Raw genomic sequence first — 72,089 nt, forward strand, 5'->3', positions numbered from 1 at the left:
GTTTGAAGCAACACTAGGGCTATTTTGGGACGGACATCGTCATTTTGAACCACGGTCAGATGACGAGGACGACATCTGAGCTGGCACCCCCCTCTCCACACCACACCACACCAGCGGAAGGACGTTTGGTCATGGCGGATTTAACGTGCAACAGACCCCCTTACACGACGGTTGTTCTTCGGTGGAATCAGGTCACGAACCTGAAACCCTCCAGTTCCGAAGCCGAGACCTCACCACCAGGCCACCGCGGCCCATCTAATTCAGGGAGGACTAAAACGTAGATATTCGTCAAAACATCGAGTTGGAATTCCTTGACGATTACTATACTTCCTCTGTATTATGTATAATTGAAAGTAAAAAAGCTACAGGAGTAATTTTATAAACCTAAAATTTTCAAATTATAAAACTTTATGCTCAGAAATTGGCTCTATTAAGTAAAATGAAAAGCAGAAAAAAAATACTAAAAGTGGAAAAAAATTACGCATAAATATTGATAAAAATTGCTACAACTTCTAACGGAAAGAAATACTAAAGAAAGATTGTTTAAAAACAGTACACTATAATGTGGGGAAAAGCAACGACCAGCATTAATACGAAAATATATTTATTATAATTAAAGGACAAAACATTACTATACTAACATAAAACATATAAAGATACATGAGCGTATCCCATGAGACTCACTGCCCAACTCTCGTCTGCCAATAATGGCGGGAAAGCATCACATGATTAGTGATGTGACGCAACATGGCCAGCATGGCGCCATACAGGATATGGGATCTGTCAGCACTTCCCACAATAATGTAACTTTCTTACTATCAAACTAATGGAGTGGTTCCCGTGAAACGTTCTCGTATATTCTCTAATAAATGTACTTGTGTATTCTTAATCGTACGTTATGGGAACAGTAGTTACGAAAGAAGCTAACAGCGTATAAATTTCGGCGATTAATCGCTAGATATGCTTGATAACCAATAACCAGAACACCGAATGTATATTCTGAATATCTTTTATTCCGAACGATTGAAACAAAAATTTGTCACAAATTTATAACTGTATTTACGAAATCACATACATATTTCTTATATTTAAGCCATTGCATTTTTAAGCTATTGTGAAAATTCGACAGATGATGAACTTATTGATAGATTTAATTCCAATTTTGATGAGTATCTAAAATTTAGATGCAAAATCTGCCACCAAATTTTATCCATCTAGCTCTTTTCGTTTCGTAATTATCGTATTTTATATTTGGACAACCGGACATAGACTTCCTGAAATTTGACAGAGACCTACAAATTAGGTGTAAAAACCTTATACTAAATTTCATCTTTCTAGCTGAAAGCGTTCTTAAATTATCGCATTCACAAACAGCTCATAATATCGTTCGCAATGAACTTTCTCATTTCCTTATCGCTCTTAGTTTCTTTAAAATATCTTTATTCTCAAATAGTAATATCGTTTGTTTGTTTGTTTTTTCCCTCTTCTTTCAGTTTGTAGCCCTCCAAATAATATCATAATAACGAAGAAAAATAAAAGTGTAAATCCTTAATATTTTTGTTTTCATAGCTTTATATTATTTTATTGTTATTTTGACTTCTCTGGCAATCATCATGTCACAAGCAAAAACGTGCGAGTTCTATTAGTATCTAAATGCATTTTACATCAATACTAACACTTTTTTTTTATAATCGGTTCTTGCTTTTCTTGTACTTTTCGTCATCTAATAATCAACCAGTAAATTAATACTTCTAAAACATCCATATTTCATTCATTTTCATTTCTTGTAAATTTTTAGAAACAAAATAAATTTAATCTTTATAAAAAAGATAAAACCAAATTTAATAGCAAACATTTTGAAAAAGTTTTTTTTTTTTTTTCTTTATATGAAAATTACTAATAACAGATTCTGGTGACGTTCGTTTGATAAATGAGGATGTGCCGTTCCACCTCAGCTTTGGTGGAACGGCACATCCACCAAAGCAAGGGGCGAATCGCGCTGATATGAAGTACTGCAATGATATGAATCTAATTCGTACCAGAGATGCGATCATTTTCCAGTTTTTAAAGGAATGCGATTATATCATTCAAATCAAATGATTATGACATCAAGTGAAGTGACAACTATGTTTCTTTATAATTTCTTTTCGTCTGGAATGTCAGAATTCGTGGTTTTCTTTCCATTTAAAACTGATGTAAAATTGAAAACTTAAAAACTGATAACAAAAGAGGTTAAAAAATTAAGACGCAAAATGAGCAAGAGCAATATTGTTCTTAAATATTTTAACTGGGAAATTTAATAATTACAGAAAGGTGTTAAAATGGTCTGTCGGGAAAAATGTGTTTAGGTCAAACGACTGGAATTTTTGTTCGAGTCCAATAAAATACTTATATGGTTTATGGTTGTCTCATTCTAAAGTCGACAGTATGGTCAAGTTTTTGGTAAATTTGACAAATTGTAGCTTGTGCAGTTTCTTCGGAATTCAGAATTAAAAATTTTGACGACTTTTCGATTTTGAATTTCGCCAACGTATCAACGCTTATTACTTGTCTGTAAATACATGCATTTTCGTGAAAATGATGCCATCTTAACCCTTTAAAGGGCCATTTTTTTCTAGTCATATTGTTAAAATATTTTTAGGCTTGAAATTAGAATAAGAAAAGGGATTCATTTAGCTTATTAGATAAATTTAATTTGATTAATTAATTAATTTGGTTAATTAATAATTAAGTAACAAATCAAGGCACATCATTTTGTCTGAGATAAAGAACTGAAGCATCTAAGTTTCTGACTTACTAAAAAAATGTGTCAGAACTTATGCCAACCTACATAATTTCATACAAAAATTGATAAATTTGGTGGGAAGCATACTTCCCACGGCCCTAGAAAGGGTTAAACGATTTGAACTGTCCTTTCAGAATATGTGCTTGCTTTGCGTGAGGATGTGTCCAAAAAGTTTTTAATTTTAATTTTTTTCAGGATTTTGAGCAAAATCAATTCATTTGTCATAACTTGCAAATGGCTGGAGATGGGACAGGGTTGTTGTAGTGTTTTATGATCCCCATGGGCTCTTCTATCACCCCCTTTCTTCGTCAGAATTGATCAAACTCGCCCCGTATAAATTCTTCCTTTTAACTACGGTGTTTTTCTTTTCTCTTATTATTTAATTTCGATAATTTAAAATGTACTTTTTTCTTGTACGCATTTAGTAATTTTTCAAATACCGTTAGAAAAATTGAGATATTTTGACAATTATTAAAATTTTTTTAGCTTAGGTAATCTATGGTTCAATCTGTTCAACTAACTCGTTTTTTTTTCCAGATTTAAATTGTTACTGAAGTTATGTACGAAAAACTATTAAAGAACTGTATTATTGATACAGTGGCGTTATACCAATGTATTTCGTGCAAGAGCAAAGCTAATAAGTGCCTAAAACATTTTTTTTTTTTTTTTTGCTTCAGTTATTATTAATAATTTATTAAACAGAAATAATGCCCGAAGCATAGGATATTTTATTGCCCCTCAAACATATTGCATTTCCGAAAATGATATAAACGTCCAAATGTTTTGTTCCGACTGCGCCCCATAAGACTGACACTCGAATTATCAATACCTCCCTTGCCACCATCCAGTCACCACGCCAGTGTGTTGATTCTTATAAAAACGTTATGTAAAATTATGAAAACCTTTCTCAAAATTAAAATTTAAATCAATGTGGTAAAATAAAAATAATTTTAAAAAAAATCTTAGTTATTCTAAAAGCAATTACACTTTTACAGCGTATACTGGATTGACTTATTTTATTATTTACGAATTGGAGTTATAATGATATATACGATAGATGCAATCCTTGGGCTGCCATCTAGTGTGAAGTGCTGAAATGAGAAACAGTTTTAAAAACTAACTGCTTCCATCTGGTTGATTTCTCAAGAATGGGACATAACTAAATTTGTAACTGAATAATAGTAAAGAAATTTATAGATTTATGAAAATAAAGAGTACTAGCCAACTTTGGTAATTAGCTTTCTCGCCCAGTTTATTAACTTTTTGGGTCGTTAAATATTAATGTAAAATGTATATTGTTTAAATTTCACCTTATTATTTAATAAGATCGAAAGTCAAGAATTTAATTGAATAAATCAAAACAAATTATAATGCCTACAAATTAAAGGCTGTATACTAATTATACAAATATTAAAGGCTATATATTTTTTATTATAAATAAAAACGGAAGCAAAAATTCCATTTCAGAATTAACGTCATTTTTTTTAGTCTTAATTTTAACATTGGCAGAAGCACGCTATTGAATGTTTGACGGATGAGTTCGCATTTCATATTAAAAATTATTACAAATTATATATTACTTTAAAAGATTTTATTAAAAATAAACAAAGCATAGTACGGAAATGAAATTGATCTTGTTAAAAAGGCATTTTTTTTTTTTTTAAGTTTAAGATAAAACAAAAATCATTTTCTTGAGATAATAGTTATTTTTCAAAATTAAGGGATCAATTCGTTGCATTTAAACGAAAAGTTTTAATAAACTTTCGTTCTTAAATTTTTAAAAATATTTTAATTGTTTCAGCATTATGAGAGAAAATTAAAAGCTTTCAGAGGCAATAAGCTTCCCTAATCGGGAATAGTTCTTACTAAAAACTCTGGTTATGGTTATTTTTATGATTATAATTATTATTATTAGAAACTTATAGCATCTATATGTTAAACAGAATAAATTATAATAAAACTCATAACAAACAATTTGTTTGTTTGTGCGCGCGCGCGTGTGTGTGTGTGTTTGCGTGCGTGTTTGCCTGAAAAGAAAAAAGCAGAAATTTTAAATCCTTCGAACTGATGTGAAAAGAAATAACTTTGTTTTTCGAATCTCAAGAAATCAACGAACACTCAACAATATTCTAGAGACTGAATAAATCTCAAAATCTTTAAATAAGAATATCATAACGCATTTCAAAAAGGAATGGTTTTTAAAATATCCTGGCAGTAAAAAATACTATCGGAAACAATCGAATGATGAATATTAGAAAGCATATTCATGATTGATATATCTCAAATTAAAACACTGAATGGAAAGTTTTCAAAATAAGAATAAATTTCCCGATTTTTCTTATTTGGAGTATCTGTAGCAACAGAAAAGATGTAAATAAATCCGAAAGACCACATTTATTTTTATTCATTGAAGCCTATATTAATCAGAAAAAAAGATCAATAGTATTCTGAGCGGCTGACCTTTTGGAACTTAGATTAAGGCTTTTAAGTGCAATAATAACAATATTAAAAATAATTTTCATTAAAAATAAAAAGTCCTATCATGGAAATTATAAGAAACAAAAATCTATACTACAATTTAAGATGGTGTAAATATAATAACCAAACATATGACAGATATGTTTACAACACACATATATTCATAAATTTATTTCTTTACTTTTTGTAAGGCAGTGCTACTAATAATATTGATGACAGCCATATCAAGAACAATTGCGAAAGATGTTTTAGCTAACTACAGTTATACTTTTAGATCTCAAAACAACAAAAAATAAATAAATAAAACCTATGTTTTAGTTTCTTTGAATATAAAATGACTTCAACGAAATCAAATACTTTAAAACTATAAATATGAAGAAAAAAAAAGCTAATTTATGTTTTCAAAAACTTAAATATCTCAAAATTTTTCGGAAGTGATGTATTTTGTTTTATACGTATATAAATCATTTTTACTAAAATTATATTCCAGATAAATTAATCAGGTGTTAATTTTAGTTCATCTTTGAATCAGGTCTTTGAGTTTCTATATAATTGCATGTCTTTTCATTTTATGCAATGCATTTTGTCATAGGACGCTAAATATCCTGGATAATTGTTATTAATTATAAATTTCCGAGTGACAAATTTAATGGTATGAGTTAAATACTTATGCATATCATTATGGATAATAACTTTTGTCAAGACATTTGAATTATTTTATATGCGTAAAAAAAGATTTATTGCCATATTCTGAATTTAATACGTACGGACAAAAAACTAATATACATAACACTTCCATTATTATTTAAATGCTAGCTGCCCAACTAATAATGCCGAAAAAAATTTTAATTAGATATTTTATTAAACTTGGTATTCATGCCATGTCTTCGTCAAAACATTTTCAAATTAAAAATTTTTGTAGCTATATAACTCATACTATTATAGGAGCCTAACACAAGTCTATTCATTGTACTCTGCATTTTTTTTTTTCTTTGTCATCTGTTATAAAATTTGAAACTTAAATAATCAAATTTCAAATATTGCTTTCTTTAAAAAAAAACTAAATACGCTTTTAAAAATGGAGTGCAGAAAATAAATTGTTCACCACTGATGTGTATCACAAAATATTTTTAAAAATTTTTGAAATTTCTCAAAGATATATGATTTCTGTGCGATAGGTTATAAATTTCTCTGAATCGTCGTACAATTCAGTTTCAGTTTTATTTTCAAAGAAATTTATTTATATGAATGTAAATAATAATTATTGATTTTGTTTCAGTCAATAAATATACCTCTGAAAAAAATTATGAAGGTTGATTATCATACACTCCATCGTTCTAGACACTCTATCTTTTAAATAAAATAAAATAAATGTTCCAATCTTCCGCGACAAAATCTGACCTAATTAGGAGGAATATTATAATTGTAGGACAATCAAGAAATTCAAATTTCATTATATTAAGCCAATCATTCGTTAGTTCGTCGCCAAGCACTGATAGGCATATCTTCCTCAAGACTGTCAATGTATTGGTCTAAAGTCGCTTGCTTTTATGAAATAATAATATTCAGATTTTCATAACTCAAATAACTTTTTTATCTCAAAATAGTGAACTTTTTTTTTTTAATTTAAGATATTGGGGCGTCGAAAATATTTTATTAAATATGATTCACAGAACAGAGGATCTGTATAAAAAAAATTAAAATTTGTAATTTCTCAGAACATTTATTGATTCAAATTACATAAAATATGATTATTTACTTCATTTAGACAATTTTTTGATAGATGTATATATGTGTTACTAAAATTTTAGAAATTAACTATTGCCTATAAACATATCCTATAAACATTAAAATATATCTGCAATAAATAAATCTGAATTATTGAATTAACAATATAGATTATTTAAAAGATCACCGAAACAATTTCTTGCATTTATTTTTTAAACAAAATATCACATTTTATATTTATTTCATTTCATACAGATAAGTGCTAAAAATTACTTTTCAAGATTCGGTTTATAGTACGAGGTAATTTAATGTTTTGGATTCGCATCCCTTAGGTTGCGAGTTCGAACCTCGCCGGCCGAAGATTCCCCGCGTGCTTGGTGGCTGATGTGCGTATAAATATGTCAGAAAGTCCTCCATGTCGAGAGTAATACCACTGGGGGTACTGGATCAGAGGTGATCATTCTCTGATTAAGGTCTAAATTACGTTCTGTGGAGGAGTGAATGAAGTCCGCCCCGTAAAAAGTGTTGTGACGTGTGTGTAGCTAAGTCGTTCTCTTGGCCCTAGATGGCGCTACTATAAAAACAAGAGACGCTCCCTCACCGGCTTAAAATCACTGTCTTCGTAACAACGCGCTTGTCCATGGCAAGTGCCATAAGAAACAACAACAACTTTGAACTTTCGTCAATGTAATGATTATTCGGTGATAAAAGTTAATTTTTTCCTCGAACATGTAATTTATGATTTTTATTTTATACAAAAATCATTTTTGTGTTGTAACATTTTTGGAAGTTATAGCGGAAAAAATATAACATTTCGCTTAATTTTTAATTAATTAAATATATATTCCTTTTCAATGAATTAAGAGATTTGTGCACATCTTATATATTTTTTCTAGTATGATAGAAATCCTTTTTAATTTGTATTTAAAGTTTTAAATGTTCCACATTAACAACAATTTGATTTTTTTTCAATCTTATTTTAAATACTAAAGTTAGATTGGAAAAAATACTTTGTGTAAGATTAGTATAAACTTTCGAGCTAATCCTGATTTTATAAAATTTGTTTTCCAATCACTGTACCATCGGCATGAATTGTAATTTGTAAAAATTAACTTCTTAAGAATTTAACAAAGTAAGACCTATTAACAACACTTATGGTTTTCCTGATAATTTACTATTTTAGCTAATTTATTTAAAAGAAACATTATTTGAAACTTTTGAAAAAATTCAAGCTGTATTTTATCATATTTTACAGATTACATTATTTTTATGGTCATTTTAGTATCAACTTTTTTTATTCGAATGTATGTATATTTTTTATTTGTCGTTTGCCATGTAAGAACTCTGATTATTACGCAGCATCTGAATTAATTAATCTTCATTATATGCAATCAAAGTTTATTTATATTTTAGTACTGAATGCCCCTCTTACCTTTTTATGAAATATTGCAGGACAGATAGGATAGTGAAATACGTAATGATATTCAAGACCTTATGAAAAAACCTATCAAGAATGTAAAAACTAGTTCTCACAATATTACAAAATTTTTATTGAATTACTTTCAAATCTGTTGTAATCATTCACTGCCAAGCTGCTTAAAGAATTCAAACTTTTTTTTTCCATATGTTTTAGTTACTGCAAAATGGCAACACATTTATTTAACTTGCTTGATTGAATTTTTTTAAACAAAACCTTCCGCTTCCGGTATTTTAAGTAAGAAATTTCATTTGGTAGATAAATTTCTTCTGTTTATGAATGCTTACGTGTGTGAGTTGTAAACTTTTGAATGTTTTGATTGTAAAAAGTTGTAGCGCGATTAGATCGATAATCATTTTTGCAGTTCATTAATATTTATGCTCTTTCATACCACTTTTAAAGGTTTGCAAGGCGAGACAACTACATCATTTTTAGTTTTTTTATTCTGCTAATGATTTTGACATTTTTGTTGCCCTTTCCTTTACACTTCAATGAGCAGTTGACTTATTTTTATTAAAAAATTTAAGCTATTTCAGAGTAAAGGCACATAAGTTTTTCATCATAAAAATATTGATTAAAATATATTTTCCATATTTTATAAAATATAATATTTAATATTTTAATTTAATGCAATTTGTCACATTGAAAAATTAAAACAAATAATAATCTTGCAATATTTGTATTCTTTGCATTTGTTTTTTAACGGTGAGATAAAGTTTTTATATCCTTAAGAAATATATATATATATTTTAAGCAAACATTTATGAATATTTTAATAAAATAATATGCTTGCCCTTCTAATAACCTTTCTGGATGACTCATTCTGAGAAGAATTCCAATAATTTATGCTTAAAATGTGTCTGATGATTTGAATTTATTGTATCATACCCTTTTTTAAAAATATTTTTTGTAACCATTTAATTTTTCCCAAACATTAGTTTTGAACTATACTTTTTTAACTATAAAATTTGTTACTCAATCTCTATGTTAGAAATACTTGTCAAGTTCCATCATTCAAAGATTGCTTGAAAGATAAAAAGATGAGAAGGATGACTTTATGGCATGATTTTATCTGGTGTTATCAAGTGATTTAAATAGATATTTTTTAAATATTATAAAGCAACCCACAATGTAAATGGGACAATTTTTATATAAATAAACCTCTGTTTACTCAGTGATATATTTATATGATAAATTATTTTTTTAAAACTGAGCTTAATATAATCTTTATTTCTAATCTTTTCATATTCAATGTTTTTATTCCTCTTAAAAGATAAATTGATTGGTTAATGTAAATTTAAAATAGATTTTTAAAAAAAATTGATTTTAGATTATCATAAATCTATCTTTCTTAATAATTTGCAAGCTGTATTGCTTACTCTTTAGTTTACTGCATTTATCTATAATGTGATTAGAATTCACTGCCTATGTGTATTTTTTATGAAACCATATTTTAATTTCCTTGATAAAAATGCTTCTAATCTTATTTATAAGATATCAAAATGAATTGCTGAAAAGAAATAATGTAATATGTAATAGTTACTAATATGTACTGGGGGAAGGGAAAACATATAGTATATGCCTGTAAGACTCCTGCATCAGATTTGGTTTATTACTTTTATGTTGTGAAACATCTAAATGTTATTTTATATTAATCTAAATTGATTTTTATTCATTTTTGAAAATATTTTTAATAGCATTATTCTGAATTTCTTGCATGTTGATTTATTTTCCTTTTTAAGCTAATATAAATGCATATACTCTTTTCCCTCTACATAAAAAAGGCCATTGGGAAGGCCCTTTTTAAAAAGCAATTTAAAATCCATCTTGTATAGAATGGTTAATATCTAATTTGTGAACATCAAATGGAAGGAAATTATATCATGAGGCATATAGATGTTGTAGTTCTTTACTTTGTTTCAGACAATTTGTGAGCAGAGTTACTATATCATGTTAGTTAGTGAGGTTGTTCTCATGACATCTGTAACTATATTTTGAACATAGAAATATACATTTGAGTTTGAGAATATAAATATATACATAATAAAAATTTCATGTCTATATAGAAATATGCATGCTCAAGAAGACTTAATGCTATAAAAAATCTGTATTATCATTAAACTATATATACATATAAGAGGAAAATTTTTTAAATCTTGCTTGCTTTTGGAGATAAGTAAATACCATTAAAAGTAAACAATTCACATTGACTGCTGTGTCTTAGTACTAAAGTCTCTGAAAATGTAAAAGATTGCCTGAAATTCCTATGGTTTTAAATAGTTTTCTACTCTTGAAGAACTCATGTGTGCTTATTTATGAATTTTGTTACTTTTTAACTTGCTTGTCAAATTAACTCTGTACATATACATTTCGTCAGTTAGAAACAAATAGAAAATATTTTTAAAATATGGCACATATACTGGATCTATTAGGATAAATTAATTTAAATTTGATAAAAGTCAATATGTTCGATAATCTAAATTACATTTTATTAATTTTTTTTTTGTTAAAGAAATTTGGGAGTATAGAAATATATATATTGTTTGACAATAGATTCTAAAGCCCTCCGCTCTTTTGCTCATGCATTAGAATGGGTTTCATTCATCAAAATAGGAATTAGAGAAAAGATGAAAGGAGGGGATGTTTACATTTAACAATAAAATAAACTCGGATTACTTGCAGACTGAATTAAAATAATACGGTCAGAAACGACTATAATATTCACGTACATGTGAAGAAAAAAAAAACTGAATCAAAAAGTATCTAATATGACAAAAATCAAGGTCAAAGACGAAGAATTCCAAAAATGCGCTCATCCTTCCACGTCTCTCCCCTAATTGAAATAGAATCGTCGAAAAGTGGTCATCTCAGAATATTGAAACAAACAATACACAACAAAAATATGTGTAGGTAGAGCATATATATAAAGAAATAAACATGCTCAAGAAGATTTAACTATATAAAAAAAACCTGTATTGCCATTAAACTATATATATATTAATTAAAATCCCTACAATAGAAGTTGTTTTAAATTTTCCTCTTGTATGTGTGTATATATACACATACACAAGAGGAAAATTTTAAAAATCTTCTACTGTAGGGATTTTAAACTGTTCAGCTAATAACTTTTCTTTAATACTTGAATGATAAAACTGTGATGCTCTTATTCTTCATTAATAATCAAATTATTCATCATGCATGCATGATTGATTGAATGGAATGAGAAGGAAAAACTATATATAATGTTATTAGAATAGAAAAACATTAGTTTAATAAGCCATGGATTAAATCCTAATCTTTTATTAGTTTAGCAAGGGTACCAAGCATGAGAAATTGAGGGAAATAAATTCTGATATTATACCATATGTGTTATATATAAGAAAATTTGTACAATGATTTTAATGTTTGAGTTTTTTTTAAAGTAAAATTAATTAATTGTATCTTTAATTACAACTATTGTAATATAATGAATATAAATTTCTATGGTGAATGCATCTAAATAGTTTTATTATAAAGCTAAATTGAATTGTAATCCAAAATTTGTGAATGTTTCTTTTAGCTAAAAAGTTTTTATTATAATATCTTTTGATTACTTGTTTTTATTTTGTGTAAATTATAAATACATAATAATTTCACTTGCATAGTTTACAAATTCTCTGTGGTTTTTCATTTTATATTTATTTTTTAGGTAATGCATGAGATTTAGAATCTTTCAATCTATTTTAAAAATGGCTTCAAAACCCAAAGTTGTCTTTGTATTGGGAGCTCCTGGTGCTGGAAAAGGTACTCAGTGTAAAAAAATAGTTGAGGTAATTTGTTTTCATTTTTTTTAAAAATGTGTCGTATTAATTACTTATGTGCCATACATAAATCAATAATAAAAATAAGTTTTCATGTTAAATTGGACTTGTGTATAAATTGCATGCTAATGATTAATTAGTGTAAATGCCACATCAGTCAATTGCTTATGTTTGCTAATGATTGCAGTGAAACCTGAAGTTCACTAATGGCATATGGTTAATACACAAATCCTATTAAGTGATTTCTTAATATTTTAAAATTTCAAACTGATAATTATATAGGCTGATTTTATTTCTTATTTATTTTTTCTGAAACATTATGATTTCTTCCAAAATAACTAAAGTATGGTAAAAAAAATTGGATGTTAATTTTTACTTGATCATACGGAAAGTATGCAAAGAGAAAGTATTGCAACTATCAAAAAATTTGAATTTAAGATTTTGACAAATCTACATGCTTCAGATCTCTGATTTAAAAAACACATTTTTTGGAATTATGGGAATTAGTTATATGGATATGTGGATTAAAAAATTAAAAACGTATTTTAGAATCTGTGAGCATGTTAACTCTAAAGCATTTTGAACAAGCTAAATGAAATTCAATATGTAATTTGTCCAGTAAATTTGTTGCTTTCTGTTACATTTTGAACAAAATCCATTCATCTGTAATTGTTTGACTATTTGTTATACCATGAACATAATACCTATAAAAAGTAAAGAGCTAGATAAAAAGATAAAATTTAATGCATGGACTTGGCATCTAAAGTGTTGGTTTTTATCAAATTTTGAGCAAAGGTTTGGCTATCTATCAATCTGTATCTCTGCATGCATGTGAACACAAAAATGCCCTAACTTAAATAAATGAAATTTTGTATTTGATCTTGGGGCTATAATTGTAATTATATATTGCATTTTTGTTCAAATCAAATGGAAAAGAGGTATCCAAAATATATAATTGATTTCCGGGTACTTTAGTATTAGCCACATGTCTAAGATTTATAGGCAATTTAAAAAAAAAAAAAAAAGCTAGCCAGATTTATGTTGAAGATCTATATTTTTTAGATCTTTTATAACTGTGGTTTACATTCACACCCTTACCCAATATTCACAGTTTTATTTAGGAGCAAGAGAGTTGCATCTTTCTTAGAGTATACAACAAAGTTTTGTTGACCACTCATGCTTGTATTTATATAAATGTAAAGGGGGTGGTATATATTATATAACTATTTTTGGCAGTTAAAAATTTATCTTTTAGAATTTAAAATTGTCTATGTTATATAAATTAGGAAAATTATGCATTTAGTGTTTTATATAAATTGTGATATCCAAAGTTTGATTTTTAAGACTTTTTTTAAATTTAAATATATTATGGACATTTTTGTAATTATATGAAAATCGAAATATAATTTTATCGTAGTGTGAATATATTTGTATACATTTTCTATGCCAATATGTGAATGATTTGGAGGTTTTAGTTTCACAATAGAATTTTCTATGCAAGTACCATATTTTGAGATAATTACATTATTTGTTACATAATCTAAAATTTAAATATATTTATTGCCTAATATTGTATTTATTTATTTAAAATAATATGCTTACTATCAAATGATTTATTTAAAATATATTATCCTATTTACATCAAGTTTGAATGGAAATTATGGGATGATTGAGAAAATCTTTATTTGCATGTTTTAATAATGCCATAACTTCACCATTTAAAGTTGAGATGACAAATTCTGCCAATTGTGAAGAGTTAAAAAATTATATATTTGATAATATTTTTTAAAAAAACCTTTAATACTGACTTTAAAAGAGAATTACAGAAATAACAAGGGGGGAGGGGAGAAAATTTTTAAAGTTAACTTCAAAAAGCAATTTAAATTTTTAATATATTAATTCTTTGTGTGTTATTTTTTCAAAAAATAAGAATACAGTATCATTTAATGTCTAGAATTGCAGGAGCTTTTATTATTTCATTGTTATCAGCATAAATTTTGTTGGCTCAGAATATGTTGCCTTTAATCTTACTTTACAAGTAATATTCAGTCATCTTTTATAATATATATTGATATTTAACTATAAAAATAAAAATCTCTTTTAGAACTTTGGTTTTGTCCATTTATCTGCCGGTGATCTTTTGCGAGCTGAAAGGAATACTCCTGGATCCCAATATGGTGAACTCATTGAGAATCATATACGTAATGGAACCATTGTACCTGTTGAAATTACTTGCCGTCTAATTGAAGAGGTACTTTGTATGTTACATGTTTTGATTATGATTGACTATTTTCTCTTAGCTATTTACTAATTATTTGAAGCAAATAGCTTTATGTACTCTGAAATGTACTGTTAAAAAACATTTTTGATTTACTATTAAAATTATTTAATACTAAACCCACAACCTCAAAGTAATATAATTAATTTCATTTAAGATTTTGGATATTAAGAGAAAAATTGCTTCTCCAACTATATCGATGATGAATTTTGTAAACTTAGGTTTGAAATTTAATTTATTTCTAAATCAAATAATGTGCAATCCTTTCCAAATTTGATTTCAACGTATTCAAGAAATTCTGCATGAGTAATTGATACTTCTTTGATTTTAGTATTGGCTGATAAGCTTATCATTGCTTGAGATGAAATTATTTTCATGCCTTTAATAAACTTTTTCTTTTTTTTTTGTTACAAAACCTTCATTATGTTTTAGCATTTAAGATTTAAAATTCTTATAACAAACGCATATGACATATCAAAGGTTATCATTATCGCATAGAAATTAGCTGTTGACAGCTACACATGTTATGAACGTGATATGCAAAAAATTAAAATTTTCTTTAATGTGAACTCTTAATGTAATGCCAGTATGTACATAAATACAATTAAAATTGTAAATAAATAATATTTTAATATAACAAAAAATAGAGAGAATCCTTTCATTGTTTACAACTGTGTACTACAATATGTCTTGCTCCAGAAAGTGAGAAGGCTTTAGATCAGAGGCAGCAGCAGAGATTTGCCAAGGGGGGGGACAAGATAAATCTGACAGGGGGCAAGCACAATATCTCTAATTTGGCTTCAAAACCATTCATAATAATTAATTTTACATTTAATTAAAGAAAATCAAATATTATTTAGTTTCTTTTTTATTCAAATACTGATCCTTTCTTTCATTGTTAAAACTTACAAAGGTATTTGTAAAAAAATGTTCTCAGTTTCTTTTACTGGCCATCACAAAAATTGTCAATATTTGAATCAATTACTTTATGAGACTCTTGGAAGCCTGGTGGTTAGGTCTCGGCTTCAGAACTGGAGGGCCTCATGTTCGAGACCTGCTTCCACCGAAGAACCGTCGTATAGGTGGGTCTGGTGCACGCCATATCCGTCGGGGCTTAATGCCCTCCCGCTAGTGCGGTGTGGAAGGTTGGAGAGGTGGGTGCCCGCAAAGGCATCACCCTCGTTATCTGATTGCGGCTTGAAATTACAACGTCCGCTCCAAAATAGCCCTAGTGTAGCTTTAAAGCAGTATTTTAATATTAAATTAAAACTGCCAGACTCTTGAGATTTCTCTGAGATCTAATTTTAGAAAAAATATGGTTATATTGCATTTTAGATTGTTTTACATAGATTGAAATACAGATTTGCCATGCTAAATGAAAAAACGCATGCTCTAATTATTTTATATCAGAAGCTATATAAAATGAATGTTGAAACAAAAAGTTTTACATTTTTTAGAAATGAATAATAAATAAAAAATATTCGATGTTTTCGCCAAATATCGATTTTTTTTATTTAGATTTATCGATAGTTCCCTACCTAAAATATTTGTTAAATAAGGATTGTAACAGTAAGCAGGAATTCAGAGGTGTTTCGAATCTGAGAAAAATAAGTGCTCGTACTGAACGAAAATTTACTATAGTTCAGATACAAACAATTATGAGTCTGACTTGGGTATGGAATTACTGAATTTTCAATTTTAAATCTGCAATTAAGTGAAAGTATTAATTATTTAAAATTTAAAAATCACTTGAAAATGCATCATTACATCAAATGTCCTTATATTATTCTAGGGATTGAAATAATAATAATTTTTCCAAATAAGATCTGCCATCTAATAAAGAAGTTAAGTAAATTCATAAGTCAAGGGGTTAATGTGTTATATATAGTAAATATTATATGAATAACTATTTTAATCATCAAGACATTTTTATTCAAAGTCTCTTAAAAATTTAAAAGGCCATTTAGGGCAAGAGACTGCCAATAGGGGGGCAATTGCAACCCCCTGCTACCACAGCCTCTGTTCTAGTTTTCAGCAACATATCGCATGCATTAAAATTTTTAGTTAATTGTTACGAAACCTTTATTAAAATGTCTTTTCAAAGTATTTTTAAGCACAATTTCTAGAAAATGTATTCATTAATTTATATTTTTACAGTGTGCAAACTACAATTAGACAAGATGTTCATATAGATTCAATATTTTTAAAATGTATGAACTAATCATTATGTAATTTAATTATAGTTATTAGCAATATTTATTGAATGTTTGTGCTCATTAACAAATTCAGTTTACTCATTATAATTTTATTTAATATGTCGAATTTCCATCATTCTTATTTAGAGCATTAAGGATGAATTTTTGTACTTGCATATTCATCTTCTACCATCTCTGTAATTTGTTTTTTTACTATGACTTCTAGCACCAATGTGATCTTAATGATTATTGGCAGCAAGCTTTAATTATTGATAAGAATGAAAAATGTTATCATTATGAATTGATTGCTTATTTTTTAGCATCTTATTTTTAAAATTATTGAAGCATTCATTTTTTAGATTATGAATAATGCATTATATATATTATCAGAATTGTTAATATAAGTGAATTGATTTTGGGGCTTTAATGATCATCTTATGGCATCTAATTTCCAATATTAATTCTGCAGTTTGGAATGGAACAAATATTTTATATTTAGTTTTAACTGTTACATATAAATATTTTATATTTAGTTTTAACTGTTACATAGTATTCAATGTCTATACATTTAAAAGACATTCCAATCCCCCCCCCTGTACTAGACAAACTGTATTACTTTGGAAATTCATTAAAATTTATTTTTAAAGTAAAATGTTATGAAATATGGAACAAATAAATTCTAATTTTTTTTTTGAAAATTTCTCTTTAATTTTAATTTAAAATATTTTATGAATCTAAAATTGAACAGCTTGATAAATGATAGAAAAGAATTAAAAGTGGAATGTTCAAATAATGTCTTTAAAAAAAAAACAAAGTAAAAAACATCTTGAAATTTTGGTAATTTCACATATGTGTTGTTCCAAACTTCTCAAATCACTCGATCAGTAAAACATATATGTTTGTTTTAAAATCTTTTGTTTCTTCTTAGCTGAAAGAAATTAAACTGCATTTATGAATAATCGGTTAAAAATTATTATTGCTTTTTAGAGCATTTTATTTAAAATATTTGAAGTTTCATAATTGTTATAATGTAGTTTCTATAATCAAATTGCTGACTCTTGATGCAATTACAACTAACAGTGCCTAAAATATATATAAAAATTTACTACAGTCATCTCAGAAATGCTTCGAATACAGCATTTAAAAAATTGTGTTCATATTTTGACTAGACTTGATATGATTTTCACCCTCTATTCTCTCTGTGTATATATATATATAAATTCATTTTGTATATATCACACACATTGAAACATGACTTTCTTCCAGGCAATGAAACAATCTTCAAGTAATAAATTCTTGATTGATGGTTTTCCACGTAATAAGAACAACTTAGACGGCTGGAATCAAGAAATGGGTGAAAAAGCGGATGTTCGATTTATTTTATTTATTGATTGCTCTGAAGATGTAAGTATTTAAAGAAAAAAAATGTTGAAAGTTAATACATAAAAAATAGATTTATATAATTGAATTCCTTGAATATTTTTTGTATCATTCATTCAACTTCAAGCCTATCAAGTTCTGAAAGATTCTTTTATGTTACAATATCAATAAGTTTTCTAATGCTAAAGTTTTATAATAATTTCTAACCTAACAATGTAATTTATTTGATTCCATGCCAGTACTTATAGTAAAATGAACATTAATTCTTATTAAGTTGTCTTTACTTTTAAAAACAGGCATGTATTGAAAGATGCTTGAAAAGAGGTGCTGAAGGTAGTGGGCGCTCCGATGACAATATTGATAGCTTAAAGAAGAGGTAAATACTCATATTATTTTTAAGTTATCAATTCCTTTGAAAATTTCAATTTATATTAATTTTTTTAGACTAGCACAGCATTTAAATATATAAAATACTAATATATTTGTTGTATTAATTAATTTTTCACTGAGAAAAATGTGTTTTTGCTACATTACTGAGAAAAATTCTATTAATTTGTATCATAAAACTATATAAATTGCATTCTTAACATTATTTATATATAAATGAATATTTATTTGTAAAAATGAAATATTTGGCACTTTTTACAGATTTCGAACCTTTCATGAAGATACATTGCCCATTGTAAATCAGTTTAGTGAGAAAGGCATGGTTTTAAAAGTGGATGGAGGTCAAGATCCTGATACAGTTAGTTTTTGTTTGTTATTTAAAAATAGCCCAAAGTTGAAAAATTAAACTAAGTTTTAAAATTATAAGATGCTACTAATAAAAAAATGCACTACTTCAATAATAATAATAATGATAAAGATCCCCTACATTAAGTGTATAGTGGTTTAAGTTAATTTTATGTATTTACTAATTATAACTTTGAAGTCTTTGCATATAATTTAAGGAATATATGAAAATTTTAAGAAGCGAAAGCTCTTAACATTGTCTAGCATACATGGGAAGTGAAAAAATCTTGATTGGTTTAAAATATTCTTTAAAAACTTCAATTTTTTTTCTTCATATAAATAATTATTTTAATGATATAGATATATAAGAAAATTTTTAAAGATCTTTCTGTTAGCCGTCCAGTATATTAATTTGAATTGTGAGAATAAGCAGATTACATTAAAATTAATAAGAATATCATTTTTGAAAGTTTAAAAAAAATTTAAAGCTTATACTTATATAAACCTGGCAGCAGACCTATTGTATGATAATCTCTCTAAGAAATAAAAATAAATTCCTAGAAGTTTTAAAAATGTTGGATACTTTAAAATGTATATCATTTACCGAGAGAAAATATTAGTTAAAAAAAAAATAAAGCTTATCATTTAGTAAAAAAATTAAATGCTCCTTTTTTGTGTGTGTAGAAATATATAAATAGGAGCTCGGCCTATATCATTTCATTTGCCATTTTGGCAGCATATTTAATTTAAATTTTACACTGATAGATAACTTAGTTATTTGGCAAACCAATCAATATCTGTCTACTATTTAATTCCATGATTGTGTAAAAATTTCAATGGTGGTCGAAACTCTTGATATATATTTAATCCAGCTAGTTTATCATTACATAATCAAATTTGTGATACTGATGTCTTAGAAAAGTTCTATAAATCATGTCTTTTTTTTAAAAATGTAGCTTTTAATTTAATGCCAAAAAATATTATCTATTGCTCTCATTTTATTGAAATCACACTATAGAACAATTAGTTAACTTAAGCTTATATCTCTAAACAATGCTTTTTTTTTTTTTTCAGGTTTTCCAGAAAATCCGAGAATTATTTGAAAAGCATTCATAAAATTGTATTCCTGAAACTGATCAAATTATGGGTTCATACATTTTTTTAAATCAGTTATAAAGAAACAAGTTTATCTGCACATTGTATTATTGTGCAATTATGTTAAATATTTTAGCTAGAATAGTGTAAGGACTTAAAATTTTGTAATTGACTGTAGAGATTATTCGTTTAATCTGTTTTTATAATATTTAAATGTGGTAAATGTTTTGCTTAGCTAAGAATTATGTGGCAGCCTTGTATTGTGGGTAAATCGTTAATATGCTTGTTGAAACTATAATATATATACTGTTAATCACTTTTAATACAATTTATTTAAAATCTTTCAAAAATGGATAAAAATTTTATATTTAATGAATTTTCTTAAATCTATATGAAAAACTAACCAACGACTAGAGATTTTATTATGAGTGCTTTCTAAACTGTACAGAATTATAGTTGTGAGATTTCATCATTTCCTCTTGTAGATTACTATCATTTTTCTTTTTTATTTATGTAGGATTTAGACATGTAATCTTTTATATGTTTGATTTTTTTTTATCACTTGCAGTATTTTTACTTGTTTAAGAGCTTAGATCTTTTTCTGCTTGATTTGTATAGTAGTTATCAAACTTGGTAACTTTTTGTTCACATTCAATTTAATGTATAATTAATATAATTATATATAAATCTCAAATTTATTATGTACAATGTATCAGTATAGCTTTCTGAATCTTAATAATCCCTTTTGTATTATTCATGAATCTGTTACAACAAATAAATACTTATGCATATATCTTGGTCTTAGTTTTGATCTACATCATATTGTAATCCTAAAAAAAGGCATAGTAATTATGTAAAAAGATTTTGTGTGATGTTTCCTTCAAGTTTATAAAGGGTATATAAACATTGAGATTTCTAAATTTAATAAGAAAAAATATGCTTGCAACTACTAAACTTCCAAAAACCGATATAATATATATATGCACATTTTAAATAGTTATCTCATCATAAAATATCTTTTACATGTTAGAGTGTTACTTTGCCAATAAAATCATACAACAGTACATTTTGAATGTTTTCTAACACCAGAAAAACACAGTAATACTCTCTATATGATACTTTTATTTTTGTTACATTATATTAAAGATTCACGCACTGGTAAATATAAAATTCTATGAACTATATGAATACTACACTATAACTATTCTATATATGAACATATTACAAAACCTCTTAATAGCATTTAACCTGAATCCAAAATCACCATTGTAGAGAAGAAGACAGTTAAAGACAACTATCCCAGTGAAATTACAGACTTTCATAACAAAAGGTAGATCAAAAAATGCAAATTTAAGATAAATATCTTATTTCCATTTTGATTAAAAATTTCTTCAAAAATCAACATATTGCACAAATTTTTAAGCCATGCTAAATATTTCATCTAAATTCATAACAAAACTAGCAGCAGATATATTGAAATTATATAAAAGTTTTAATTTTGTATCAAATTTGAAATAATTGAGTTCTTTAGAGGGAAGCAGGAATAAAGCAATAGTAATAAAATGATCAGTTCACAAGTTTAACCTTCTAATGCCCTTACTTTACATATTTGCTTAAGATTTTTCTCTTATACAAACTTGTGCTATCAGTTTTCTAATCCTTAGGATAGTTTGAAACTTAAATTCTTGAAAGTAAATTTACACATATGTACAAGAAGTAATAAATTTAAATATTGGTTTGAAACCATTTGTATTTACTGGTTTTCTCAATAGATAGCAATTGTTCCTGTAAAAAGTACCAGCTTTCCACATTTAACACATGTAGTAAATCTTGAACTCAATACCATATATATTCTATAGTCTATGAAAAAAATCATGGTTATTTTTATATAAATCTTACAAAGTTATTTTACAGCTAAAATTAAATATTTAAAAAAATGCATAAAATAATCCCATAATAGCAAGATATATTATTAAAAAAATTAGTGATTTCATTCACATATATATTTGGGCATTAGAGGGTCCAAAAGTACACAAGGCTTCAAACATGCAGGAAAGTTTAACATTGCTTACACACTGAAAATTCCACAAAAATTGAACTATGGGCATAATATTTTTTTTACTTTTCATTCCCTTGTCTTTGAACAATGTTTTACTTCAACTGCAAAAGGTGAAATGTAGTTATCAGCATTCAAGTGTTTTTCAAAATATGACTTGGTTCAATATTTATATATAAAGTAATTTTTTTTCCTGCTATTTACACACTTATCTTTAAATCCTTTCATATTTTACTTTATGTAACATCAAGAGCATCTTCATCATCCTCCTCATCATCATAAGCTGGATCTGTGCTTCTTTCTTGATACCTACAAGGAAAGGAATGTTATGAATAAAAATTGAAAACAAAAAAATCATTAAACCATCTTAAGTTTCTTGATTATAATTTATATTAAAATTACATTCTCATATTAATTTTAAAATAACTGCAAAATTGCTACTCCTTACATTATTATTTATTACTTTAAACAAAAAATTTTTATTACCAAGGTAGAATAATAGTATTAAATATAAGATAATTAAAGTAGTTGGGAATTAATTTTACAGATATCATTTCCTTTCAAATGTTAGTATAAAATCACAAAGAAATATATAATTTTTTGGAGTACATAATCCTGTTCTGCAGATTCAGTAAACAATGCCCTTTTTTTTTTTTTTTTTTTTTTTACCAAAACAATTATAAATACCAGTTTCACTTGCAGGTGCAATCCCATTAGCCCAGAAACTATGGAGTAATTGGGATCTGATCACATTAAAAAATTTATTTGACTGTGACTGTACTATATCCTGCATCAGACTACATTTTACTATTCCTTATTACCTAAACTTACTGTATTGCATGACAAATTGCATTTAAACTACAATAACCGTACTTATTATCTTCATAAACTTTCTAGCTTGTATTTGTTTGAAAATGTAAGTAATTTGTCATTTAAAAAATGTCAACAGTATTGATGGGATAAAATACTGCCATATTACTAGGTTTAAAATTACTTCCTATCATAAAATAATTTATATTACATAAAAATGTTTTTATTAAAAGTCTGTTCCTAGTCATTTATCAGAAATTATTGAGATTATTGGCCTATTTTGATAGAGAAAATTAGAAAACAAAAACTGAAGTTTCCATTTAACCATTATATTTTATAGATCCAAGAAAAATATAACTAGCAATTTACCATGCATATAAATAGAGAATTGAATGAATAAAATAAAATTCACACAAGTTTCAGGTTCAATTTTTCTTTATACAATTGCAACCAAAATAAAACAGCCATCATAACAAAATATCCCGAAAAACAAAGTGTTCAGTCAAAGCCTTTAAAAAGTATATATTTAAAAGTATATGCTTTCCATTCACAAAGGCCTCATTACTTTACTCTGTAGATGTTCTCAATTACTTTGTCTGACAATATATTATTTTAAATTGGATTGTAAAATCAGGTATTCACAATCCATACACACTAATGGAACAATTGCAACTGTCAATGCAAAAAAATCAGGTCAGACTTAGTATGATATGGATCTGGAAGGTAGGATATCCAGCCTGTTCCTATTTCGTTTCTGCCCATTTTCATTGCAATATTTCGCATTAATGCCCAATGAATGAATTTGTTTAGTTGATTAGCATTTCACATTGAAGCGACAGTAGGATTATTTTGGGATGAACTTCATAATTTTGAACCACGATCCAATAATAAGGACAACAGTTCAGCTGACACTATAAACATCTACATATCAATAATAGAGCATTTGGTAATAAAAAAATGGACTTGATATAATTGGTTTACAAGTAGATAAACCAATAGGTATGTAGCATTTAGTCACTGTCTGGTGTGATATTCTAGAATTCATGCTTATCTTTATTCCTTGTGCCAGTTTGACAGCAGTTATACCATAACTTTTTTTAGCTGTTATTTGTATGTAATGATCCTTATTTGCAGAAGTTTGGGATGATTATTATGAACTGTAACTACTATTAACTGTTCCAGCTTTATAAAATAAATTTCACAGCAGCTCATTAACAGTTTTCAAAGTAGCAACATCTCAAATTCAATAACCCTCTTATAATTTACACACAATTCTTTCAGTGATAAAATTATTTCAATATGTTCTTTGACTCATATTGGTTACTATATCAAGACAAAACTATGTGTGTGGGGGGGACATAAATCATAAGCATTAAGTTTTTTTTATTAATGTGTTGTTCATGTACAAAGTTAAAGTTAACCAATTATTAACACTATTATCTAGCAACTATGTTAGTTCTTTCACTCACAATTTATTTTTATGAAGAAAAATTAGCATTTTGTGTTTATTCTTTAATTAATAGATGCCAGTGTAATATGAATTTTTAAAAGCATAACATCAGTTATCTTTTTTGCAGTGACTTCTTAAAGCAGCTTTGTTTCACATTTGTATTTTCAAATTGTATCTTTAAAAAAAATCAACACTTTTGCTAATTACATGAAAAAATTCTAATGATGAATATCACTTATTTTAATACAATACTATTACAGAAAAATATAAAAGAATTTTTATAAAAACTTCATATAGGGATTTATCTTTTACCTGACACAATTGTTGATGGTAATCTCAGCCAGCTGATGTATTCTACTGTAACTTGGCTTCTGCAGCAGGTTTTGAAGCAATTCTATACCTCCTTCTTCTTTCAGAAGATTACAATATTTCTCTGGATACACCTTTGTGAGGTTGGCCAGGGCCCATACTGCCCAATGCTGAGCCTCTGGAGTGTGCTCGACTGTAAGCAGCCTCAAGATAGGCTTGAAGGACCTGTAATTGTATTTGTATAGATTAATACAAAAAGAAGAAGAAACTAACTTACAAATGCATAAAAATAACATGCAATTTGCAAAAACCTATAAAAAACCAATAATTCTGCTTAAAAAAATATATATAATTAGACTCAAAATAGACAATACATACAAATATTTAATTTAACTAATTCAATATGAAGATCTTAGAGGAAAGTCAGTTATCAATGCTCAGATGTTTTTATATAAATAAAAATTTCTAAAGAATATATATAATATTTGTTAATCCTGGAATATGAAATGAATGTGTGAGTGTGTGGGGGCACACATGAAACTAGTAGTCAAAGAATAATAATAGAAGAACTTACAAAAAAAAAAGTTATTGAAAGATTTGAAAACCCAATAAAAACTAGTTGAATAAAATATGAAATTCAAAATTGTTTTTTGCTTTTTTTAATGCAGCAGATTAATGGACAAACACCAGAATTTTACCTGTAATTAATGTTGCGCTTTGTATCTAAATTCCATTTCTCAATAGCTTCAACCATTTGTTTGAGGACTTCGTCACGTTTTACTGCAGTTATATTATGTGTTATCCAAGGTTCTGGTCCATCTGATGCAATATGGGAAAGAATTCCAGCAGCATTGTAGCTGACTTCAATACCATCACTCTTGCTATTTAGCAATTGACTGAAAAATTAAAACAAAATCATTTTAAATGTACAAATTATTTTTTAACACCAAATTTGCTTTCTTCTATATTTATTAAAATCTTTCATTATTTAAAAATATTTTAAAATTTCAACAAAAACAAGAAATATGATATCTATATTTCATATATATTGATAATATAGTATTAAAGCTTACAAACACAAAAACAATATTGGATTTCGGGAAATTATTTAATTTTTTATAAAAAAATCAATTTCCAATTCACTAGGGGGGAAAAATGCTTGGATTCACCAACCTGAAAACTAATAAATATTCATCTTTCATCAAATGGCATCTAAGTTCCTTAACTTCAGCTACATTGCCCTAAAAATAGCATAAATTGTTGTTGTTATATTATATTATATTATATATATATATATATATATATATATATATATATATATATATATATACACACAGAGAGAGAGAGAGAGAGAGAAAATGATAAACAAGCAGTGCAAAAAATATAGTTCAAATACACCAGATGACTGCTACCTAAACTAACTCTTTTCTTTGTGATTTACCTTTCTTTATTTCCTTTATATGTATTTGTAAAAATTAGCACTTACATTTAATTTTATTATCATTTAAAATTTGTTTTTGGTTATTTCTGTTTTATGTCACTTTTTCCATCTGTATAGGGCAGCAAGCATTTAACAACTTTATTAGTTAACAGAATTAAAGGGGGAAAAAGGGCAAAAATAGAAATATTGTGTAGATTTTTTTAAATCCAACATAAGTAAAGAAATAACACTTTTTCAATTAGCTTAAAAAATAAAGCAGATTTTACTCTGAAATTTGTATAGAGTGCAATAACATTCTTGTAAATATGTTAATACCATATTTTTGCCACAAATTCTGCAAAAAAAATGCCCTAATTTGAAGAAGAATTTTTAAAAATATTAGCTTTTGTCCAAACATAGCCAATATACAAAAATAAAACTAGCCAAAAAGTAAACTTTCAAAGAACTTATTATTAAAAAAAAAAGCCCAAAGAATTGAAATAGTTAAAATGTATTTAACAATGATGCAAAATAATAATAATAAAAATAAATAAATAAGCAAAAATTAAAAAAAACTGGATGTTTCTATAAAATTTTTTAACTTTTGATGACTTTTAACTATTTTTTATTTATAAAACTTTTAAGTCAAGAACTCACAGCAGAACAAAATATTTATTGTAATACTGTGTCATTTTGCATAGCTGAATTATATATAGCAAAGAACCAAAACTTCATAAAATAGGAATTATTACTTTACTGTATAATTCTACCCAGTTAACACATTTGACAGAGTTGGTGACCACATTTATCCTCCTCCCCATAATATCCCAATTTTGTTAAAATAGATACATTAGCTAATGCAATACATATATACTTATAATATAAAATAGAGTACAATTTTTTATCTGAACTATTTAGTACAACTTATGCTGATTTATCAAAAATTTATTTATTGAAATTTATTTTTTATTTATTAAATTTATTGATTTGCGATTTAAGAAATGTAAATACAATTACAGGGTGGCCAGCATTTCTGCTGTTTGAATTTCCCTAACTTTTCCAGGTTTTTAAAGAAATGTTCCTGGCCTTCTTCGGATGTTTCTAATATCTTCAGAACGATGTTGCTTTACTTTATTCTTTTTAATTATTGCACAATATTTACTTAACTGTATTTGAAAAATGGTTCTATGTTCTTAACTAAAATCAATGTAAAATAAAATGTAATGTTCAGAAAATAAAAAAAGGAAAAAAAAAAAAAAAAAAAACATTTTCACTTGTTGAAAAACTTTCTTTTGTTTTTGCAAATATATTAACCTACGTTACAAGAAACATGCTCATTTAGACCTAGATTGATTTTTAGCTAACCAGTCACATCTCGGGACCGTTTCTCAAATTTACTCATAAAAAATTTCAGTACAAAAATATATGCATATTGGCAGAGTGCTTCAGAATGAAATGATTTGTGTCCTTCCAGTGGGTTTTTCTCAATCTACACTGTTTACCAACATACAAATTAAAATAGAACAATCACTTTATGAAAAAAAAAAAAAAAGAAGAAGAATTTACAAATATAAAATTAAATATCTACATTTAAATAAGAAAAATTCTTCAGTGATATAAAAATTTAATTGACTTTTAAACCATTAACCATCATTAAAAAAAAAAAAAAAAAAAACTGAAAGCTGGCTGAATGCTTAATACGTAAAATAGAGTAATGGGGGGGGGGAAATGAAAAATTGGACCTAATCAATTTTTTTCTCTATTATATAAAAGGAAAAGAGTTTTAGAGATATAAATTTTAAAAAATATAGCAGGAGTGAATTTGGCAAATTTTTGTGACAAAAAGTTTCATATATCATTAAAATATATAAAAAAAATACTGGCCCTTTATCATTTTGAAAAATTTTTTGAGAAAATTACAAGAGAAATGTGTACTTATAATGTGTCCAACAAATAAATTTCTTATGTTTAATATTATTTTAATATTGAAGAGCGTTTTCTTAAATGTATGGGAAATTTTAAATTAAGTTAAAAAAAAGTTTAACTTAATAGAAAAAAGTTAAAAGAATATTAGCAATAGCTAACTTAAAAGAAAAAAGTTAAAAGAATATTAGCAATAGCATCCATAATATCCGCCCGTATGAAGAATTTAATAAATATGCATTCATAACCTTTAAAAAAAAAAAAAATGTTTTAAGGAAATATTACTAATAACATCTGATACTTCATGATCCAACTAAAACGATCTCCGAAATGAAGGAAAAAAATAATTATTATAAAATTCTTATTTAATTAAAATAAATTGTTAGGGAATTATAATTAATGGGTCAATATTTTACATTCAGTTTTGAATATTAATACCCAAAATTCATATTTTCGCTCTCATAATAATACATAGTATGATCAAAGAATGGAGGAGGAGGAGGAATAGCTCCATATATATCTTTTTAAATAAGCTATATTAAGAGCTAAAACCTATATTAAAACTAAAATCATAACAGTAACAAAAGCTGGGCTTTAGTAAGGCTATTTTTCCCCATAGTATGCAAAACCATTTTTGCTAATAATGTCGATAACTCAACATTTTGTAAATTCAAACTTTCAGCGTAAATATTATATATTTAACCATATATGCAATAAATTAAATATGGTAGTTAATCTTTCTTTTCTATAGTATGTTTTAGACTATAAGTAAAAGTTTTATTTTCATTAATTGCCAATGATGTTTCATTCTACTTATGAAAAAATACCAACAAATTATCATGTTCGATAAAAATTAATGATTTATAAAAAAAATTCCAGTTTTATATTAAATTTCCCTGACTTGTCCTGACATCCTGGAGTTTCCCGGTTTTCTCAGTTTCTCGGTCAGCTAGCCAGCTGAATTAAAAAATTAATTTAGCAAAATCTGTGTTTTTTATAAATTTATTCAAACAGAATTAGAAGTCAAATTTCTATACAGTAAATTTTTTTTAAAAAAATGCAATTTGAAAACAGATAGCAGCATATTCCAACTTACCAAGAGTCCCATCATATTTCTGAGAAGTTCGGGTTTTTGTGGAAATGCCTAAGCAAAATATTAACTTTTAAACATATAATTAAAAAGACAATCATGCAGCAGAAATTTACTTAAAAAATACAAGAAAATAAACTGAATACAAATAATTTTAAAGGACACTTTTATCAGTGTTATAAAAAATTATTATTTCTATTACTTCCTATCTTTTGGTCTTTATAATTCCTTATTACAAATACATAAAAAGTTTGATTTTTTTTTTTTTCAAATTCATTGCTAGATGAAAATAATTATGAAATAAAAATTAATTAACTGAAAATTAAACTCCTAAAATATTTTAATACAATATGGTCACTTGGAACACAAACTTTCAAAACTCTAAAGTGTTGGGAGTAAAAATTAGATTTAGAAATTCAACTTTTACAAACAAAAAATAAATAAGAAAAAATGAAGCATATTAAAAACTTTTACCTCTAAACAGCCTAAAAATAAATCCATTCCCTTTCCTTCCAGAAACCTTGCACAATTAATAGGGGTTTCATCTAAAAATGAATAGAAAATTTTATTAATACAGCCTAAAAATAAATCCATTCCCCTTTCCTTCCAGAAACCTTGCATAATTAATAGGGGTTTCATCTAAAAATAAATAGAAAATTTTATTAATATAGTAGAGCTGATAGTAAATAATTGTTCTAATCAATTCTTTAACCGTTGCTAACTACCTAGAAAAAGATGTAAGTTATCTAAAAGAATTTGTTTAAGATAACTAAAATTCAAAAATATTAATGATAACAAATTTAAAAGTGAGAAAATCAACAAATACCATCGATGACTTCCTTCATATCATAAGGCATGGCTTCACAGGCCAACAGAGAAAAAATATTGGTAAAAGACAATGATGATTATTGCACCAATCATCACTAAGTCTTTTTTTTTTTTTTTTTTTTTTTCCTTTTTAAGTTTTTATTTAAAAAAGGATTTTCTTTTTCATTAGTTATTTTTAATTTTTTTTTATAAAAACATAACCCTTTAGATGCAGATTTAGACTAATTTTGATCACCAAAGAAAATAGACATAAAAATCAAGAATGGCAAATAAAAAAAAAATAGTTTTTCTGGTTACCAAATATTATAAATTATTTATTTCTATCCCACATCTTGAATGTATGTGAATATATTTAATGATTAATATGAAGTTGGGCAGGATAATTTCAAACGGCAAAAATTTAAACAGCACATACTTCCATTGTGGTTATTTCTATTATTAAAAAATATTCCAAACCAGTGCTGCTTTATTTAACCATCTCTATATACACAGTTCAGCCAAATTAATATAGACACCTACCAAGATAAAGAATAGCCATCTTTCACAGTATGAGCACTTAGAAAATTAGCAAGATAAATTGAAAAGGTTCTGAAAAAAACTAACATAGATATGGAACTATACTCTGTTTCACACTAACTTGACAGTATTGTAAAAGGTAGAAAATGTGAAGCTCCGCGTAGGGAAAGAGTTCCCCATCAATTCCGACTTTAAAATAGTTAAAATGCGCAGAAATATATCAAATAATATCATAAATTACAGAAATCCTTTTTTTTATCAGTATGTATTTAAAATTATTCTCAAGTTAGAAGTGCTTATCTGGTAAGTATTTTGTAAATAAAGCGAAAGAATAAAGCTAAAAGATTGACATAATGAATTCCACTTTGGCTAGAACCGGTCTTCAAGGTCAAATATTTGGCGCTTTTCTTTTACGTCTTCGCCAACCCAGCTTCATTCAGTTCGCAACCGTTATAATCTTTTGTACTTTTTTACTCTCGCTTTTTTACCAGCTGATATTTTTGATACTATTAATCACATTAGTAGTTATTAGTTTTGATTGTTGAATATTTATTGGATTCGTTATTTTTATTCACTTCTAAAATGTCTGAAAAAGAGAAAGTGTTATCACCGACTACACTGTGCACACCTTCAAGACGAGTGAAACCAACGAAAAGTGCAGCATGCAGAAACATATTAAATGTTTATTCTCGACTCCGAGAAAACCCTCAAGATTCTATCAATCAAATCGTCGATAAAGTTTCGCACCTTACAGGTGTTTCGCAATGAACAGTTTTCCTTTTGAAAAAAGAAATAAAGGCATCTAGTTCTTTAAGTACTCCTGGAAAGAAATGATCAGGCTCAGCAGGTAAACATTCAGGTCTTGTAAAATATGATGATTTTACATTATCCTGTATTTGACGAAAAATCCATGCATATTTTCGTAGAAATGAGATCCCAACATTAAATAAAGTTTTAAAAGATGTGAACGATTATACAGATATCTTTCTGAAAAACATTAGCCGAACTACGCTTTACCGAATATTGAAAGATGTAGGGTTTTCTTTTGAGAAACGATGAAACGGAATGAAATAACATTAATGTTTTATTAAAATAATGTATCGATAATAATGAAAATAAGGAAACAATTAATTCTCCGATAAAGTGATAATATAATAAAGTAAATAAATATTTACTATTTGGCGAAAAATTTGCGAGATAAAGTTTCGCCAGCGATCTGCATTTCTAGTAACTTTGTACTTTAAAGTAACCCAGTTCCCCTGACAGCGACTGTGATTCGGCATGTCTAGAATATACACTACTGCCAAGTTAGGGTGAAACAGAGTATAGCCAATTTCAGTTTCAAGGCAGAATATGCTAAATCAATGCCGTGAGCAACCAGACCAAAGTGGTCTTATAGATACCCAATTGGGTTTAAATCTGCAGAGTATGGGAGCAAAGGGAGAATTTATCTTGGTGTTCATTGAACTTCAGAAATTAATAAGTTAGGTATATGATCATTGTCAGGTATATCACCTTACATATTGAGTACTAAACACAAGTTCAGAAAGCAAAAGTTTGAATTGTTCAACTTGGGATAACCATTTTATATTACATTAATCATTAAATAGAAGGATAAGTTAAATAATTTCTATAAAATTAAATCATGCTTCAAGTTTATTATTTTGTTTAAGAATATGTATTTATACTGCACAATACGGATTTTATCTTTCTAGCAATTTCCGTCCATAATATATATATATATATATACAAAAATATTAGAATCAAGTTAATAGGAAAAACAAAAATCAAAGAAAAATTAAACCAAAAAAATTATTAAAAAATATTAAAAAAGAATCCGGCCTGAAGACTTTTTCAAGGGTCACCCTCAGGCAGGGATTCAAATAAAGGGATTTTTTCTGTGAGGACATACAGACATTAAGTCTAATAATGATTCCTCGTGACCCGAAAAACCCCCGAAATTATGCTCAAGAGATATACCATTTTAACAGAAAGGAAATACTAAATAACAAATTAGAAAAAAAACCACAAAGTAAAAATACAATAAAAACAAAAACAGCATTAAAATTAAAATTAAAAACGAAAAGCCAGAACATACCATCCAACAGTGAAGTAAACTTTAAACAATCGATTGTGATTTCCTGTTTTTGAAAGTTAACGGTAAATTATGTAAACAGAGGTAGGCACCCAGCGCCATCTATTGAGTGATCCAATATGCAAGTAAATTTCTATTTTTATTTAAGCCAAAAGATTAATCCCAAACCATACCTTGTTTAATTAAAAAATTGACATTACAGTAATTTCTAGGAAAATCATTTTTAATTACATTTTTAAGGAGGTTATTTGATGCTTCAATATAAGAATTTTTATTATTGCAAACCCTTTTGATCCTGTTAACTTGTGAGAAAATTAGATTTTTGAAAATTTTAGAGTTTAGATTGGAATGGTAGTTACATAGTTTTGTTATTTTAAAGTTGAAATCATCCCTTTTATCGTATATACCAACTATTGTTTTATCATTAGCAATTTCGATTTTTAAATCCAGAAAGGTAGCCTCAAGTTGATTTATATTTGTATCTTTTAGAATTAAATCTTTTGGATAGCAATTAGTAATAATATTAGTATTGTCGAAGTTAATCAAAAGTAGGTCATCAATATATCTCCACCCGTTTATTAAATTATATTTAATTATTTTTTTCTCATAGTAATGCAGGAAAATATTAGCTAAAGCACTTGAGAAAGCTGCCCCCATTGGAATGCCCTTGACTTGTTTATAAAAATTAATACCATTAAACACGTAATTTTCAGTAATATTAAAATTACATAACTCAAGCCAGTTATTTTTAGGAATGATATTTTCATTTAAATATTCGTCATATATAAAAGTGCAGACCTTTATTAATTTTTCATGAGGTAGATTAGTGTATAAATTTTCGAAATCAAAAGTATTAAGTTTATTAATGTTGTTATCTTTAAGAAAATCCAATACTTCTTTGTTACTAGAAATAATAAAGTTGTCTTCATTTTTTATTTTGTCCAGGATAATTTTTAAGTATTTAAAGAAATGTTTACCCGTATAGTAATTATAACTACCAGTGCTACAGGTTACGAATCTGAATTTTAATGGATTTTTATGAAATTTAACTGTTGGGAATAAATAAGGATAGTTAAGAGAGCAAGTCTTAGTTTTGGTTTTTTTTGCGAAAGCTAGCATTCTTTTATCTAATTCCTTTTTCCCGGTGTTCTTTAACATATAAGTTGCATTAGAGTTATATTCATTAATTAAAAGTTCTTTATAATAATATTTACAAATTAAACAGAAATTATTTGCTGATTTATCTATTACTGTAATAACAAATTTTTCTTTTAAATTTTTTATTTCATTTTTTAATGTTTTACTAAAATAAATCCCACGTTCTTTAGATCTGTCAAAATCAGTATTCAATTTTATTTTAATTTCCTTTAAAATTCTTACTTTCCATTCCCCGAAACCTTCCGCAGGCCAGTGGTATTTTCTAGATAATTTGGCAATAAAAAAATCCAAATCATTACCAATAGAAATCAAAATTTTGTTATGGTTTATTTTTTCTCTTAATCTAAATTTTGTTCCTCTTCCCATCAAATCTCTTAAAGAGTTGGATTCAATAATTTTTAAATTACCTGTAATAATATGACCTTTATCAATATCTATAAAATCTTTATATTTTTCCTTGTTACAGTAACAATCTGTTTTATTTATTTTATTTAAATTTTTGCTATAGTAATTATAATTACAAATTTTTTTCTTTAAAGTTGAAGTGTAACTAAACGCTACTGATACATTAGTTTTTTCTGCAAGAGGAAAAAATATATTATTATTATGTATAATTTTGGGTAATTTTAGATATTCGAAGTAAATATCCAAGAATTTAATCACACAGTATTCTTTGTAAACATTATTTTTATTATTAAAAAGTAAATCGTTTTTTCCAATGTTAAGTTTACATTTAATAAGATCTAGAATAATACATTTAGTGTACGAATTTTTAAACTCTAATTCCCCGAATTTATTATTTAAAAACCATTTCATTTTATTATTTCTAAGACCAAAAATGTATTTCCTAATTCTGTGAATGTTTTCACTATTGTGTTCCAGATTACAGTAATTTTGAAATTCCTCAAATATAATTTGAAAATTGCCTCCTTTCCCTTTACCTCTTTTAAATCTTTTAGAAAAGTTATCTTTATTTAGAAAATTTTTAAAAATGTTAAATTTGTTATAAATGCAATTATTGTTTAAATCTGCATAACCTTCCCCATTTAATTTACTATTGAGACCATAAGGAAATAAAGTTTTCAGGTTGCAAATATAAATGTTTTCCAGATCTAATCTTTTGTTTAATTCGTTAATATTGTCTTCTAGAATGTAGATATTAATATTGTTAAAGTTATGTTTTTGAAAATGCTCCAGTTCGAAGTCAGTGGTCCTATTTTTTATGAAGTTTTTTATATCGGATCTGTGATTGTTAATTCTTAAATTAAGCTCGGTGCTAGTTTGGCCAATATATTTTAAATTACATTCTGAACAATTAAGGAGATAAATCAAATTTTTGTTTTTACAGAATGTTTGTAATTTTGAGTTTTCATTTTTGATCTGTTCTTTATCTGCCAAAGGACATGTCCTACACTTTCCGTTTCCACAAATTTTATATTTTTTTGTATTTTTAAGATCTTTTAAACAAAACAATTGTGTCAGTAATTTTTTCTCCGTGAATGCTCCTGACACAAAGCTATCCACAGTGCCCCTTGGTAGAGTGCGCGACGGGCCATGCGCTATGATAAATTCGTTATTAACTTTTTGCATAGTTTAATTTATTTATTAAAATGAAAATATATCTCCTAAACGCCAAAAACAAGGAATTCTCGAAAAAGTAAAATCAGGAAAAATGATCTGAAAATTCTTAAATTTTTTAGGCAATACACCAAAAAACCTATTGAACCCCCCACCACCACCAAAAAAAACTATTAAACATATTTTATTTAAAAATTTTGCAGTTCGTGGAACAGCGCACCTGCAGCTAAATTCCAACCAAATGCAAGAACGAGTAACCAATCTAAAGTAAGAAAAAGTTTGAAAACGAAACTAAAATGAAAACGAAACAAAACAGTTTCGAAATCGCAACTAAAATTTATTACCTATTTAAACTAAAACCAAAAAGGAACTTCATAGTATTTAGATAGTATATATATATATATATATATATATATATATATATATATATATATATATATATATATATATATATATATATATATATATATATAGTCTTTTTATTTTTGATTTCCTTTTTATGTAATGCAATTTTAAAATGTATAGTATATAAACTTTTCTAAAGTACTGGAATGTATTAACAAATCAGATAGTTTCAATGAGAGTGGATATTGCTATAAACACAGTTTGAGTACAGATTTGAAAGGAATGGATGTTTTCTAGACAAGATAGTTGAGAATCAACTGTACAAGAATATTTCATGATTTCTGATAAATAATACCTGAAAATTGTTCTTCAAACATTTTAATAACAAGGAGATTATGTCCAAGTACTATAACGAAAATGAACACATGTGGCAAAACTAGACAAAAGACATAAAATTATAAAACATGCTGAGAATCTATTAATTCTGTAACTTCGGATAAAAATTATATACAGGAAATCATCAACTTTCCACCTACACTTTTATATTTAATGCATAGAATAGAGATTATATTTTTCTTTCCATGTATTATATATCTCTGCTAAAATTGATATGCACTAGTCCAAAAATGTAATACATTTTTTTTTTTTTTTTTTTTACATATGTGATTTGCTTTTTTTAGAAAATTATTTAGTTAGGAAAAAATCAAACAATGTGTTAAATGATAGTTTAAGACAATGAAATCTCAAAATGAAATGTCACATACCAGTAACATTCCACATTGTACTCCACGCTGTTTCCATAACTTCATCACATACACTTCGTTGCAAACGCTTTTCAATCACTTGCAACATAATCTAATGCAAAGGCAATCATAATTAACTATATTAAAATCTCTTTATTAAAATTATATGTATTAATACAAATTTTAGTACAAAATTGAACATGAAATTTAGACAAGATTTAATATATTTTGCTTCCAATTCATTGGCAAATATTGCTATCTAAATGGATATGATTATAACATTAGTATAATCAATCTTTCAGAAACTATTACACTGTCATCAACAGTCTTTAAAAAGAAAGAGAGGGAGAGAAATTATTGGAATAAATTAAGTTTTTAGTTTTAGGCAAAAGTTTGCAATATTTTCAAGAATTTATAGTATAAGTTCCATACTAATTTAAATATATTAATAAAAATTTTTGAAAAATAGTTTCATTTAGAAAAGCCAATTTAATGGTGAATTTCAAACTTACTGTAATTGCTCCCCGATCACCAACTAGCTTTTTTTCAATTCCATCAACTTGACATGCTAGACTGTTCAATAAATAAACCCCAATCCGTTGGACAAATTCATCTTGATCATCTTGAGCCACAATGAGCAGAAGTAAGATTGCCAAGCGTTCATAATCAAAGAACTATATAAAGAAAAGAAAAGCCATAAAAAATAAGGATTGCAAATTTGATTCCAAGAATGATCTAAAAGGTTAGAAGAAAAAAAAAATATGTTTGATTCTTTTTTTTTTTTTTTTTTCCTTTTTTTTTTTTTACAAAAATACATTTAGTTTACGTCTATGTATATATAGATATAAGGGGGGGAGTGAATTAATGAATCAGAGTTTTTATTAATTGAAGATTTCACATGTTTTTGTCAACTCATTCTTAAGATGCCCTTTATTGGTTGAAAATACTAATACAGATTTTTTAAGTGATAATTTAGCACATGATTTTAATAAGTTAATCATAATTCATTGAGTCATTAGAAATTGAATTTCTATTTCAAGAATTATTTATTAATTTTTCTTTTTGATTTTACTTTGGTATAATAGATTAATAATATTATCAACCAAAATTTATATATATATAAGAGAAGTGCATAGATTACTTGAAATCAAATTTAAAATTAATTTTAAATGGTAATTATATCTTCAGTATTAATGAAAATACTACAGAAATCCAAAGTTTGCCTTGAGATAACAAGGCATTTGATATTATAATAAAATGAGAGAATATCATGCAAGACAGAACAGCATTATAAAATGCACGTAAAAAATGCAAATAGTGTAAAATAAAATGTTGAGTTACAATTAAAACTAGTTTGGCCTACAGATGTAATAATTTTTAAATATAAAAAAACTAAATAATAATTATATATAGGGAAATGCATAAAAAAGGAACATTCCTACAATATTGACAATTAATATTTTATGAATATGCAAAAAGCATTAAAAAATTGTGAGATTACTAGTTTAAATTTTTTTAAAGCAAAAACCCATAATTACATGAATTTTACTGAGTACATTTTTTAAACAAATGAAAAAAATTCAAAGCTTTGAAGACTTTACTTACAACATCATCAGGTATTTTAAAATGAATTAATGTCAAACATCCATTTCTCAGCATCTGCCAATGATATAAAAGTGGTTAGTTCAACATGCAAAAATATTCTGTCAAACAAATTTATTAAATATAAGAATACAATTAAAAGTCCAGGTTGCAACTAGGTTTTACAAGAAAATTTTTATGAAAAAGAAACTAATTTAAATAAAAACCATTAAATTTGAAGGTAAAAAGTTTAGTTTTGAAGAGCGAGTTTAATGAAGAGTGACAAAAAAAAAGCATAATTAAACGATGAACTCTACCTGTCTCCCTCCATCTCCTCAAAAAGCAAGTTGCATATAAAAATATAAACCGCCTTAAAAAGAAATCTATACCAATAATAAAGATGAATGTGTATATTTTGGCACTATACAAGCCAGACCATCTGATCTGCAGCTACCAAATTTGGGCACATTTATCTTCGAGGATAGGAATGTGCACCTCAGAGCAATTTTGAAATCTTAATTAAAAATTAAGCTGAATGTTGGTGTTTTTCTGTAATAAATTCAAAATAATATTAATGTAAAAAAATAAATTACATCCAATAAACTGCATTCTTGTTATGAAATTCAAACTGTTTTATTGTTTCATCAGCTATTTATATATGCATGATTTTCGTTCATTATTGAAAACAAAAGAAGACATCTGCTTAATTTCTGTGAAATTTACAAGATTAATAAAAAAGTAAAATTACAATACCACAAAATCTAGAAAATTGATGAACCAGATATTTATGTTTTTAATAATGAATGATGTCATGGAACTGGTTTCCATTAGAAAGATTCATACATACAAATAATAGAACTAATTAAGGCAATTAAAATAATAAGACTTAAATATCTGATAATATGACAGAATTATGATATTATACTATCTACACAATTAAAATAAACTTAAATATAATCAATATTAGTGGCAAACCAGCTAGTTACAAAGGCAACTAGTATAGAATAGATAATAAGAAAGAACTGAATTTTCAATATTTTTGTTTCACTTCAAATCTTCCAAAGTATACGAATTGTACAACAATTTGATAATTATAATACATTTAAAGCATTATTTGATTTTTAAGACTGAAAAAATTAGAAACAATAAAATAATAAAGATCTACCAATAAGAATTTTGCAACCATTTTTTTTAATATTTACATTTGATAAAAGCAATTAGATATTTCCAGAGCATAGGTGTAGTCCCTAAAATTATTTAAATCACATGTAATTAATGGCTATAAAAGAATTTCTCTAAAGAACAGGAAATCTCTAGTAAATTTCAAAATGTTATGTTACTTGCAGAGAAAGCACCTGCATTCAACAATATATATTTTTTCATAATTATGCATAAAATATCCTTAAAGTTATTTCATATATTATAATTTGAAATTTACCATATGCAAGCATTCAAAGAAAACATTTAAGCAGCAGAGAAAATTTGTTAAAATACATATTTATTAAACATATATGGATAATTGAATATAAAAGAGAAATTATTAAAAAGCAACGGGTTAAGATGTAAGATACTTACAGTAACATCTGAATAATGCAAAAACATAGCATCAATCAATAATTTTATGATTTTCCTGTAAAAGAAAAATAATGAATTCATTAAAAAAAAATTCAAGAAATATTCGAGTCTATCTATTTTTTTAAGTTAAAAAAATTTAAACAACTTCTCCTTTATCAAAAATCCTTAAAAAAATTTTTACACTATAAAAATGAAGTAAGACATACTATCTGAATATTCTCAGAAGATTTGATAGTAACATTATTTAATAATAAAATTAATATGACTAAAAACTAATACAAACCTTCTCATTTTTATATTAAACAACTCCTTGTGCTCCCCTTTCACAATATAAAAAAGAGATGCACTAGATAGAGAGAAAAAAATAATTACTTATTCAAATTAAAATAAAAAGTCCTTATAATATATTAAATAATCATATTAATTTCTAAAATTTAATTTTTATTCATGTTGTCTCAATAACTTTTGAAAATATATAAATATATTTATCATTCCTTTATTTAAAAATTTCAATAACACTAAAATGTTAGAAAATTTTTGTATATTACCAAAACCTTAACCATTTTAGTGTGCATAATATATTTGTACTGCATGAGTATCAATATCAATTATAAAGTTAATCATTTGAATTATACATTTATTTTCCCTCTGAGCACTGCTCACGCAGAAATTTAATTTTCTCAATTTTAAGAGGAGAGAATGTTATAAGCTTTCTTTCAATATATAAAATTTTTTATAGTATGCATCAATTTTCAATAATTTCTAGAGAGTGCAGTTTGGCGTTGTCGGTTGGGGAAGCAAATTTGTGAAGGCCTAGATTCGATCTCTTCACAGTTTCAGTGCAGGAATTTTTGCATACGACCAAAATCTCATCTTTCACAATTTTGGCAAGCAAAATATATTTATATGGAATGAGTTTCAGTGTCAAGAATACTATGAATGTTTTTCAGTTTCTAAACATGTTTAATCAACTAGCTCCAAAACAGTCATCTAAAATAAAATAAAACCGGCAGACAGGGTTTATTTGAATGTCCAAAAAAGAGGAGAAAATATGGAGGAAAAAAAGGAAGAATCAATATTAGAAATTTTCACAGGCTAAAGCCTGAAAAGTATATTCATTTTAGAAAGTCATTTCCTCATCAATACGTATTTTTCTTGAAAATATTTTCTCTTAGCCAGTAACCCTAAATAAGACCATCATAATGATATCTGCTCAATTATCAAATACCATCTCTACTACTAAAAGGGTGTGCATTTATTGGTACTTTATAGAGCAAACTGTTGAACCTAGAGCTTCGGAAGTTGGCATAAACATACATTGGGTGGTGGAAATGAGCAAATTGAAACTATTTCTTTCTTTCTCTCTTTTTGAAATTTTATTTGATTGAAAATTAAGACCGAGACTAAATTCCAAAAATATTATTGGACATCAATGGTTTTTATCCATTATAAAAAAAATCAAAATATAATTATTTTTATTATACCAATTTAATAATAATGCAACTTTCCCCCTTTATATTGTAGCAAATTTTAAAAAAATATTTTTAATGTGATTTACAACATTGCTATTTAAGATAACAATAAACTTCACACCTTTTCCACAGTTTTATAAAAAAATGTAAGCATAATTAAAATTTTAAAAAAATGTCACTATTTAAAAATTAATTTTAAAATTTAAACACGGTTAAATTTTTATCATTTCCTTTTGCACATTATATCTATGGGATGGACAACACTACAGAATTACATATTTGTCAAATTGCGCTCAAGTGATACCCATAAAATATACTTAAGGTTTCAAAAATGGTTCAGATTCCATCTTTGCCATAATTAGATTCTGTATTTTTCTGGAGAAAATTAAATTATGTGAAATATTTAACTGAAATCAGACAACCAGTATACCTAACAAATTTCCTGGTCATCAAGAACGGCTGATAAACAATAAAAATATTTTTTAAATACTTCACACAATTCTCTAAACTTGCCACACTCTCTATATAGAGAAAAAATTGATGAAAAAAATCTAGTAAAAACCTACCATAAAAAATATATATAACATTTAAAATTAAATTGACGATACTTAGTATTAAAAATGGGAAAAATTAAATAGAGCACCTAAAACTAAATTCATGATGCTTAGTAATAAATTTTAAAAACATGAACTTTTGCCTGTATATTTATTTCTGGCAGATCTGTGAACAAAATAAATTGCTTCAGTATTTATTTATTAATTATCAAATGCTAATTTCAAATTAAAATATGTAAAAATATATCATATATTGATTTAAGCATTAAAAACATATTTTACAAAATGCATAAAGAATTTAATAAGAGTCAGTAATCAGTTCTTAGTATAATTTGCACTTGAGATATTGAAAAGTAAGGTAAACATAACTAGATTTTTAATTTATCTTTGGTTGAAATACTGCCTTCTGATTGGAACACAAGTGTTATATGCCCAATATATATAAAAAGATGATACAATGGTTTGTTCTAATTATAGAGGAATCAGTTTTGTTAAGTACCACTTACAAAATTTTGTCTAATATCTTATACAAAAGGCTTACATAATATATAGACCCTCAAATTGGAAGTTATCAATATGATTTTCACAAAAGAAAATCTACTAAAGATCAGATTTTTGCACTTAGGCAAATTCTGGAAAAGACCAGAGAATTTGGTATTTTACTACACATCTTTTTATAGATTTCAAGGAAGCTTTTGATAGTATTAATAGAAATCGCTTGTATGAAACTCTGGTTGAATTTCAAATACTGCCTCAACTAAATAGACTTGTAATTGCAATTATGTCCAATACCACTTGCTGGGTCAAATTCTTAGAATCTTTATTAGTGTCAATAATGGAGTCAAGCTGGGTGATTCTTTATCTCCTTAACGTTGCTTTAGAGAAAGTCATAAGAGATTTAGGAATTGAAATCTGTGGCAATATATTCTGAAAATCAACACAAATTTTGACCTATTCAGATGATATTGACATCATTTCAAGAACTGTTTACACATTAAAAGATGCTTTTCCTTCTTTAGAACATGCTGCTAATAGCATGGGACTTATCATAAACAGCGAAAAGACCAAATATATGCCTGTGCTAAGTAATCTCCCATGAGTCCCATCTGGAAATAGGATCTCACAAATTTCAGGTTTGCTTAAGTTTTACTTATCTTGGTTCTAAAGTTACTGACAACAATAACATAGGAGATTTATCTAATGAATGCAAATAAAACCTTTTATGGACAAAAATGATTTTTTAAAATCCTCATACTATCAAGTAATACAAAATTTTTACAGTATAAAACCTTAATTAGATCAATACTTACCTATGGCTTAGAGACCTGGACTCTGATCAAAGCTGGAGAAAATAAAATACCAATTTTCCAAAGAAAAATTCTGTGAGCCATTCTTAATGGAATAGAAATCAACAATGTTTGGAGAAGGAGATATAACTTTGAGCTATATAAAATCTATACAGAGCCAGATATTATAAAGTTCATAAAAATAAATCGGATGAACTGGGCGGCTCATATGTTTAGAATGAATGATGATTCCATATTTTAAAAAAAATTCTTTTACATAAACATTTAACAAATAGGAAAAAGGGTAAACCCAAACTGAGATGGATGGAGTTAGTGGAGACAGACTTCCTGACTATCCGGGAAAGAAACTCGTGCACAAGCGTCAAAAATAGAATGTGGTGGAACAGAATTCAGAGGAAGTCACTTGCCCACCCTGGGCTGTCTAGCCAAATATGATGATGAAAGCTTTGGTAATTTGAACAATACAGCTATGCTGTAGCAATCAAAAAATTACATATAAAGTCTTCAATTTCTGATACAGCTTGAAAGTTCCAACATAACTAAATGAAATTATTCTCTTCTATAATAAAATGCCTTGAAACAAAAGTCGAATGATTAAAAAAAAAATTTCCATTTTGCATAAAAGAAAAAAAATTATGTAAGAAAAAAAAAACCCAAATATATATAAAGATTATATTTAGTGAAATAACACTTGCTGCAATAGATAGCTTATTATATTAAGCTAACAACAAATTATAAAAACAGAAATGAATTATAAATTGAATTATAATATTTTTTCAAAAATATTACTATAATTGAAAATAGGAGAAAAAAAAAAACTGGAATACCCAGAAGAAACTATGTTTTAAAATTATTATTTTTTAAAATTTCAAAATGCAATACCTGCCCGATACTTGAATATGTTTAACTCTTAAATGCAACCTCATAGCTTCCATCACCACATCAAGAGCCAGCTTGGTGTTGTTACAAGTAGAGAACCGAAATATTTGAAATAAATCATTTAACACTTTTTGTATCATTGGCTCACGGGCATAATACGCTTGTCCAGCAGTCAAAATTTGCTCTTCTGAAGCATCACCAGCTATCTAAAATATAAATATTTCAAACATATAATTCTTCAGAAAAGAATTTATAATCATTAAAAATACTTTATCTGAAATAAAGTCACTTTGCTTACATCGTTTATCTAATACTTAACATTTAATATTATTTCCCTCCCCCATACTACTATTCCAAATTTTAGAGAAAGACAGAAAGTGTGCTCTTCTTTTACTTTAAATGAAATTCAATTTCAAAAGCAAAAATATTATACTTCCTAAGTTATGAACCTTGGGCATAAGTAAGGTTATGTCCATTAATTTTGAAAACATGGAGAGAGCATGCTTCTTATATACGAATTATTGTATTCTTGAAATTGAGCACTCAGGCCCAGATGAAACCTATTTCAAAAAGGACTTTTATAAAAAATGTCTGAACAACCCTGAAATTTATTTAATAATTCATCATTACAAATAAAATATCTCTACAGAACAAGCTATCAAATAACACATATCACATCAAGTAACATTTCCATTACATCATTTAAAAAATGTTTAGATGAATTAAATTAAATCTTTTATCAAGTATTTAAAATCAATAATCATCTTTTTTATTTTTTTAATTATTCCTAATAAAAAACACTTGATTGTCACTTGATATATGATATACAATTCATAAGCATAAAAATCAAAATTTTAGTATAATGGAATATAATCTTTTCTACAGCATCTTAATACGGTCACACTATATTCTGAACAATTCGCTCAAATAACAGCTGCATCCACTTATTGAGATAGCAAATATCTTGATTTACATGAATGAACTTTCAAAATGAATATCTTCCCAAAAAATTTAAATCTCTTTAAAAAAATATTTCTCTAACATTTTTTTAGATAATTTAAGTTTTCTTAACATAAAAATAATATAAAAACAAAATCTGCTAAAAAAAAGTAATTATAGAAAAAATCAAATGAAGATCACTGATCATAAGAAGGAGAAATAGGTCACAATCTACAACATCCAATTTATTTTAATGAAAACACTAGATTTCCGAAAAGACCATTGTGAATGGCGAGTTGTGATGAGAGAATGGATATGCATTAAAAACACATCCTCTCCTTTGAAAAATTTAAAACAATGCTGAATGAAAGTAACTGTTGATGTTTTATTCAATCAGGCAATTTTGATTGATTTCTGTAACAAAACTGCATTTCATATTCATGTTAACATTTTTTTTAATTTTGAGAAACTTTTTGTAATAAGAAGCAAACAGTTGTAATAAATGAGATTGTAAATTGTTAGATACTTATAATCATATTTACTTACAATATAAGTAACAATTTAAAAGTTAGGGAGAGTAAAATTTATTTTCAAGGAAATACATTTTGCTTTTATTTTGCTTGTAATATTACTATATAATAGTCATAAATAATCCTGAACATATTAAGATAATTTATGTGTTCAAGATGACACATTACATTTTAATGTCATAGTGTCCAATGATATTTATCAAGTATAATAGAATAATAACATATAGCCATTATAAATGCATAAAAAATTTACATTGAAAACTTATTCTCATAAATAAAAACCATTTAAACATAAATTAATGACTTTAATTCAATACATTAATAGTTGAAACTAAGATATATATAAAAAAACGACTGAAAAAATTAAACCTACCCTCTTTGCTGGAATATGATGACGATAACAGGCATCAAAAGCACAATTCAGTAAACCTAAGAACTCCAAAGGTCTATTAACACGACTAGCTAACCCAGGAATATCTGTTAAACTATCATCATACAACCTACAATCAGAAATCAAATCTTATACTCATGTTAATGATACAGATTTACAGAATAAAAATCACTATAAGCTGAAATTTCAAATATTTAGGTTGAAAATGCATTCTAAAAGAAAATACTTTGTATAATAATGAAAGTATTTATAGTTACAACTTAACTGTTAGCTTGTATAACACTAAACATTTTATGTGATATATGCTAAGAAATTTTTCCAAAATTTTTTAATACAGTCATTTTATTTTAGTTATGCAAAAATAAAGATCTTTCAAAAGCTGAAGAATTATAAAAAAATGATAAAGTACAAAAAAAAAAAAAAAGACAAAGTATCTCTTTTTGATATATATATATATATATATATATATATATATATATATATATATATATATATATATATACTGTTTTCATTTTTTTAACAGAAAAAAACTGAAAAATATCTTTTTGATAAAAGAAAACATACCAGATTTCATTTCAATAGAAGAAACCTCTAACAAATAAAGATAAAGGTGACTGCTTAAAACCAGCTTGTTATAAATTTTCTAATGTTCACACGTTCTACAAATAGATATTGAAACTATTAATTTATTACATAAATAAATGAAGAACCCAGTTGAGGAATATTTTTAGTTTTAAAGCTAATAAAATATAAATCCAGAAGTCAAAAAGTTCCCATGTATATTATAAAATTAAAACTCTCATGTATACAACCATAAAACGGTTTAAAAGTCATACCCTTGAAATAATTTAGAATATAATAATTTATCTGAAATAATCACAAGTATATAAAAAAAACTGATGCTGAAATTAATCTTATATGCTAAAGTATTTAAGAATGTTTTCCTGTCACCAGTTTAAAATTCATTCATTCCTTTTTATATTTTAAAAAATGCAGATATCAGTTATAATAAATTTATATTAAGCAAAAAGCTATTTAAGTTTAAATATATATATATATATATACACTTATAGAATGTATTTACATATTTGAGAAGAATTTTTAAAAAGTAATTGCTTTCATACCCTGTTTCTAATGTATACCTATCTTGCGTTCTACCTCCTGCAAGATTTGTTCCAGATATATCAAGAGATACTAAATTTTCTAAGCTTTTTACTATGCGTTTTAAAGTCGCATTTGGACTGTCATACATTATTACATGATCAGCTGTATTAGATATATCCAAGTGCCTGCAAAAAAAAAAAAAATATATATATATATATATATATATATTATAGTAAGAACAAAAAAAATTATGAAAATTATTTATTGAAAAAGTAATTTACACATTAAATTAACATTCAAAATAATTAAATAAAAGAATAATAATACCCTGAAAATAAAAATGCCCTATAGTTAATGTAGTAAGCAGTGATCATTTACTATATACCATTTAATATAAACATATGATAATAAACTTTAATTAATACAATCACTACATTAATAGCAAACTTTAATTAATTGCTACATTAATAGCAAACTTTAATTAATTGCTACATTAATAGCAAACTTTTTTTTTTTTATCAATTTTACCATTTTAACAACTTTTCATACACACATAAAAAACTTAAGTATTAAATACAAATATGTATTGTAAAGTATATATAACATGAAGTTCCTATTCATATTATATTTTCTGTAATACACAAAAATTGCAGGAAATAAAAATAATGGATCACATAATATATGACCTACTTTCAAAACTGTTTCAGTATTTAACCTTATTATATATTAAGAAATTGGATTTTATTCTTATGTACTAAAACATTAACAATAGGGTTTTAAAATATTATCTCCAATAGAATAACTATTATTTGTAAATAGACAGTTTTAAGTTTAAAAAGTACCATAATTTTGTATTCAATTTTATTTTAAAATATAATGAAACCAAATGTGCATAGAGAAATTACAAAACAAAATTATGAAACTTTGATAAAAGAAATTATTTATTGTAGGAAAATTCTGACAATCACAGATACAAATCAATATAAACAGGCAATAATGCAACTACTTTCTAAATCAATAAATGCCCTCTTAAAACTAAATAACAAAACAAAAAAAATGCCAAACATTTTTTTAAAAATATTAATTAAGAAATTTTAAAAGATTCTCTTGATGAAATTTGGGAAAAATCACACAATTTAGATTTTTTATAAAAGAATTAAATAAAGTATACAAAATTGAGAATTGTTAATTTTCATTAAGTATATTACCTATTGAAGTGGTTTTATATACTGTCAGATTAAGTTCATTAAATTTAATTATGTTTATACTGGAAATTTTTTCTTCATGGTGAGTACAAAGTCTTTCTTTGATTACAAAGTACTGCTATCAAATAATTATTCATGATAATAATATAAGATGAATATTGTTAGAAATCTCGGAACAGCTGATGTACAGTCATTTTCGCGAAAAAATAGTTTATCGACAAATTTTGGCCGAATGTAGTAAGAAAGGCAGCAATAGCATTTCTAATCATAACCCCAAACAAAGCACCACTGAAAAATTGCTGACCTCGCAAGGTGGCAAATGACTGTATATCAAAACTTAGCCAAGATCTCTATTCTAAATGATGTTTTCGTATAAAGTCAAATAGCTACAACTAATTTATAAATATATGCAATGAATCAAAGTTAAATTTTAAATAAAAAGAGATTAATACAAGAAGAAATGCAATTTGTGTTTTTATGGCATTAAATTAGTCATTTCTATTCAATGTGAATTTAATTATTGTTATAGAATTAATCCTCAGGATATCAAAGCCATAAAGCAGTACTATCAAAAGTCAGTACCATTCACAAGATACCATAAGACTAGAGTAACTCAAGAAAATGTGAATCTCATCTGCCTTTCACTTCACAGTTCTTTTAATATCAACAATTAAGCATACAACATTTTTAAATTCCACAGATAACAGAGGCCAAAATCTTTCTCAACAGGCGTAAGTTACCTGTCTATAAAGAGCAAATTCTTTAAACCTTATAACTAAACAATTACCTCAGACATGCCGAAATTAAAATTAAAATCTTAACAAAATGAATCAATGTTTCCCTAAATCATGCTTGTTATACAGATGGTTTTATTACAAATAAATTATGATATTTAATAATTACAAAAATAAATATGTTTATATTTTTACTCGATAAATTTCTGTAACCACTAAAAGCTTTTGTTCTCACCATGTATATTCATTCTGGACAATTATAATCTAAAGTACATACCTTAATGTTTTTATCTCGCATATTGCATGGAACAAGTCCCGAATATTTGGAACGTCACACAAAATCAATGAAATTAGGTTCTTTGACATAATAATAGCATTCATTTCATTTGCATTAAGTTCACACTTGGAAAGATCAAGATAGGTAAGGTATTGAGCACTTTTCATTAATGACATAAAACACAAATTCTGTTCTGATTTTGGTACATCATGGATTACCACCTTCCTCAATAATGGCAACTGTAAATAAGTTGGAGTTTGAGGTTCAGAATGTATGAGAACATTATCTTCTACATTACCATATAATAAACCCATACAATGGTGTAATAAGTGATCATCTTGTATCTCAGATGTTTTGGAAGTACGCTCTTCAAAAATATGAGAACTGGAGCCAATGATCAAAGACTGCAAGCCATCCCATAATTTGGCTATTGAATCCAATGCTGCTTGAGTTAACTGCTTACATCCAGATATATCAAGTTCAGTTATTTTATGATTGGCTAAAATTTCTAGAGTTTTATCAGTCACGCGAGAATTGCTCAAGTCTACTTGCCGAAGTCGAGTTCTGTTAGTATCTTTAAATAATTTGATTAAAGACTCAAAATCCCCCTCTTTTAACTCAATTTTGCAAACAGCCAGCATTCGCTCACATATCTCCTCAGGTAAAGATAAGCCTTCTCGTAACTCATAGCCACCTTCTCTTGGATTATATTGGCAAAAGGCACGTGGATTCTTAACACAAAACCTGATGGCAATGTCCAGAAGAGAATCTGCACTATTTTCAACCCACACAGTAGGAAATTCTGCCATGATAGGAATTTTAAGTTCTTCCAAAGGCAAGAGTCTTTTCAAAAAACACAATTTTGCAGAAGACCATTCATTTTATCTGAAAACAAATGCCAAATCATTATTTACAATATAAATATATCACACACATTCAAAAAATAGTCACTCTATATCTAATAAATGAGTGGAAACTACAATTCTACATTTTTTTTTTTTTTTCATTCTGTGCTAAATTTTTCACATAACAAATATAAAAATTATTTTAAAACTTTTTCAATAACTTCTTAATATAGGCAATATGATTATTTAAATTTTTTTTAATTCAGGCTCTTTTAACATGAAATTCAGTGATAATTTCATAATTCATTAAATATTAAAATTAGAACCAAAAGTCAAAATAATTGGGAAAAAAACATTTTCTGAACATTTTTCTAAAAATCAAAAGTATTAATTCAATATGACAGAATAACATTTTAAGTAACAAGCATTTACTTCTAGTATCCAATTAAATTTGACCTAAAAACTTTCAGTCTTGAACAAAAAATTAAAAAAGTAAAGACACTTTTTGATAAACAAGATGTTCATTCCAATTATGGAATAATTGCTTATTTCTAAACAACAAAAAATTGACATATACTCTAAGTAGGAAAATTCTTTTAAAGGAAAAAAACAATAACAAATATTTTATGTTGTTTGTGTCAATAAAAGTTCTGGGGGGAAAAAAATGCAAAATCTAAATTCTATATAGTGTTCTGATCCAATTAGTCACATTTAATAAAATCTTGAAACTTGAATTTTATTATTTTAGCCCATTTCATAGCCAGTTAAATGATTATCGCAAGGAAGCAGTACCTGTTTGATAGATCCTTCTCAAGTGATCTTTGAAATAGTCAAAATGGCCTAAAATAATGAAATTCAAAACTTTATGATTCTGCTAGCTTCGGTAGCACAATTTTTTTAAATTAAAATGTCTGTTTACTAAAATTGTGTTATTAATTATAACTAATAGGGCCAGTTGACTATATAAATTTAGATTTTGCAATTTTTTTAACAATGCATTTATTGACTTAAATGATGTGGAAAAGATCTCTGTTACTTCACTTAAAGTATTTTCCCAACTGGAAGTACATGATGACTTTGAAAGTTAAGAAATTAATGGCTGATTCATAATTAGAATTGACCCTAGTAGCTATCAAGAAAATATCCAAACTATACAATTTGAAAAAAAAAATCTATGAAAATATATACAAAATTATGAAAAAAAATTCACATCAGAAAGGATTTTTAAAAGACTGATATAGTAAATATTGTAGAGTAGTTGCGTTTAGCAACTAGTTAGTTCTATTGGTTTCTGTTTGATTTTAATTAAATCTTTTATGATAAAATTGATATTTATGGTTCCATCAACTATAAACTACTTTTAAACTCCAAACTGACACAAACAATAACTTTTTATGTAACAATGTTATAATTCCTTACACCTGTTTGCCTCCTTGCCCACACAAGCCCTCTTTGTTAAGAGGTTAGATAGAAATATCAAAATGAAAATTGTAATTGTCTGATTTATCTAATATGCTGTATCAGTCTATCCTGAAAGATGCTGTAGCTTCACTTTTTTTTATTTCACATGCATTGCTGATTGTAACAAATTGCTGTTCTGCAATTTATGTACATATGAGCATACTACCTAGATTTAAACATGCGGATTGAATATTAAAGAAAAGCAAATACAATCATTCAGCATACAAAGTTATGTTCAAATATGCTAGTATACTTAATATCTTATAGGCTATGTTTATAGACTACAAAAAAAATAAAATGAAATGATTTTTTTTAAAGCAAAAACTGGTTATGACATTAGCAAAAAATAAAAACAAGATCTTGATTCCTTGAATGTTACCAAGAAAATAAAAAAATTATATATTTGGTATTTAAAATATATAATATATTTGAAATAATAAGATATTTGATGAAACAAGGAATTGGATGAAACAGTATCATGGCAACAATGAAAACATACATAAATTAAACATTTTTTTTAAATTTTCAATTTATTAAAATCAGAAAAAGTTGTAACAAAATAAAACTTCTATCATTAAAGATGCAACTGTTTAAATTTGAAAACAGTATAAAAAAAATCATAGCAATTATATTTTAGAAAGTAATCACAAAATAGTAAAAAACTAGTTTAATTAATAAAACTAAAAATCTGATAAAAATGTTTTTAAAAAATCAGTTTTATGTATACATTCTCTAGACTTAATCATCTGTCCTAATAACAGATATAATTAAGATATAAGATATTAATACAGATGTAATTAATATTAATCAAGATATAAATACATTCTTGATTATTATTAGAAGAAGAGAGCAATGCATTTTCCTAAGAATTGCAAATTATGAATTAATAAACAAAATTTTCCTAAGAAAGAAGTATTGCAAATTATGAATTAATATACAAAGTCTTTATGGATTTCTGATTTTTGTTTTATATTAAAACTTATCATTTAGAAAAAGAAAGTTCATCAATATTCAACCATCTTTGCCATTCACCAATTTAAAGAGATTTAAAAAATAAAAACTACAGAATTCCATGGCTGCAAACCACTGAACCGGCTTTGAAAATTTTAGATTCTGATTAAAATCCATAAATCTTAGATATGTCACAAATGATTATCAAATCCTCCCTATTATTCTCTATTTTCAAGAGGGGAAGCAAGAAACAAAATCCATAGAAGTAAACCTCAATATACTTTTCAGCCACAATAACTGAAATAATTTCAAAAACTGTTGTTTTATATGAATGCTTATGCCTTCGTAATTGGTTGTCTTTTCTCTCTAATTCATGAGACATTACAAAATAAAACTCTGACGCAAATTTACTAACTGGACACATTTATTCAATTTTTCCCCACATTTCGCAATACAACTAACTGATCAGAATACTCAATCATTATTGTGCAAATTTTATTTATTTTATTGAAATTGTATTTTACTTGTAATAAGATATAGTTTAAAGTAAGATATAGTTTGTGTGTCAATTTCCATGGCTAAATTAATCTTATTAACATACTGGCCAAATAAAAACAACATTTAAACATATTATTGGTGCACATATTAATGGTATTAATAGAGTTATACTGGCCACTTTGATAAGATAAGTCTTATTAAAACAAAAGATTTTTAATAAGAAAAATAAAGCTATTTAAAATTTTATAGTAACGATAAAGTATTTTGATTGCTTAACTATGCTTTCAAAGTGGAGAAATTTGTCCAGCTATTGAGGTTAGGATCTTTTAAGTTTTATTTTGCAATATCTCTTGAAAACAAATGCAGAAGGAACAGGTGATTCTTGATGATGTGTCTAAAGGAAATAAGCTTTTATATGAAACAAAAATTGAAATGAAATCAGCACATTAAACATTTTATTTAATGTGATGATTGAGAGAGGACTCTGTCGGAGCCATTCTACCTCAGAGAATGTACAGTGAAGTACTGCTTTTGAGATTTCCTATAAAAATAAATGTTGACTGAGAATAGGAGATTATTAATGATGTATTTAGTGTCATTAACATCCGAGTGAAATAAAAACATAGGCACAATGGTTATAGCTAAGGTTTACCAGTTATTTTCAATTTTTTTCAAATTTTTGGTTTTACCAGTTATTTCAGATACACAGATAATGGACAATCAGCTGGTTGCCAAATATAGCTAATGATTTCCTTATATGTAAATGAGTGTGTGTGTGTATAAAATTCTTGTATATGTATTAATTTTTATAATATACCTTATAGATATATGGTAAGTACAAAATTGCATCAAAGCTAAATATAAAGAATTTTAAAACTCTACATTAGTGAAACAAAAATCTCAGCAAAGAATTGTTAGTCTGACTTAAAGAGGTTTTCCTTTAGTGTGTTATACTAATACATTTATGGAATAGCATATCAAAAATAAATTCTTAATTGCAAAATATTATGTAAAGATGCAGTACTTAATATTAAAGAGAATAGCAGGAAAGTTTGTAAATAATTTCAAAAATAAATATAACTGATGGATGGATTCTATAGATGCTCATAAAAAAGTGAGAATTGTACTCATAAATTATAGCACTCAATTATACATAAAGCAACTATCTTGAAAATAATCCACATTTGCTTGGCAATAAAATCTGAGGGACGTAGATATCCACAAGTACCAATTATTAAAATATTTTAACTTCCTATTAAGATTTATAAATTTTTATTTCATATAGCAAGGGTGTTTGTGGGACCCCAAAAAATCCCCTGAAACTTTTACGGACTTACTACCGACATTTTGGAGTTTCGAGAATGGGGGGGGGGAGAGAAATGAAAAATTACGATTATGAAGTATTGAATGACCTAATTATAAAAGTTCAATTAATTACTTTTTTTGCAAAATTAATAACCATTAATTTTGCAAAATTAAGACCTTTGAACCCAGGTCACGTGATCACACATCTGGTTGAACGAAGTCTCTCCCTTTTTTTTCTACCGCGCCTACTTGCCGAAAAGAATCCAGAAGAAAATGTCCGAGAACCGGGGGAATGAGTCATAACTCGCAATAAGGAAAGAACAAAAAAGAAGTTTTTTCCCCCTTTTCACGCATTATCACTGCCTTTGGAGAAAGAAAGGAAAAGTTTTCACCACACACACTGACCTTGCATTTTCTGCTTTCAAAGCAAACAAAATTACCCAGATCAAAATAAATAATTCATTATTATTCCTACTTCCTTTTGAATGACGATCCCCGGAATTTCCGGGTATCGAAGTTCAAAATCCCCGGAATTCCGGGGTTTCCCCGGAGCACAAACACCCCTGATATAGTAATTATGTAACATTGATTCATATAAAACAGCCGAGTTATAAATGTACTAATATGCATATACATTACAGGCAGAGTATACAAGATTTAAATATCTGTCAATAATAATATATATTTAATCAAATAATGGAAAATAGTTCTTAGCCTTGGAAATCAATGCATTGTATGAATAATATGGTTATAAAGAAAATGAATCTTTTAATGTTTAATATAATGATTAATACATATTTCTGAAGATTTAAACTTTTAGAAACTAGCTGATAAGATCAGCATTATCTATTCTCACAAATTAAAATTCCAAGATCAAATAATTTTCATTTGAGTTTAATTTTAAGAAGCATCTCCAAAATATATCTTAAATATATTAAGATCTCAAAAATACCTCCAGTAAATATCTTAAAACTATTTATTTGAAGATTTTACAATTTTTGCATCACAATTTCACAATTCTATTTAATAATAATAAAAAAAAATCAGCATACAACTAGCTGAATCAAAGCAAACATATTGAAAATTTCCAACAAACTTTTATTCACCTCTGATTATTTTTAATACTAATGAAGGATGCACTTAGAATACATACTATGTATTCATATTCATAACAAAAAAATATAAAAGAATTATAAAATTGTCAAGAATTCCCTTAGTGAAAATCGCACGAAAAATATATTTCAACTATATATATAAGATTTCATCATATTTCAATATTCTGCATAACTTTCTGCAACCTATTCACTATATTCAAATTTAACATGAAGGGAAAGAAAATTTTCCAACTAATTTAGTTGTAAACTTGCATGAAAAGAAAAAAGGATAAAATTCTTTCTAAAAATAATTCCGAAACAAAATACTAGTACTCAAAAATTTGTTTTTTAAATAAAATAATTTTTCGTCTTTTATATTATATTCATCGGAACAAAAAAAAAATTGCTCGAATAATTTTTAATTTAATATAAATGAAAATATATAATTCTAGAAGAATCAATAATGCCATTGAGCTTAATTTCTATAATTTAAAATGAAAACAAACACACACTGAATTCCGATACTTCAATATTGTTCAATTGGAAACAAACTCGAATTACCAAATCGTGTTTACCTACCTATACAATTACATAATTGATTTATTTAAACAACTTTTGTAGCTCAAAAAAGAAAAAGAAAGAAACCCAAAATGAAACATATGATTCTGAATAAGTCGCCTGATTACGAAAATAAATGGAAACAACACGGTATTCGTTTCTCTCTGATAGATGTCAAATTTGCTTTAATCACAATAACCGAATCTTGAATGCAATACAGTTTTAAGACGTATACAAATCATCAAATAATTTCAATGACTTAATTTATTTTTTTAAAAAATTGTATACTTACATTAGAATGAAGGCTTCATAAAAATAAACATACCTACATATCACCGTCACAATAACGTATGCTTCGTGCCCCCACGCACGACAAATTGTACAATAACAATATAGGTTAAACAGGGAGATAAATTTCAGAGAGAGAAGCACCCTCTGCGAAAATGGGCTGCGAATATGTTAGTTTCTCGTAAGTTCGATTAGCATTGAGCAAAAAAATATGGCTAAAATTTGTCTATATCTTCTCAGTATAAAAAGTAATGGAAGGCTTTTCAAAATAAATTACTAAATTAAATATTTTTACACATAAATTCAGTTTTCAGAAAGAAAATGTCGTTTGCTTTTCCTCCCAGTATAGGTTTTCTAGTTTTCTAGATATAGTCTAAAATTGACTAAATTCTTGAAAAAAATCATGAAATTGTCAGTAATCAGGTTATTTTACTACTCATTTTTCAATTATAAAACAACGGGTTATTTCTAATTAATTCGGGTAAATCCTCCAAGAAGAACCTAAAGACAAGGTAATGGATAAAGTTGATATAAATTAAGGTGTTCCGAACTTTGCCCTGACACTATCACATCAGAATCAAATAAATACAGGCTTTAATTTCAAAATTATTACAATATATTACTTTATAAGTTAATGCTTAATGGAGTCAATTGATAAATGTGATGTTGCGCTTACTTTCACTCAAATCGGAAGTGGGAAGACAGAAAGCGATAAAAAAAAAAGTTAATATTGCTTGGCAATGCAGTTTATGTAGTTAACTTTTGGTTTCATTATTCCGTATTTTATTTTTTATCATTGTATTGTAATATATATATCTGATAATTATTACAGAAAGTCACAGATTTCTTCGAAATGAATTTTTTATCCCTTATTAAGCAGCATTTAAGGTGAAAAATTTTTAATGCATATTTATTTATTTAACCTAAATCGAGAAAGTTGCAGAGAGAATTTTCTAGCAAATATACGAGAATTTTTCAATTATTATAAAAAAAATTATTTATCAGTTATATTTTTGATTTTCATTTACTTTTTACAATAAACGGCGGCGTAACTAGGGTGGAACATTCAAGGAACTTGCCCTGGGTGCGATCAATTCGTTGTATTTAAAAAGAAATTAAGTTTTTAACTAACGCTTATTCAATGATTTTTAAAAATTAAAACGGTTTCAGTAAAATCAGGGAAAATTATTATTATTATTTTCATTTTGTTAAATTTTTAATTAAAAGCGTTCGATGGGGAATAAAAGTTTATACGAATTTTATGGTTTAGAGCTTATGTTTACTTTATGTGCTAAACAGAATAAATGATAACAAAACATATATTAGGACTATTCGGACTTTTTTGCATGAAAAGCAAGTAGAAATTTTAAAACTTTTGGATTTATGTGAAGAAAAAAATAGCTTTGCTTTTCGATTCTCGAACAAGAACGAACACTCGACAACGATTTATCTAGAAATTGTAAAAATTTGAAAATCTTCCAATAAGAGTATCACATGTGTTTTAGAAAAGAATAGTTTTTCAAATATCTGGGCAATAAAACAGATTGCCGTAAATTATGTTTCTGAAAGATTAATCATGAAGATATTTATGATTGATATAACCAAAACATATATATCAAGATAAATTATTGAATGGAAGGTGCTTATAATAAAACTAAAGCTTTCAGCTTTTCTTACTAGAGGTCTCAATAGAAGACCGGAAAAAACCATTGCTGATAGACTTGATATAAATAAGCTCAGTAGATCATTTTTATTTTTTTTCATTGAAATCTTTGTTAATCAGAAGAGAAGATCAACAATATTCTGAATGATTGATCTTCTGGAATTTGGATTAAGGCTTTTGAATGCGAAAAACTGGAAATGATTTTCATTAAAAATAGAAGAACCTATGATGGAAATTTTAAGCAACAAAAATCTGTATTTTGATTTAAAATGGTGTAGACATAATAATTAAATATAAATGGAATATTATTACCATGCATGCGCATTTCTTAATTTATTTCTTTACTTCTGAATTATGTAAGGCAGCTCTGCTGATATATTTGACAATAACAATATCAAGTGCAAGCTGCAAAAAATTATTTAGCTAACCAAAGCTTATATTTTCAGATCTCAGAGCTTGAGTACGACAAAAAAAAAAAAAAAAAAAAAAAACAGTGATTTAATTCTTTTGAGCATAAACTAACTTCAAGAAAGGTATAAACATTTTCGGATAGATAAAAGCTAAGAAGGCCGATTATCACATTTCCGACTTCTAATGCCTTAAAAAAGTTTCGGAAATAATGTATATCTTTTTATATGTATACAGATTATTTTTACTAAAATTATAACAAAGTACAATTTTACATGTCATAGATAAATTAATATTTGATTAATTAATTAATTAATGATAGTTAAATTATTTTTAATTTATCTTCAAATCAGATCTACAAGTTTTTGTGAAATTGCATATCTTTTCAATATTATTCGTATATATATTACTTTTCGATGGATTAAGAGTTTCGCACCCATTTTATTTTTTAAAATATGATATAAATAATTTTGTATTTATTTTCACTAATGCATTAAAAGTTTCCACACGAGTAGCCATTTTTTTTTTATTTGGACCTTATTTGAATTGTCAAAAATAGAAACTTGCTGTGTTAGTTTAACATAAAACTTTAGAATTTATTGTATAAAATTTATTTTCCAAGCATTTTGAAATATTCTTATAATACATTTTATATTCAAGGAGCGTCACTATATAACGATCATTGTGCAGTTATTTGTAAAGTTTCAATCAAATCGATTCAAAAATATTTTGCATATTGTTAATAAGGTTTAATTGCACTTTTAATCCTTATACTTTTTGGCATAAAGAATAAAAAAAAATAATAAGGGTCGATCTTTAAAAGAAGCATGGGTCCAATTTTGGTATTTGCTGTCTGTGTGATTTTGTGCAGGCAAGCCATTGATAACAAAGTTCAAATTTTATCCTAGATCACAGTCTCGATCATAAATTTGGCTCAAGACTATAATCACATTCTAAATTTTATCTCAATCATTGCGTTTGTTATTCTGTTTACATACAAGCGAATGTGCTATTATCGGAATTATTGATTTACAGACCAACAAACATTTAACCCGTTGACCAAATTCCTTCAAATTCTCATTACTTTCATACAGATAGGCGCTCAGACAAACTTCATTTTGATGGATTTCATTTTAAAATAAATAGATAAAAATGAGGTAAATATGACATGCACTTAATAACTTTAAGTGTATGCCAAATTTCATCGGCATAGCTTAAATCGTTTTTCGTGTTTTAAGATAGACTTAATTTCATCAACAGGATTTCTCTTCCTAAAACTTTCTTGCATACTCTCAAATAAAATTGCTACCTCATCCTACCGTGCATAAAATCGAGGATCTTGGACAGGGTTATGAAAGCCATCCCCAGATTTTACTTTCAGATTTCCGTATACGGGAATTTTATTCTTCGACATGTAGTAAAGAAAGCTGAATGTATATTTTGGACGCTTTTTTTTTGACTGACTGAAACGAAAATTTGCCTCCAGTTAAGTTCAGAATCAAGCAATAGCGGGAAAATTTTCAAATGTCTCCGTTATTCACGGAGACACTTTAAAATGATTAATGTGATATAAATAATGTTAAATATTCAGAGAGAAAATTAGAAAAGTGCAAAGCACAATGGCTAGACCCGTATAAGATATCTGAAATAATATAACTTATATTTCTATGGAAATTTGAGGTTTAAAAATATTTTGCTGGGGAAATAATTGAAATTTTCAGCAACCATTAATCCAGGCGAATCTACTAGTCGCCAAAGGCGGCTAGTATAATAATAATACACTATATTTCTCTATTAATTCTAAGTTCTCTAATAATTCAAAATATTTCAAATGTTCATCCATTATTGTGATTACCTACCCGACCAATCAAATACAGTCGGTAAAATGCGACGCCTGATTCACCTTGTCAATTATTCTGCGAAATATAATACAAATTACGGTCTGAATTAACGATGATTGAATCAGATACCTAATAGTTTAACGTAGTTATCATCCATCGTATTGATTCCTGACTCGATTGATTAAAATCAGTCGGTAAAAATGCGACATTTGATGCACTTGTCACCATGTCAATTTAATATGAACTACTGGTTGATGAACGACAACGAAATCAGATGTTCAACATTCCGCTGACTTGACAGGCGTCAATCAGGTTATCAAATTCGGGAATAATTCACATATTTCACTATATAATAACTGGAAAATGGGATTAAAATTATCAGATTTATGTGTGTGTGTGTGTGTGTGTAAATTTATTTTGGTTGAAGCAGAATGCATGTTCCAAGCAGTGAAGAGACATTTTGGATTCTTTTTAATTTCGTTTTATTCTCTCCCGGGAGATAGGCATGATTTATTTACAAGAAGGCGCAGTGCGGCACAAAAACAGAAGTAAGAAAGAGCGCGAAACAAATGATCACTAGTCTTATATAACATGGGATTTCCGGCCACATGTCAATTGAAAACATGTGTTGACCTTGGACAAGGGCAACGGACTGATCATTTTCACTTGATACGTAGAATTGATTGCGCAGTAATTTTTACACATCTTCATATGTGGAATGGTATCAGGAAACAAGAGAACACTTTAGAATGACCCCGACATGGGCCAAATTAGGGAAAAAAATTTAGAAAATTAAAATTGCCCCATTGTCGCCAACCCTGGAAGGCATACTCCTAATCTTGCATTCCATGAATCTACAAAGTAGGTTTTTTAAAGTGATTTATTGATGAGAACAGATACTATCAGTCGGGTCGATGTGAAGAATCTTAGCTAAGTGTCTATAGATAGATTTCTTAATAATTATTGCTTCCAACTAATTATTTACTCTGGGGCAATAGCGACTTAGCAACGGGCTAAGAGGATTCAATGGCATCCCGTATTTAATGACATGTATCGTTGATGGCATTGCTGTAATGGGACTGTAGTTTACAACTGATTCTACAGTTTGGATATTAGCATTCGAGGCAATCCTAGCAGTCAAATAAGTCTATTTTTACACAATTATATGCCAGATTTCATTTATCTAAGCCATTGAGCTTTTGAGTAAAAGCGTCAACATTTAAGCGAATGCACAAACCGATAGATCGATAAATGCATTGTTGGATTTGGTTCAAAATTTAACATGGATCTGCATTTTAGATGCTACAGCTTTGAACCAAATTATTGTTGTTTCTTAGGGCGCTTGGCCACGGAAAAGCCCGCTGTTCAAAGACAGCCGATTTAAGCCTAAGGGGGAGCGCCTCTTGTTTTTATCGTAGAGCCAACTTGAGCCAAGAGTACGACTTGACTACTCTCGCATCACTCATTCGCTTGCACAACCCCTTTTTACAGGAGGGCACATTCACACATCTCACAGATAGAACAGAAAGAACAACCATACCCAAACCTGGACTCGAACCCAGGACGCCCAGATCTCGGGGAGGATGCGCTACCCCTATGCCAGGACGCCGGCTTGTACCAAATTAAATCAATCTAACTCATTACATTTTGTAGATGTTATTTTCACTTATTCTCGGACAGGCAGATATAAAGTGTACGGATTTCTTTCAAAATTTGGAAGAAATTTGCAAATTTAGTGCAGAGGATACATGCCCAATTCCAACGTCTAGCTCAAAGTGACTCTGAGTTATAATGTTCACAGCCAGAAAGGCATAATTAGAAAAAAAAGGGGGGGGGGGTTCGGGTTCAGAGAATTTTCAAGCGAGGAGATTCGACAAAATCTTGAAAGTCAAACTTTTTGACGATTACAATGCTTTCTATTTGTATTTTTCGTGCGCGAGAAACTGGAAATAAGTTGACAATCAAAACAGAATTCTCGAATATAATGATTTTTACTCTTTCTCTATGAAGTATAAATAACAAAGAAAAGATATTGTAATCAATCTATATACAAAAATGAATATTTATTTTTGGGTCTTTTACATATTTACAGTTTTTGTCCGATCTTGGTGAAATTTCGCACACATGCTATTCAAGAGGTCGTCATCAACAGTTTCAAAGTCCAAAAGTAAATTAAAATATAAGCCGATAAAAAAAAATTATGTAAGTTTTGGAGTTTTCTATATCTTTTGAAAATATTATCACACAAAATTATTTTTTACCTACCTTCTTGAAGCAAAAAATTATCTCTTTAATTATACGATTTTTTTCCGTTAATTTTCTGTTAATTCTTTTCTTTAATTTTAATAATTTTTTTATTTAATTTTATACAAATTTGTAACAATGCTTTGGATGTTATGGTGAAATTAAAACTTCTTTAATTGCTACATTATGCTTTCAATAGCATACTTTAAATAATTCTAAAACTGAAAAAAATTCTTTCTCTAGAAAACAAAGAATGTTGATGTCCATTTCCGCTTTAAATTTCGTAGTATATATATTTTCTAAATTGCAAGCGAATTTAATTTATTTTTATTTGATTCCATTGACGCTATATTTTCTAGTTTTATCCTGTAATCTATTGAGATTTTAAATAAATACATTCCATATTAATTAATAGCTGAAAACTAATATTCCGGATGAACAAGATGGAAAACATTTCTTTGAATATATAAAAAACGAGAGAAAGATAATTGTTAATCTTTCAATATTCGAAAATTAATTAAAATAATTCAAAATTAAATAAGCTTTTGGTATTTTATAGTTCCATCTTATGAAAAATATTATCTGATAAAAATTATATTTAAGTCACTTTAAAATTAAAAAAATATTTGTCTTTTAAATAATATCAATTGCATTTCCCTAATTTTTTTTCTGAATTTGATAATCTAATTAATTAATATTAGCTGTAAGTGGTTCTGTTTATTCTACTATATGTATCTCTCTAATTTTCTTTCACCTCTCGTAAAATTTGAACTTTAAAGGGGAAGTGATTAAACTTCAATTAATACAAAAATATTTTTTACTGAAAACTATCATGTTTTAAATATAAATTCCGAAAACAAAATATTTCGGTATTAGGAAGAAGTACTTTTTAGAAGAAGTTCCAGAAGAAGTTGAGCATTTTTTAGTTCTTTTGAATATATTTATCAATTTAAAAAAAAAAAATTCAGAACTTGGCACCATATGCCACCATGCACCCGATTCTCTTCTATAACCATTGTTTCTTTTAAAATAAACAAAATTATTTTCTAAAATTGTATTTCCTTCATCAAAATATACAAAAAAAGTGAAAAATGATTTATGCACTTACTGATTACGGGATCTCATTAACCATTATACAATCATTTGAAATTTGTCGAGTGTTTATTTCAAATGCAGTAGTTTTCTTTTTTAAATGTGATTAAATACTGTCAAAGATTTAATTTATAATTTGCAGTTCAAAGAAAATATTTATCATGAAATTTACTATTGTTACGAATTTGTAATGTTGCTTTCCAGCCCAGTTAGTTACATCGTAAGAAAGATCGTTTTAGGGACAGCTATATTGGATGCTGACAGGATGTCGAATCAATGACCTTAGGCTTAGGAACCATTTGGCAATTTTAGAGACAAAATGCATGATACTAAAATCTTCCGGAGTTTTGGCGATAGGAGCATTAGGAGACAAATTATGCTCGATTCTTCGAGAACATTCTGTGCCCAGCTTCGGAAGCTATTAAATACCAGCTTTCCAAACTGAAGTCATTACATATTCTGAGTCAATGATGAATTAGTTGTATCAGCCCAGGGAAAGCACAAAGGCTGAACGGAGTTGAAGTGATTAGTGGATTGTGAACAGAGTTGTGCGCAGAGTCTTGGAATTTAGTATCGAGGCAACATTGTGTGTGGAGTAACAAGGCGTATAGTAGGGAATCAGCAGTTGGATATAGCTAAAGAGAGAACACAGTGGTGAATAGCAGCCGTTTGGAGAGATCTTAGTGAATAGTTACGTGGATATCCTTCTGCTGAGTTCCATCTGTTCGCTTTGTGTGCTGGCGTGGTTGCTTACTATTGATTACTACTTTCGGGTTGCTATTTGTTGCAAATGCTGCTATGTATTGCTTGTGTACGCCTCGGTTATGTATTTAGCCTCTGTGTATTCGTATTAATAAAAGTCGTTATTTCTTACTGAGGTCTGTTGACTGTGTCATCAAACACCCACGACAAATTAACCCTTCGACTTTAGTGGTATAATTTCCGTAACACTGTTATAATAATAAACTAATTTACTAACTGGATATCAATTATCTTGCAAAAACGTAAAATATATTGCTACCCAAATTTTGAATTACATTTTTCAATATTCATTATATGGAAATAATGTTTTAGTGAAATTCTGCATATTTTGTGCATTAAACATAGGTTTTGTCATTTAAATGCATCCGTTATTTCTGCTTTTTGTTAATTTGGTAGCCAGCTCTTTGGTTTGATGTCAGCAGCATATACTGTATTAAAATAAGACAATCATTATAGATTTTACTCGGATATGGCTACATATTTGTACTAAATGCATAATAGCAATTAATCCTCAAAGACAAAGATATCAAAATAGCTTATTATGTTCGCCAAGTTTCGCCAGTGCCGTGTAATTAATATGCAATTACCGAAATATAATTTTTTTAACAGATGATTTTCTTTAAACAAAACCAATTAATTATTATAATTCAAATATTCAAAACCACAACAAATAAGATGTAAATTAATTAAGTATTAATTAAGAAAAGCAGAATATTTTTCGATACAATGTGATTCAAAGCTCAAACGATTAATTCGCACTGTCTATCATAAAACAGTATTATCTGCATTTAGCTGCAAACAATAGTTAATTTATTCAAATATGTTTAAAATACAAAGATAAATTATTAGTTCTTTCCAACTGATACAAACCTTTGGATTTGTGTAATGACTCGAGTGTATTCTTCAGAGGCGGCGGCAGAGATTTGCTGACGGGGGGGGGCAAGCACAATATTTCTAATTTAGCTTCTAAACCACTCATAATAATTAATTTTACATTTAATTAAAAAAAATCACGTATTCTTCAGTTTATTTTTTGTTCAAATGCTGATCCTTTCATTCAATGTTAAAACTTTACAAAGGTATTTGTAAAAAAGTGTCCTCAGTTTCTTTTACTGGTCATCAAAAAATTGTCTATATTTGAATTTATTACTTTATGAGACTCTTGGGAATCACGGTAGCCTGGTGGTTAGGTCTCGGCTTCCAAACTGGAAGGCCTCAGGTTCAGGACTCGTTTCCACGGAAGAAACGAAGTGTAAGCGGGCGTGGTGCACGCTAAATTCTTGGGGGCAAAGCGTCCACCCGCTGGTGCGGCGTGAATGATTAGAAAGGAAGGTGCCAGCTCAGGTGTCGTCCTCGTTATCTTACCGCAGCTCTAAATTACGAGTTCCGTCTCAAAATAACCCTAGTGTTAATTTAAAACGGGACGTTTATATAATAAACCAAATTAAAACTATGAGACTTTTGCGATTTAATTTCTCTGAGATCTAATTTTAGAAAAAATATGCCTTCTGGAATGTAGTATATATATAGAAACACAGATTGTGCCATGCGTGTCATGCTAAATAAAAAAAAAGGGATGCTCTAATTATTTTATATCAGAAGTTATATAAAATGAATATTGAAATAAAATGTTTTAAAAAGGAAACTTTTTTAGAAACAAATAATAAATAAAAAATATTTAATGTTTTCGCCAAATGTCGATTTTTCAGCATAGTACCCAGATAAAATATTTGTTAAATAAATATTGCAACAAGAGCAGGAATTCAGAGGTGTTTCGAATCCGAGGAGAATAAGTGTGCGTGCTCAACAAAAATTTACTTTAGTTCGGATACGAACAACATAGAAAGCGGAAAAGATAAAATGATGTTTCTTAAGGAGGCTGGAGAAAATATTATGTAAATATATGTACAAACTTAGTATTTTATGTAATATATGAAAAATGCTCTTATGGAAAAATAGACTGCTTAAACATTAGACCCCCATGTACTTATTTTTTAATATATATTTATGCTTAAAAAACCAATGCATAAGTACTTTTTTTAATTCGAAATAAATGCAAGCTAATATTACTCCCAAAAAATGAGTTTTATCCCCTTAGTTGCATGCATTGATTTTCTTAACCCCTTCGTATAAAGGACGAGTCTCACTCGCGTATGGAATTACTAAATTTTTAATTTTAAATCTCCAATTAAGTGAAAGTATTAAGTAATTTAAAATGCAAAAATCACTTGAAAATGCATCATTATTTCAAATGTCCTTATATTATTCTAGGGATTAAAATAAAAAATATTTGTCCCAAATAAGATCTGCTATCTAATAAAGAAGTTAAGTAAATTCTTATGTCAAGAGGTTAATATGTTATTTATAAATATTTTATGAATAATTATTTTAATCATGAAGACATCTTTATTCAAAGCCTATTAAAAATTTAGAGTCATCTGAAATTATATAGTTTTTACCGCGAATAGTAATTGAAAGAAAAAATGATACGTTCCCCGCTAACATAGTCATAATATTGATTGCAGAGTCTGAAGAATTTAGGTAGTAATTAATTTAACAAATTTAGTGCATACTTGGATAAACTCTTTTAGTGGAGCTAAAAAGCAATCATATCACAAATATTTTTTTGTCGTCCATTGTAATCGATAATATTTCTTTAGTGTAATAATTGTACACTGATAAATTATATTGCAAAATAAAGCAGATATTTTACTGTTAAATAAACTTAATTCATAATTATACAATTTATTTACTCCATGCTTTGTAATGAATTCACCTAATTACAGCAAGGAAACTTTTCTTAGCATGCATAAGCCCAAGAGTGTAAAAAGAAAAGAGCGTTTTATTAAATTTAGTTTAACCATTAACTAGATTTTAATCAGAGAATTCTCACAGTGAAATGAATAAAATAAATTTACCAATTCGTTACCGAGACAGTAACAATTAGATGAATAAGACGAAGATAAATTTTAGAACTTGAATTTGAATGATGAATTATGGAAAACGACTCTATAGTCCTATTCATGAATAATATAAAAGCTTTAATTTCTCTAATAATTCCACTGGCAGGTAATCAAAGTCCTCGATGAAAATATTTTTTCCCATAATCTATGATAAAATCCTAGCCGAAAGGAAAAAGATTAGTCGAGAAAAATGTGACGTCTTATTCACTTGCCAGCTTATTCATTATTCTGCTAAATATAATATAAAGCATATCCTGAATGAACACTATAACATTCAAATCAGATGATTGAAAATTTGGACTTAACGTCGTCGCCATCCATCACATTGAAGTCTTGGTCGACCGATCAAAACTTTTTGGCAAAATGTGATACATTTTATGTCTTCTTCACATGTCACCTTGTTATATCGCCAAAAGTAGTGAAAAGTAAAAGCTTGATGAACGACATTTGAATCAAATGTCTGAAAATCTGCAGACTTAACGTCTTCGACACTCACCGCATTGAGTTCATAGTCGGCCGATCAAAAATTGCCAACAAAATGAACCTATCACCTTGTCGATATCTTATTCACTTGCTAGCTTGTCGGTTATATGTCAAAAGTAGTACAAATTATAAGCTGAATGAACGACATTTGAAACAGATGTCTGAAAATCTGCGAACTTAACATCTTCGACATCCATTGCATTCAGTTCTTAGTTGGTCTATCAAAAATTGTCCGCAAAAGGCATCATATTATCGACCTACCACTCTATCGATTATTTCGCCAAATATAGACAAAACACCTTAATCGTTACATGGATATTTCGACTGTTTACAATATAATAACTTCAAGGCTGTTTTTAAATAATCATATTCGATAATGCTAATCTCTCTACAACCATCCTGAAGTGGTAAACACTTTTACCGACGAAACTCTGAATTTCTCGCCAATGGGGGGGGACACTGCCGGAAGGGGGGAAATTTCCCCCCTGCTACCGCCGCCTCTGGTATTCTTAAAGAAAACATTTATCTCAAATAAAGCGCGGCACTCAGACTTTTCTTAAAATTATCTATTCAAAGGCAAATCAAAAGCATAACCGTCCTTCTCCCTCTGCCACACAAGCTCTTCTAATCATATTATATAAAAAAACAACAACAACAATAACCTTCAATGGCGGCGGCGAATCTCGCCAATCGTTTCCACAGACATCGCCAATGGCGGCTAAACATCACAATTTGCTTAAAAACTTCAAAGCTTTTCTGTAATATAAACTTTGTAACAAACCTACATTTATATATTATTTTTGTAATATTTGTTACCTAAATATAATTTATTTTGAAATAAATAATGATTTGTGAGATAATTTATTATCTATGATTGCTTCAAAATTTAATATTTCATTGTTTTTGTATAAGAATTGAAAGGTATTTGAAAAATAACTTAGAAAGAAAGGAATCTACTTTTTCCTTGCAACTTGCCGAGAGGATTCTTTTTTATTATTATTACTGCGCTTTATATAGCTGAATGTAGGGAGATATAGACAAAAAAATTTGCAAAATGCTTAGCACAATGAGCAGCACAGCGTAAGGCTTCTAAAACACACTCATGTCCAAAATTAAGGTCATAAAAATGTTTTCAAAGTAAATTTAAATGGCTACCAGTAAAATTTAAACAAATTATATTTTATATATTGAGAAGGACAGGTAACACGATATTAACCTTTGTTGTGGGAAAAAATGTTGTTTAGCATTAGTTTTTGAGGAACTACTGAAATTAGACCGTTTAGACATCTGGGATTTTTGCCTGCAATTTTGTGAATATTGCATTAAAACAAAAACTTTAACCTGTTTTCTGAGAGAATGAGTTCTCATAATCGTTTAGACGATTCCTTGAGATGGAGAGCCGTTGACGGGCTTGAATCTGGGCGGTCTTAAGCGGAGATGGTTTGATGGTTGAAAGTGGTATCCAGGTTATGGAATCAATTCCAAACAAGAGGTGCTGCAACCAGGAAGGCTGGCACAAAGCAATGATGCCTGCACAGGATCGCTATTTAGCATTACGCGTACGACGGCATAGGCTGCCAACGGCTCCTCAACTTGCTAGTGACCTTGCTGCTGCGTCTGGAATAAGAATTTCCAGACAAACATTTTACAGACGTCTAGCAGAGAGGGCCCTTTATGTCCGGGAACCAGTTGAGTGCACTCCTTTGACTGCATCCAATAGAAAAGCCCGGTTGTTGTGGTGCCGAACACATCAGTCTTGGGCACAGCAAGAATGGGGGCGTGTTCTTATCAGTGATGAGTCGAGATTTACCACACAGAGTGACACTCGTCGAATCTTCATCTGGAGGGAGCGAGGAGCTCGCTATCAACCCTTCTACGTAAAAGAAATCGACAGATTTGTTGGCAGAGGAATCCTTGTCTGGGGCGGCATAATGTTGGGCACTCGTACACCACTGCACGTCTTCGATGCGGGTACTGTCAATGCACATGGTTATAGGGATGAGATCCTTGAAGCCTATGTGAGGTTGTTCCGGGGTGCTTTTGGCCCAAACTTCATGTTTATGGACGATAACGCGCGCCCACACAAATCCCAGATCGTTGATGATTTTCTTAGAAAGAGGATATTCAACGTATGGACTGGTCCTCGAGGTCTCCGGATCCCAATCCGATTGAACATATTTGGGATGGTCTCAAAAGAGCCATTTCACAGCGTAACCCCCCTAATAATACCTCCAAGAGTTCAAAGCCGGGCTTTGGGAAGAATGGGCTTTGTTGCCCCAATCATTTATTGACATCCTCATATACAGTATGAAAGCTCGTTGTGATGCCTGTATAGCAATGTACGGTGGTCACACTCCATATTAGACAGGCTTTCCCCGAGATAAATGTTTTATCTCTGATTCATAATGTAACACTTTTTGATATACCCTGTTTCTTCATTCCTAATTAAAATATTTTCCATGTTGTTATGTGTCTATGTTCTTTCTTCTATTGTAGTGTATCTCTGTGACAAATTTCGTGGCAACACAGTGAATTGTTTTCCATTTTTCGCAGATTTTATGTTTGTGACCTTAATTTTGGACATGAGTGTAGTATGAGTTATAATATATCTATCAAAATTTGAGCTTTAAAATATTTTATTAAAGAAGCTAATATCTAATTAAAATTTAAAGCAATCATTAATCCCGGTCGACAAAACCGATTAATTATAGATAAATATAGCTTTACGCAAAAGAAATATTTAAAGTTTGTCTTCAATACAAATGGTGTCGTATATTTAGCAGTCTTCGAGGAACTATTTCTTCGCTATCGCACTGAGCCAGATCATGACAGGCTTGGCCCCTTGTGATTTGTCTAGATTTTATCAAACAAGAAGATTGGCCACTTTTTTCACCATATCTAAATCCTTTAGATTATTGCATCGATGAAATTTCAACGTCTGAAGTGAATCTAAGCATCGCATAATTTTGAAATCTAAATGGGGCAAATGATTTCGTGCCGCGACCGGACAGTCATAGATTATTTCTGGTCAATTACAATAAGGGTGGTCGATTCATATAAAATTATTTCAATGTAAACTTTCATTTATGATGTTCACCAAATCCATATATTCATCATTTTCTATATTATATCTGTAAAATAAAATGATTCAATATTTATAACATTATTAAATACACAACTATGCTTCCAACTTTTTTTTCTTCAAAATTTGAAACTTTATTCCTAAAAATTGATTACTTATTCATAATTCAAAGTACTACCCATTGCTAGCTACAGCTTTCTGCCACCTTTTTAGCGACTGTCAGATACCACATGGAAAAAGCGATGCATCTTTTGAGGCGATTCACGAATCGACACATTTTTAGATTTCTTCCTAAGAGCGAAAATGTTTATCAGCCATATCTAAATCTCGGAGTGACTCGATCGAAACAAATGGTAATCGTAAAGAGAAACGACTGGAGAATATGGCAGATGAGATAAGACTTCTCATTTTAGCGTTTTCAAATTATATTGACCGGTCTTGAGACATGTAGTGCATGCAGCACTGTCAGCCTTGCATTCGATACTGAGCCTCTTGTAATGATTTCACTCGGTTTTAACAATATATTATACCGAAGTGGTAACACTAAATATGCAGAGCATAACCTGGGCACCATGAACATTTGTTTGAAACTTTGAAACCACTCATATGTTTTATACTAAGAGCAGTCGCATCATAAGCACTTGAGAACATTCAATGCATTCCAGCCGAAGTTTTTTTACAAATGGAAGCAGAAAATAAAAACTTCCCACAAATCAAGAAAATTTGGCTCGAAAACTTATATCTTCGATCGAGAATAAATATTTAGTGCAAACACAAATTCACTAATGTGTTACTGTTGCAATATTGATAGACGCCTAAGCTTACTATGCGACATTTTTCATTTGGTACCTGGTATTTAGTAACTATACTGTTAATATTACAAAATATAACTCAAAATTTGAACACTAGCCTTATTTTTTACATCAATCAAAGCTCTGGACAACTGCATGTAATGACTTGTTGTTCTTTCATGCTTGTCATTCACTCTTCTAATTACTAAGGGAGACGGTTTGGCGAAATGCCGGATAATAGAGATTGTGGTGAATAGCATATAAGCCAGTTAACAACTCTTCTACCCAAACGATCGTTTTGGTATAATGGTTTAGTTACTGGACTGCTAACCACAAGTTCCCAGGTTCTATCCTAGCACATCACGTCCGGGTCACCATTGTGGTGATGTTCATGTAGAATTTTGTATAAAGCATTTCATCACTAATAGAAAAATAAACTCTTTATTTCACTAACAACTATCGGAACATCACTACTTAGCGCACGTATACATAGAACGGGGATTCCTCGCGCGAAGTATTAACATAGATTGTATTAGTGAAAGTAGATAGGTAGCGCTTTAGAATGACATGAATAAAAGATGGCGCTACGATCACTACAAGATAATTGTATTAAAGTTTTAATTTCTATTTGAAAGAGGCTAAAAATCATATTAAATAATTAAAAGGAATCAGAAAGGTATGTGATTAAATGTGATACGGAAAGATGAGTTTAAAACAATACGGGATGTTAATTTTCATTCAAAAAAAATTACAGTGAAAATGAAATCATTAAAAGGAATATGGGAAGCAAGGGATTAAATGCGATATTTAAAATCGCACTCCGAAAGAAACGAAGTTCTGATTTCCGTTCGAAGGTCAAAAATGAAGTAAACATCATTGAAATAGAACAGGGGAGGGATAGGTGATTACATAACATATAGTAAAAAAAATTGGATCCGAAATA

The 72,089-nt window shown here is 27.7% G+C and overlaps 2 protein-coding genes across 6 annotated transcripts; one reads left to right on the forward strand and one right to left on the reverse strand.

Moving 5' to 3' along the window:
* The first annotated feature begins 8,629 nt into the window (after positions 1-8,629).
* LOC129975669 (UMP-CMP kinase-like) lies at positions 8,630-20,682 on the forward strand. Of its 4 annotated transcripts, none has more exons than XM_056088784.1 (7): positions 8,630-8,705; positions 12,157-12,277; positions 14,373-14,519; positions 18,008-18,145; positions 18,418-18,497; positions 18,770-18,866; positions 19,928-20,682. In XM_056088784.1, exons 2-7 carry the CDS (start codon positions 12,164-12,166, stop codon positions 19,967-19,969), a joined length of 618 nt encoding a protein of 205 aa, XP_055944759.1. In that variant the 5' UTR covers positions 8,630-8,705; positions 12,157-12,163; the 3' UTR covers positions 19,970-20,682. The 4 variants fall into 4 exon arrangements, with proteins under 4 accessions (XP_055944759.1, XP_055944758.1, XP_055944761.1 ...); XM_056088783.1 differs by having other exon boundaries at positions 8,687-8,759; XM_056088786.1 differs by lacking the exon at positions 8,630-8,705 and adding an exon at positions 8,743-8,870.
* A 368-nt stretch (positions 20,683-21,050) lies between these two features.
* LOC129975666 (protein zer-1 homolog) lies at positions 21,051-55,963 on the reverse strand. 2 transcript variants are annotated; one of them, XM_056088778.1, is made up of 16 exons: positions 55,822-55,963; positions 48,818-49,702; positions 46,622-46,786; positions 45,480-45,606; positions 43,641-43,843; positions 39,709-39,771; positions 39,426-39,480; positions 37,875-37,928; positions 36,782-36,943; positions 36,291-36,381; positions 29,481-29,551; positions 29,013-29,060; positions 25,747-25,814; positions 25,272-25,469; positions 24,577-24,798; positions 21,051-22,313 (listed from the first exon to the last, which is right to left on the reverse strand). In XM_056088778.1, exons 2-16 carry the CDS (start codon positions 49,624-49,626, stop codon positions 22,241-22,243), a joined length of 2,409 nt encoding a protein of 802 aa, XP_055944753.1. In that variant the 5' UTR covers positions 49,627-49,702; positions 55,822-55,963; the 3' UTR covers positions 21,051-22,240. The 2 variants fall into 2 exon arrangements, with proteins under 2 accessions (XP_055944753.1, XP_055944754.1); XM_056088779.1 differs by having other exon boundaries at positions 55,855-55,955.
* Positions 55,964-72,089: the final 16,126 nt, after the last annotated feature.

This window comes from Argiope bruennichi, chromosome 7 (assembly GCF_947563725.1).
Source record: "Argiope bruennichi chromosome 7, qqArgBrue1.1, whole genome shotgun sequence".
NCBI lineage: Eukaryota > Metazoa > Arthropoda > Arachnida > Araneae > Araneidae > Argiope > Argiope bruennichi.

Excerpts from the sequence above, each read along its gene's own strand:
- LOC129975669 (XM_056088784.1), top strand. The coding sequence starts at position 12,164 with ATGAGATTTAGAATCTTTCAATCTATTTTAAAAATGGCTTCAAAACCC. Across the intron at positions 12,278-14,372 it reads AGTGTAAAAAAATAGTTGAG|AACTTTGGTTTTGTCCATTT; the intron begins GTAATTTGTTTT and ends AATCTCTTTTAG. Across the intron at positions 18,146-18,417 it reads TTATTGATTGCTCTGAAGAT|GCATGTATTGAAAGATGCTT; the intron begins GTAAGTATTTAA and ends TTTTAAAAACAG.
- LOC129975666 (XM_056088778.1), bottom strand. The coding sequence starts at position 49,626 with ATGGCAGAATTTCCTACTGTGTGGGTTGAAAATAGTGCAGATTCTCTT. Across the intron at positions 25,815-29,012 it reads GAAATATGATGGGACTCTTG|GGCAATGTAGCTGAAGTTAA; the intron begins GTAAGTTGGAAT and ends TGCTATTTTTAG. Across the intron at positions 25,470-25,746 it reads GAATATTTATTAGTTTTCAG|TCAATTGCTAAATAGCAAGA; the intron begins GTTGGTGAATCC and ends TTAATTTTTCAG.